The sequence below is a fragment of the Panthera pardus genome, unplaced genomic scaffold (genome assembly GCF_024362965.1).
Source record: "Panthera pardus isolate Hobbes unplaced genomic scaffold, ASM2436296v1 HiC_scaffold_24, whole genome shotgun sequence".
Lineage (NCBI taxonomy): Eukaryota > Metazoa > Chordata > Mammalia > Carnivora > Felidae > Panthera > Panthera pardus.
In genome coordinates, this window is record NW_026526810.1 from 39355923 (window position 1) to 39428011 (window position 72089).

Here is a 72089-nt window from a genome sequence, read left to right on the forward strand (position 1 = left end):
TCTTTTTCTATTTTGCAGCTGCAGCAGAATAAGTTAAAAGGGGGGGAAAAAAAGGAAAAAAAAAAAAGACACTGTGGCCGGCCAACTTCCTTTCCAAACATTTGTTCCTGAGTAGCTCTTGCAAAGAATAGTCAAGTGCAATAGACGTGTAGGAATGCAGCGATCCATTTGCTTTATTTCTCCAAAATTATTGCTGATTGCAGGTTGGGGGAGGGGATGTGTGGGAGAAATTGGCTGCTCTATTTCGTTGGGTCTCATTTGGTAGAGGAATGTGCTTCCAGGACCTTCTACCTTTCTCTGCTGAGCAGTTCTTTCAGGTCCTTCCCCTGGCCCTGAAGGCTTGATGGTTGGAGGAAATAACTCGAGGCACATTTCTGCTCTTTGTAACAAGGACAATAATACATCATGGGCAGCAGGCCAGGAGATCCTCACTTAGCAGAGAAACCCAGATTAGCCAGAGGTGGTCCTAGAATCACCATTATTGTTTAATCAGCTTGTATGAGTGATTCAGAAATTAACCAGTAATGTGCTGATGTAGTGTATAAAATACAAATTTTAAAAGTAATGAAATAAGATGTCTATGTATTGACACAGAAGGAGGTATGTTGTGGGGAAAAAAAAGAAAGTGCTGAAGAATATGGAGAGTGTGATCCTGATTTTATGATTTCCAAGGGAAACAACAAACTATGTGTGCTCAGGTAGGCAGGAAAAGAATCTGGAATGACTTACAGATCATCCACGAACCTCTTCACTGTGGTTATTCTTTTAGGGAATGAATAAGACAGGAGAGGAAGGAGTGAGGGGGTCTACGTCTGCACTTTGTACACTAAGAAGTATTCTTTTTGTAGTTAAAATTTAAAAAAATAGATGGAGTACAAAATTATTAAAAAATATCTTATGATATTTTCATTACGTTTTGAGGGACTCTTTATGAATTATCCCTAAGTATCAAACACACAACTTATGGCAGTGTCCCCACCATCGGTGGTGTCACCATGTGTTCAGTTAAAAGAGTTGCCCAGCAAACAAGTAGAAGGAAATCAGAGGTATTTCGGACTGTATTTCCCGGTTCCTTTCACACTTTTCCGGCTTTTTTTTTTCTGAGCTGGGGATATCCGTGCTCGCGGGGCTGGGGCTCCAGGACCGGCTGAAGCTTGCATGGAGTGCTGACCACTCTTCCCGGTGTACGAAAGTGCTCAGCAGCAGGGGTGGACCCCCGGGCTGGAGCTGTGCAGTTGGTCTGTATAAATCTCCAGAACCCAGGCACCTGAAATGGAGCAGCTTGCAGATCTGGTATCATCTAAATCCGTGACACCACCCAGTCTCTCAGAACAATGGCCTGGAGGCATTTCGGTTCTTTGTTTACAGCCTGTTCTTGCCGGCTGAAACACACACACACAGGCATCATCAAAAGAGTGTAGTGGAAAGAGAGGAAAAAATAAGATTGAGCTACCAGACTTTGGAAAGGAAAAAAAAAAAAAAAGCTGCTCTGGGAATCTAGGTACTGCTTCATACAGACAGTTTCTTCGGGAATGAATTGGCTCAGTGTTTGCCATCCTAGCCTCTGCTCCATGGTCAGTCACCCTGTGGCTCCGGGAAGGGTAGTTCCTCAGAGGAAAAGCATGGTGCTCTCCCCAGGTGGAGAAGGGAATGGGCATTGGACAGTGAGAATAACGATGTCTGCTATAGAGATGGATGTTGCCAGTTAAAGATGCATTCCCCTGCGAGGGAAGGGGAATTCCTGGAAGACTCATCACTCCTCTGGATGCCAGCTTCCACCTTACCAGCTGGACCATCACTTCAGACAGGGAATCCTTCAGGTTTTGATGCAGGGGTCAGGGTATCCCCAGGAATAATGGCACCCTTCCTTTAATCAGTAGTTAATTTATACCAGGGTTTCTCAACAAGGGTGCACTATTAACATTTTGAACTAGATACCTGGCTGTCTTATGTCTTGTGGAATGGTTAGTAGAATTCCCAGCTTCTACCCACAAGAAGCCAGTAACACCCCCTCTCCAATCCAGGATACCTCTAGGCGTTGTCAAATGTCCCCTGGAGACACAATTGGCTCTCGTTGAGAATTACTGTTTCACCAAGATGAATGTACTGTCACACATTGCCAGCCCTGAGGACTGCCAGATGACTGCTTAAGGTGCCACATAATTTCCCTCTAGATCGTCCTCATTCCTAGGCATCAACATGCCTTATCTAAGCTTCAGATGGTTCAGAACCACTTGGATCATCCTTGAACACAAAAGAAAAGAAATGACACGATGTAACCAAGGACCGCAGAACACCAAAGGTGACTGAGACATTTATGGTATCTTTAAAGTAAGGATTTGCTGTGAGAAGTGTTTTAGAGCCCTGCAAGGCCTGTTGCCCTTGTTTGAAGTTGTGGATGGAGTATTTAGAAACATCTTCTCAGAGCCACGGCAAAATTGTGCTTCTGCGAAAACAATAAATCCTTTTCATTTTGAAAAGTATCTGGCACATGGACCTGAGCAAACATTTTGAATCTACAGGACAAAAGCGAACAAAGCATTTGATGACTGCGCACAACCTGTGTTTATACCCATTCATTGTCAAGGAATATTCCTAACAAGGTGTGAACTAGAAAACCCTGCCTACCTCCTCCTTTGTAAAATGTGCCTTTTGACGCATTAAACAAACACAGATGTGGCCTGACCCAATCTAGAACTGGGAGTTCGATCAGAGCCAGGCTAAATTTCATCTAACTACACACAGCTCGCCAGGACATAACTTTGCCCCTGTGGACTTCCAGGAATCCCTTTTCACATGCTTACCTCCAAAGGTTTGATAAGACTAGTTGAAGGTAGAGCTTAATCCTCTAATTCCCAAAAAGGATGTTTTCACTTAGATATTTCTGTTACTCTTAGTACATCATTTTCGTATGGTCCAAAATAGACAAGAGAAATTTATTTAGGATGGGAAACATTTAAACCTTACTTGCATGGGGAATGGTTTTCTAACATATCCCCGGACATTGAGACACTGGGACATTGCTAGCACTGCCCTATGGGGGCGAAGTGGAGGTGGGGGGGTGGGGAGCGGCACTGAGGGTTGCAAGTACTCAGGGCATAGCTTATAAGTTGATTGACAGCCTTAAGCTTCCAAAGTAAATTTCTAAAACCCAAGTAATTTTTTCATAGACATGTGAAACTTCAGAATTCCAAAGGGAAAAGAAAGTTTTATTTTTAAAATAAACTTTTAAGTTTGAAAACAAAACCAGACAAGCAGTGCAGAAAGGACTGTTCTAAATTGAATTTCAAAGTGTGACTCTTTGTGTCTGGAACCCCTCTCCTTACTCCTGACCACGACCCTAATTCTGGACCTCGTTTACACTGCTGTAATGACTTCACAGCCGGTTCCTTCCCACTTAGCTATGTTACCCTCTCTGATGTACTTTATCAACTGGTGCTGTCCTCCTCCTAAAGCCCTCTTCAGATAATGCCAGTCTTTTATTCAAAACCTCCAGCCCCACCACTGCATTTAAATGAAGCCCAGACTTGGGGCTATGGCATTCAAGGCTCTCTTGGATCTGGTCCAAATTATTTTTCTAAGTTTTTGTGTCTTATGCTTTACATTCAAGATAAACATCCTTCATCAACTTTCCCTGAGCCAGAAACCTTTCTATTTCTATGCCTTTTCCAGGGCCAGCTTCCTGGGTGTGTGACCTATGCAATCACACAGGACCCCATGCTCAGAAGGAACTTCAACTTGCTTTAATGCCCCTACTGTTGCCATGTTTAAATTCTTAAATATTTTACCTCTGAGTTGTGTTTATTAAGTGAAATCCAGTGGGTCAATGGAACATGCACAGGAGCCGAGGAGATATATCAAACGTGGGTGTCTCCGCTGTTGATTTCCTACCCATCTGCACGGAGTCGTTGTGATGCACCCTTGAGCACAAAATTCTGATGGCCTCTCAATGAGTGGGGAGTGGAACCTCACAGAGACCCAAAGCCAGTGTAGAAGAAGCGTGTTACCTTTATGACTGAGAAAGAGGGTGTGCTGGCAGCCCCGATGGCCATGCCTTTTGTTTGAATGAGAAGTTGGCTTTCAACATGGAAAGAAGACAATAGTGTTCTAAGGAGCACAGACGATTGAGGAAGCCTCTCATATCTTCTCTTGTCCCTGTTGCTTCCATGTACTAGCATGTGGAGAAGGAGGACATGGACGGAAAAGGAGCCCACAATTCCTGGTCCTTCCAGTCTCTCCTTACTCATCGGAGAGCTGAATGCAGACTGTTGTCTGTAGAATATGTGCTTGCCAAGGAGTGAAATCAAAGCAGCTGAGTCAGTTTTGTGCCTTGTTTCCATTGTTTCGGGGAAGAAATGCACATGCATGTGCAGACCGTGAAATAAAAATTCCAAAATTGTGATACTTCTGGCAGAGGATTAAAATACTCTTACATTGGCATTTTAAATTGGCACTGCACAATATAAAAAGGAACCATAAAATCCATGCTAATAAATTAAAACTGTAATTTCTTTCTTTTTCTTTTTTTTTTTTTTTTTACTTAAAACAACACTAAGTAGCAAACAAAAAAAAACCCACCATGACAAGTTGGGGAACTGGAAGAAAGGAAGAAGTTTTGTATTTTGGTATCTTCAGTGGCTCTTTTTTCCCTGTTTTTTTTTTCAATAAGAGGTCCCGCGTTTTCATTTTGCACTGGACCCCACAAATTTAATAGCCAGCCTCGGCCTCTGCTCTCATACTTACCTCTTCTTTAGAAACCACCCTCCTTTTTCCTTTCCTCTATGCCACTCCTCAATCTCTGCCTGTCAAAACCCAAACCTTATTCTTCAAAACTATTCAAATGTGTCATTTTCTAGGGCACCTGGCTGGCTCAGTCCATTAAACATGCGACTTCGGCTCAAGCCATGATCTCATGTTTGTGGGTTGGAGCCACGCGTGGGGCTCTGTGCTGTCAGCTTGGAGCCTGGAGCCTGCTTTGGATTCTGTGTCTCCCTCTCTCTATGTCCCTCCCCCACTCTTGCTCTGTCTCCCTCTCAAAAATAAACATTAGAAAAATTTTAAAAAAACTACTCAAATGCCTCATCTTCTAAAGCTGTCCCTGATCCCTCCAGAAAGTATTGCTTCATAGCATTGAGAAACCATGAAGTTACATAGCAGAGCAACTTGGTATATATCCCCTTACCCCTAATAGGTGCCAGTTGAGCTTTCTTGGGGGCAGTGATGGTCAGATTCCTCTTTGCTTCTCTACAGCTCTTTGCACTGCTTGTCCTTAATGGCCCTCACTAAGTGTCTGAGCTGAGAGTGCAGTCACATGGTCCAGGCTGCTTTTGCTGCCCACAACTCATGTGCATAGAAACAAGGTGGGACCAGAGGGTTATCTCAATTTACTGCCCCCCCCCCCCCCGCCACAACTGGTGGCTATCCTTCAACTCTCAGGTTCCTTCAACAATATCTGTTTTTAGGAGAAACCTTTCTCAGGTAACTCCAAGACATGAAAGTTCTACTTCCACCCAGATTCAAAGTGGTCTACTGTTTGTTACAAACTGAATTGCCCACCTCCTCCCCATTCATACGTTGAAGCTCTAACTCTCCATGTGCTTAAGGGATGTAGTTAAGTTAAATGGGGTCATAAGGGTGGAGACCTGACCCAAAAGGATTAGTGTCCTTATAAGAGACACCAGAGAAAACATACCAAGAAAGCAGATGTCTGCAAGCTGCCAATAGAATTCTTCCCAGGAACCAAATCAGCTGGCACCTTCATCTTGGACTTTCTAGCCTCCAGAATGGTGTGAAATAAGTTTCTTATGTTGAAGCCCTGTGGAATTTTGTCTGGCTGCCATGCAGACCCATACCCTCTACCACTCTTCCCACTGATTATAATAGAAGCTGATTGACATGGAAAAGCATTTTCCAGGTGAAAGCAGCTACAGCAAGAACTTTTCTCAGGAGACATTTGGGAGGAGAGGAGACTTTACATTTTGTCATTGTAGAGAAAACTGAAAGTTGTCAATTAGAAATAGCCGTAGCTAAAGCAGTATTTCCCAAAGTGTAATTCATTGGTTGCCTATACAAACATTAAATCTAAACTACATACTAGATTTCGGGAAGTTGGGCTCCTGAACCTGCACTTTGAACACACATACCTCTGAGTCAGAGCCATGGAAGGAAATCCAGGTGAGGAGGACCCTGGGTGTGAAGGCCGAGGTCATAACTTCTCTATAATTAAGTAACTCTGATACTAGGGGCAAGTGACATGCAACCCAAGGCTGGGTACAGATCAGCAACCAAGAAAGAAGTTGGAGACAGAATGAGGAAAAACATCCTCCCCGTTGCTCCTTGATACATTTCCAGCAATACCCCAACAGGAGTAGGCCAAAGAAACACCAGAATCACGCTGTAATCAGGCCTGTATTCACTGCTCTACCTGATGCTTAAGTGACTAATGAGTAAATTGTACACTTTGAGTCACATGACTTTATACATTCTCATTTCATCTTTCATTTTTAACTTATTAAGTCCAAACATAAAAGACCCACTGGGGTATTTTTTTTAAAACGTGTCATGCTCCAGGCAGCCCTAGCTTCTCACTATAATCTTGACTCTGGACCCTGGATGAAGGCCAAATGCAAATTGTTTCACGGGCTTATTCCTTCCAGTGTGCACCGCAGGGAGCTCCAGAATGCACTTGCCCTGAAGCAAAGGGAGGGGAAACAGAATGGAAAGAGGGGGTATTGGCACACTCAGTGAGGTTATTTCTATTTGATGCCCAATGTGGGGTATAGTGCTACAGGGACCTTCACGCATGGGCTATTCATATCCACCTGTCACAGTTCAATTAAGACATACACATGCTGAGAATCAACCAAATGCAAGTCAAGGTCTTGGGGAAAGAGATGCAGATGGGCACCGGGCCTCATCTCTGTAGCATAGTCCAGGCCCAGAGAAAAACAACCCAACCAATTTTAAAAACCTCTGGAAAAGTTAATTCCAAACCACATGTGACAGCTGACCCACCATACACATTTTCTCAAATTTGAATATCACCATAGATTTGGGAAGAAACAACAAAGATTCCACTCTTTGAAACGACAAAATCTTCATCTATTTTAAATTGAATCATGTTTATATGCCCTGCAATTGGATTAAATTTGTTTGGTAAGTGTGATCTTTAATGGAACAGGAATGTTCTAAACTACTGTTTTATTCAGCAGATGTTTGCCTGAAGGTGGAGTGGGAAGGAGGTAAATGTAATCGTTACTTTTTGTTGAACTGGTGAGACCTGCATTATGTTAAGAGATCTATCTATTTTTTTGGAAGCTCCTTAAGATAAAAGATACTTCTAACTTTGATCTTAATCTAATTTCTATCCCTAAGACTCTCCTTTCCTTTGCCAAGTTTATTTGAGCAGAGGGTTCAGCATTTAAGGTCCACCTGTAGGGAAGTCTTTTGAGTTGGATAATAATCACATTATAATTCTATTAAGTTTGGGTTTTCAGCTCTTACTTTTAGTAATCTTTTAACCTTAATATCACATAGACAATATCTTTCATTTCTACATTGCTTTATGCATTTTAGAGATTTGGAAGGAGTCCAAAATTTAACCCTTTATCAGATATGTCTCTTGCAAATATCTTCTACCATTCTGTAGGTAGCCTGTTAGTTTTTTTGATTGTTTCCTTCACTGTGCAGAAGCTTTTTACTTTGATGCAGTCCCAATAGTTTATTTTTGCTTTTATTTCCCTTGCCTCAGGACACTTATCTAGAAAAATGTTGCTACAGTTGATGTCAGAGACATTACTGCCTGTGCTCTCTTCTAGGATTTTTATGGTTTCAGGCCTCACACTTAGGTCTTTCACCCATTTTGAGTTTATTTTTGTGTATGGTGTAAGAAAGTGGTCCAGGATCATTCTTCTGCATGTGGCTGTCCAGTTTTCCCACCACCGTTTGTTGAAGAGATTCTTTTTCCCACTAGATATTCTTTCCTGCTTTGTTGAAGATTAATTGACCATATAATTGTGGGTTTATTTCTGGGTTTTCTATTCTGTTCCATTGATCTATGTGTCTGTTTTTGTGCCAGTACCATAGTGTTTTGATTACTATGACTTTGTTATATAACTTGAAGTCCAGAATGGTGATGCCTCCAGTTTTGTTTTTCTTTTTCAGGATTGCTTTGGCTCTTCGGAGTCTTTTGTGGTTTCATACACATTTTAGGTGCTTGTTCTAGCTCTGTAAAAAATGCTGTTAGTATCTTGATAGGGATTGAATTAAATGTGTAGATTGCTTTGGTTGAGTATAGACATTTTTAAAAATTATTTGAGAGAGAGAGTGAACAAGTGAGGGAGAGGGACAGAGAGGGAGACAGAGAGAGAGAGAGAGAGAGAGAGAGAGAAAGAGAGAGAGAGAGAGAGAGAGAGAGAGAGAGAGAGAGAGAGAATCTTAAGCAGGCTCCACACTCAGGACAAAGCCTGATGCAAGGGCTTGATCCTATGACTCTGGGATCACAGCCTGAGCAGAAATCAAGAGTTGGATGCTCAATCAACTGAGCCACCCAGACGCCCCTGGTTAGTATAGATATTTTAACGATATTTGTTCTCCTAATCCATGAGCATGGAATGTCTTTCCATTTCTTTGAATCATCTTCAATTTCTTTCATCAAAGTTTTATAGGTTTCTGGCTACAGATCCTTTACCTCTTTGGTTAAGTTTATTCCTAGATATTTTATTCTTTTTGGTGCAATTGTAAATGGGATTGTTTTCTTAATTTCTCTTTCTGCTGCTTCATTATTAGTGTATAGAAACGTAACAGATTTCTGTACATTGATTTTATATCCTGCATCTTTATTGATTTTATCAATTCTAGTAGTTTTTTGGTGGTCTTTAGGGTTTTCTATATATAGAAAGAATTTGCCTTTCTATATATAGAAAGAATTTGCCTCCTACAAAGGCAAATTAGCATAATGGTTAAGGGCATGAGGTGTGAAAATGGCATGGATTCAGACTTTGGCTTTGCCATTTAGCTGAATGTCCTTACTTAACTTCTTTGTGCCTCAGTTTCCTTACTAGAAACAATGTGTACATTAATATCTGCCTTAAATGCTACCAACAATAGCCAAATTATGGAAAGAGCCCAATTGTCCATTGACTGATGAATGGATAAAGAAGATGTGGTATGGTACACACACACACACACACACACACACACACACACACACACACACACTGGAATACTACTCAGTGATGAAAAAGAATGAAATTTTGCCATTTGCAACAACGTGGATGGAACTAGAGGGTATTATGCTAAGTGAAATAACTCAGAGAAAACAGATATCTTATGATTTCACTCATATGTGGAATTTGAGAAACTCAACAGATGAAAATAGGGGAAGGGAAGGAAAAATAAGATAAAGAAAGAGAGGGAGGCAAACCATAAGAGACTCAAATACAGAGAACAAACTGAGGGTTGATGGAGGGGAGGTGGGTAGGAGGATGGGCTAGATGGGTGATGGGCATTAAGGAGGGCACTTTTTGGGTGAGCACTGGGCGTCATTTGTAAAAGATGAATCATTGGGTTCTATTCCTGAAGCCAAGACTATACTGTATGTTAACTAACTTGAATTTAAATAAATTAAAAAAGAACAAGATACAAAAGAAAACACTATAAAGTCAAAGGCTAATAAATGTGACTACATTAAAAAAATATCTGCCATAGAGGATTGTTCTATAAATTAAATCAGAAGATAATATGTCAGCCACTCTATATAGAGAGTTAAATAAGAATTTCTATACAATAGCCTTCAACATGCCATCCATTATTATTTCCATTGATGGTACCATCTATGTCTCCTTATTCCCTCCATATTCTTTATAACTCTGAAAGTCTGATTCTAGTGTATTTGCTTATAATCTTGAGCAACCATTTCCAAAATATAAGCAGTGCTCATGCAGTATCCATTTCCTCTGGAGAGGTGGTGTAGAGGGAGCAGACTGGGGAAAAATCACCCCAAAATCTAAGGTGTTGATCAAGCCCATGGTGGAAGTGGGAGGGTCATATTTCTTGGGCCTACAAGATCTACAGCCATTGCCCAGATATGAAACATGAGCCATATGTTGAAAAGTAGAAGAATTCACATTGCAGCAAGGAAAGGAGTTCCCAAAACAAGAATAACTAAATGAAGATAGAATATTGCCAAGTGGGTTCTCTGGAGGCATCTATTGAAAACTGCCTAACAGGAAACGGCTCAGTTATATTTTCCACAATTATTTACCAATTCACAACAGAAATAGGTTGCTACAAGAGCAACCTATAATGAAAACTAAGTAGCTGATTTTGCTTTCCAGGGGTTTCTATTGTTTTATGCCATGAACCTCTTTGGCAGCATGGTGAAGCCCGTAGACTCCATCTCAGAATAACATTCTTAAATACATAAAATACATAGCATGACAAAGGAAATCCATTATATTGAAATACAACTATTAAAATAATACAAAAAACCATATTTGTGATATAGTATTATATAGAGATACATATCGTATGTCATATATCTATATCTCTGTATGTATGTGCTTTCCTAATGCACAAATAAGCAAGACCTAGTGGCAGACCTAATAACTACTGTAATCTTCAAAAATTAATGAACATAAATGATATTAAGAAATATTTACAACTGGAATGTGGTATGAAAATATGTATGATGTCAATTGGTGTCACAGGTACTGCTCCCACCTCCGTGGCTGGTTGTTCATATTCATAATGAAAGAAAAGGATAACATTTTTTTTTCTCTGAGAAAGTCCTTACTGTCAACTTCTCAATAAAAAGATAACTTTTACGAGAAGTTAAGGAAAATAAGAATTTTTTTTTCTTCTGAGTCCAAGGTCCCCAGGTTAAGAACCCTTGCTTTGGACAAATTGAGTCAGAGAGAAGTAGGAGCCTTTCCTTGCCACATTCTTGTCCATTACGATCTCCTCCACCCTCACTGTGGACAATGCTTCTCAGTAATAGCCTTCATGATTTCCACCAATTTCCTTTGGGCTCTGAGGACTAGGCCTTCTCAGCAGCATCTTTCTGAGGCCAGCTTCCCCGCAACCAGCGCAATTCCTCCGGAGCCAGTATCTAATCTGTTTCTCCAGCTTTGTCTGATGTGGACAAATGGTATTGGTCTGGTCCAACAGGTCTCCTGAAGCCCTTTTTCTCTGCCGCTGATGCTGGTATTTAGCATATCCCTGCATCTGAGAAGAGAGTTGTGGGGAACATGATGCTTATCTGCCTTATTTCTTTGTGGGAATCTCAGCGGCCACACGTCCTGAGGGACTCCTTGCTGAGGGGACGTGTTGGGCCTGTCTGCCTCCCACCCAGCAAGCCTGAGCATGCTCGGTGCTGGCTCTCTGGGAACCAGCTCTCTCTGTGTGATGCTACAGACCCCTTCCCACTTCAGTGGACTGTGGCCCCAGCTTCAGTGTTTGTGTAAATATCTTTATCTTAAAGAGGCCACTTTAAAGGCAGACCAAGTGTGGCCATGGAGCATGACTGGAATATCTGCAAAAATGTTATCTTCTGGCGGCTGACCTTGTCCCAGCACCATATTGCTCACCCTGAACTATCTAGAACTCATCATCTCCTAACCCCCTCCCAGGTATTCAGGGTGTCAACTGTGGGCAGCTGGTGAGTCCTGACCAGAGGCTGTGTATATGCCCGGTTCTTCCTCTTACCCAGCCAAAACCTACTCAATGCCTACTGTCCAATTTTTTTCAGACCTCTACTTTCAACTTCCCCAGGCAAAGGCTACTTACATGGTACAAAATGAAATGTGACTTAATGGTAGATGGTTAGTCACAGAGGTCCCAATTCCCTGCCCACACGGTGTAGGTGGAGAAAACTCCCTATTTTGGTTGGTTTACTTGAAGAGGTTACACCAGTGGTGACATTAAGGACAAACCAGTGAGATTGGGGAAAGGAAAAAAAAAAGGAAGGAATATAATTATGGCCTATAATTAAAAATAACTATATATAATTTGTAACCCAAACCAGAACAATTTTGAGAATAAAAGGTGATATTCTTAACAATTTTGCCAGAATAACCATAAGCCATGGTGTTTGATGACCCTATCCTTAGAAGGTGTTGAATATGCAAATTCGTGTGTGTGCATGTGAGTTTTTCTGAGGAAGATGGTCCATAATTTTCACCATACCCAAAGAGGTCTGAACAAATAGAAGTTAATTGTCAGTAGAGTCTACACATTAAAAGTCAGGTGGCACAGTAGAGTCAGAAGGGCGATTAAATCTTCATTCCAGAGTTTGTAATTTCAAACAAGTTATTTGCCTCTTAAGGCTGCTGTGTTACTCATTTAAGGAAATGAGGGTAATGCCTACTTTATAAGTGTATATTCAAGTAGGTCCCTGTCACCATTGATGTTTAAATGTACAGGTAATTAGTGTACAAATATTGTTTGTCCCTTCATCCACCCCCTAATACTTTTCCCCTCTGATTTTTGTGCATTGTCAAAAAACAAGGTCATGTTGAGATTCAATTAAATTATAAAAAATGTTTACTTATGATTTTACCACCTTAAGACACTCTTGTTGTCCTTCCTAGTTTCTGACTATTTTTTCCTGCCTATTTTTAAATGTCACAGTCAGTCTGCATACAGGTTTTCCTTGTGCATTATTCTCCACTCAAGGATAGTAAAAATACATTTTTCTTTATTTTCATAGCATTTCAACAGTCTGTTGGGTTGATATGCCATGATGTATCTTGTTCTTTATATTCTACCTTAATAGTTTAAGTAAGATGGATGTGGATAGCTTTATCTTTGTTTTTCATTTCGAATAATTTCCTTAGTAGTATATCCCAATAAGGAAGTTGAGTTTTCAAAAGATATGAACATTACTGCTGTTCTTGATGCGTGGAACCAAATTGCTTTTACAGACCCATTGAGTTAATTGACACTGCCCCATGCTTTTAAGGGTGGAATTAATTTCACTCAAACCTGTTCATCATTGGAAATTATTTTATGCTTTTAATTTAACCTCACTCATGAACTCATGCCTTAACTTGGCTTAATTTGCATTTATTACCAGAGAAGTCAAAAATGAACAATATTGTATATGTACAGGGCTAACTTCCTTTTATGTAAATTATTTTGTCCTTTTCCTATTTATCTATTGATTCTGATGCTTTGATAAATATGAGTTTTCTACAATAGTCGTCACTGGTCCTTTTTATTTTTGTCCTTTTCTTCTTATTTCTGATTATAAAACAAACACTTGTAAAAAAAAGTATTTGTATTGAAGATAATGCAAAAGTAGGAGTGAAATCCACTAACTGTAAAACTTAAGTTTGATATATGTGTTGATATATGTGTTAGAAAGCATTTTTCTCTGATTGCGAAAATAATGTATATGTTGGGTGCTATTACACTATAGGGATGTATCATGGTTGTTTCTCTGGTGCAGGAAATTTAGGCTGATCACAGTTTTTTACTGTTACTAATAATGCCTTGCAGACTATTCCTCTGAAGAAAATCCTTTCCTATTTGCAAAAGATAGAGTCTTACAAGTAGAATTATGTGTCAGAGGGAAAAAAAAACCATTTTAAGATTCTGGGTATATATTGCCAATTTGCTTTCCAGAAAGATAAGAATCAATCTACAGTCTCTTTAGGGTTTGTCTGGCTGTCCCACAAAACCTGTGGTGAGTACATTTTTTTTCCTGGTGTTGCCAGTTTAATAAATTAAAAATGGTGTCTTATTGTTTAAATTGATATTTCTTGGTTGTTAGTGAGGCTGAAAATATCTTCATGGTTTGTATATTTTTTAAGAGTGTTGTTTGTTTATGTCTTTTGATCATTTTCATTTTGCGACTTCAATTTTTTCTTTTGAGAACACTTTACGAATTAAGGATATTAATCCCTTATCATTTGTTGCAACAGTTTTCTTCCAGTTTGTTTGCCTTTTAGTTTTATTTCTTTCTACATATTGATTTTTGAAGTTTTATGTAATAAATTATTTCTGATTTTTTGGATGAGTTTTTTTTCCCTATTACCTTTTGGCTTAACTTTTTTCTCCCACCATATATCAAAAGTTACCTATATTTTCTTCTGTTCTTTTTTACTTTATTTTTTATTCAACTCTTTAGTTTATTAAGCATTTATTTTGAGTTAGAGTGAAAATTCAACATTTAACAAATTTTTCAAATAGTTCATCAATTTTTAAGGTACCACTCTTGAATTGTACTTCCTTTCTCCACTGTTGTCTTTAGCATATATAAACTCCCAAATATTCCAGGGTCTTTTTCTGAACTATTTATTCTCTTCTATGAATCTTCTTATTCTTAGACCAGAATTGCACCATATATAGACGCACTTCAACACCTAGGAAGGCAAATTTTGTCCATTGTTATTTTTAAATTTTTTAAAAACTTTTAAAAAGTTGGTTTATCCAAATTTAAACTCTCTTAGGATTGTATGTATTAACCCCTCTCCCCTTAATAATCGTAGAAACTTCGTTCTATCTATAATCTGAGAGCACACTACGTCTCTCCATTCATTCAAGACTGCTTTTATGTCTCCCAATAAAATGCTATAATTTACTTTGCAGAAATAGCATACTTTTCTTGCTAAAACGATTATCAGGCATCCTACATGTTTGTTGCTATTATAAATGGGATCCCTTTTTCTGTGCTATTGTCTAACTGATTATTTCTAGGATCAGAAAGCTAGTTGTTTTTTGTATACTTCTCTTCATTGCAACCAATTTACTGGATGCGCTTATTAATTATAAAGCAGCCATTACCAAACTTGTTTGCACATTAGGGGGGAAAAAAAAGAATCACCTGCTGATCTTTAAATTTCCAAAGCCTAAGCCCATCCCCAACCAGTTAAATCCCAGACTCTGTGGTGAGGCTTGAACACCAGGAGTTTTTGGCATTTGCCAGTGATTCCAATTTGCAGATAAATCTGAGAGCCATCACTCTAAAGGATTTTCAACTGATTCTCTTGGGTTTTTGAGGAGTATCATACCATTTGCAAATAACAATGGTTTTATCTTTTCATTTCTAATCATTACATCTTTTAATTTCACGTTTTATTGTGTTACCCACAATTTAAAAGCAATGTCAAATAATAATAAAAGCAAGCAGACACAAGCATCTTTTATTTTAATGGGAATAAATAATATCTTACCGCTAGTCACAATGTTATGAACGTTGCAAATGTTAAAGACAAACTTTATTTTGTCAAGGAAGGATCATGTATGTATTACACGCTTAAGACTACTTTTTAAAGTTCCACTTTTTTTTTTATTATTTATTTTTGAGAGAGGGAGAGAGAGAGAGAGAGAGAGAGAGAGAGAGAGAGAGAACAAGCTGGGGAGGGACAGAGAGAGGGAGACACAGAATCGGAAGCAGGCTCCAGGGACTCGAACTCACCAATTGTGAGATCATGACCTGAGCCAAAGTTGGATGCTTAACTGACTGGACCACTCAGGGGCCCCTAAAGCTCCACTTTCACTTTTATGTTCTTAGGCAGAAGCTCTTAGACTGCCTGTGGGGGTTTTCAATTGTTTCCTCTCCAATTTATTTCATGTTTCCAAAACTTAAAGTTGGTGTCCTTCCAGTGATCAAATATTCTATCTTCAGCCTTTTATTTTGAAGTTTAGCTCTCTAACCAATCAATGATAGCAAGATAAATATTCAGATCATAAACCTGAGGACATGCTTCCACCTATGCTATGATTTGCATCACTGCACTAATGAGATACACTGTTAACCCACCAGACCATACCATCACCGATCTTGTAGGCAGCTGCCTATGTCTCATGCCAGTGAAAGAGAAGTCCTCCGATGTGTGTGGTATCTTCAGATCCTCACTAATCTCTCCCGAGGTGCCCCTCGTCTGCCTGGTGACTGCCAACCTTTGCAGGCATTGGCAGGTGAGGGCTGTGGCTGATCTCTTTGGTGGCTCGGTCAGAGCCTGGTGACCCAACAGCCCTCAGTCTCTGAACTTACAGACCCTCTGAATTCCACCATGTGCCTCTTTCAGCTGGGCTTTCAGCTCGGCTGCAGTCACCAGGCTCCTCCCCACAAGGAGTCCCTAGCAGGATTCCTGGCTTTCCAATTCCACTCCCTTCCTTTCAGATCCTTCCCTAAGGAAGGAGCCTGGAAGAGAGACCCTCCCTGCTCTGGAATGATGCTAGGCCAGGGTACCCTCCTTTATGTTGATGAAGGCACCACCGGCCTTGTGTAGCTGCCCCCAGAGGTCTACACAAGAGTCCTTGATGTTCACTCATGTTAACAGATCCCTGCTTACTTATCCCAGTCATCAAAGGCTCCCAAGGAGGAGAGGTTGGAGCAGGTATCTCTTACCTTGCACTCTTTCAAACTGTCTCCCCTCTTCCCACTTCCCTCTTCCTTCCACACCCTTGAGTTGGGAATGGTAGGCTTTTACTTCCTCTCTGTCAGATCTTTGCCCCAAAACCGACCCCCCCCCCCCACCACCACCAAAGCCTCCTGCTAAAGAGCATCAGCTTCAAGGCCCAGTTGTTCTGTGGGAAAGCTTGGGGAACATTCATCCAGGCTAGTTTCCAAAAGGAAAGGGAAAAAAAGACTTCAAAACATTTCTGCACCCAGCCATAGAAATCAAATATCTGCCTGCTGGTTTGAGAGATGGAAGCCTGTCGGGACTGCGATTCAAAAGGGAAGTAAAATTTATTTAATATTTTTCAAAGACATTTTCCATATATCTAATATAATATTGATTAGGTCTTTGGAATAGATACCCTTCACCATTTTAGGGAAATAGATTTCTAGCCCTATTTAAACTTCTGATTTTAATCAGTTGAGAGGTATGTTTAAAAATTAACCTGCTCTAGGCGCATCTGGGTAGCTCAGTCAGTTGAGCATCTGACTCTTGATTTCAGCTCAGGTCATGATCCTGCGGTCATGGGATCCAGCCCCGCATTGGGCTCCGTGCTTAGCATCCCTCTCTTGTCTCTCTCTGCCCCTCCCCTGCTCATGCTCTCTCTCTCCCTCAAAATAAATAAATAAACTGTCAAAACATTAAATTAACCTGCTATATTAATACATTTTCTTATGTGGAACCTTCTTATATTTGGGGGATAATTCAACTAGATTGTGGTATATTCATATTTTAATGTGTTAGTAAATTCCATATGCTATTATGTTAATTCAAAAGAGGTTAGTCTTTTTCTTTGTCCTCACTGGTCTCCAATTTTTAATTCTTTTCACTATCTTTATCAGGTTTGGAACGAAGGCCTAGAAATCAGGCAGTTCCTCATATTTCTATACTCTGGAAGGTTTTACACAACACAGGAACTATCAATTGTATAATGTCTGGAGGAGCAGTCTGGAAGTATTCAACAGTGAACTCCTTGTATGGGTCTTTAACATCCTCAGTTACTTCCACAATTGTTAGTTTTTTCAGGATTTCTACTTTAAGTTAATGCTATTTTTTTTTGAAAAATAATTTCATGGAGATATTTATACTTATTAATATATCATTTAAGAAATTAGTTTATATTGCTCAGGTTGGTTGTTCCCTTTCTAATATTGTATTGTGTGTGTGTGTTTCTTAGATTTCCTAAAGGAGTTCATTTTGCTAGAGTTTGCCAAAAAGCAAATCTAATATTTAGCTCTTAATTATCTTGTTTTTCTGTGTGTCTAGTTTATTTTTACATTTAACATCACACCAGGGCCTCCTCTTTTTTTTCCTTCAGAATGTTTATTTTTTCCCGAAGTTGAATGCATTTTCTTAATGTCTTAAATATCAACTTCATTCCTATATTTCTCCAAAAGGAATAGAATGAAATAGTACAGTTTTATCTATTGTTAACCAGAGTAAAGTCCAAAGCTAAAATTGAGAAGTGGTGCACAAAAAAAAAAAAAAAAAAAAGAAAACAAAAAGGAAAAGAAAAGAGAGAGAGAAAGAAAAGTAGTGGACAGGGGACAGCTGGCTGGCTCACTTGGTAGAGCATATGACTCTTGATCTTGGAGTTGTGAGTTCGAGCCCCGCATTAGATGTAGAGATTACTTAAAAATAAAATCTTAAAAAAAAAAATGGAAAAAAGCAGCAGAAAATTTGGGAGAGCATCCCCGGAGAATGGGGAGGAGTGGAGAGGGGATTGATGTGTGTTCAGAACTTCCCTTCAAACAGTCCCAAGATAAGCAGATAGCATGATGGGAAGCATGTACAGTACTATTTACTGTTAACTGCTTAGCTTCCTCAGGTGGCATATCTTTTCCCTAGTAACATATGATGTGAAGCATCTTTTCATATGCTTATATGCCATCTGTCTATCCCCTTTAATGAGGTGTCTGTTACTGTCTTTGGCCCACCTTTTTTTTTTTTTTTTTTTTTTATGTAGGCTTCATGTCCATTGTGGAGTCCAGCTCTGGGCTTGAGCTCATGACCATGAGCTCAAGACCTGAACTGAGATCAAGACAAAGACAAAGAGATCTTGACAGGCCACAAGGAGGGGCAAATTTAAAATGAACTTTTCCAGGACATCTGTGTGGCTCAGTCAGTTAAGTGTCTGACTTCAATACAGGTCATGATCTCATGGCTCGTGAGTTCAAGCCCGGCCTTCGGCTCTGTGCTGACAGCTCAGAGCCTGGAGCCTGCTCCGGATTCTCTGTCTCCCTCTCTCTCTCTGCCCCTCCCCTGCTTGTGCTCTCTCTCTCTCTCTCTCTCTCAAAAATGAATAAATAAACTTAAAAAGTTGAAGAGAAAACATAGTTCAAATGCATTTTGTAAACTCTCATCCCTACATAAGTATAGAGAATTATAATATCTATTCTGTCAACACTAAATTTACTTCTTCTATCTTTCCCATCAGGAAGTTATATTGTAAGCCGATCCCAGACTTAAGCAAGAAATCAAACTTAGATCATCACTGTATTTTCCCAAAGACATTCTGAGCTTTTTCAAATGTTCACATTTTCCTTTTTGCTCTAGGTATGAGTGACTTCTAGCAACTGCTCAGAACTGTGAGTATGTTGACTATGGGGCACCTGCCAGGAATGAGGTTGGGCTCAGAATAGGTGCCATATAGGAGATAATACTTTGGTGTTAGCCAGGGAGACTAAGGACCCAAGCAGGTTTCCATGCAGAACCACACGGGTAGGGGGACAAGGCAGAGGGTGGTTGGGGAGAGCAAGATGGGGAGCGATTCCTCAGGGAGGGGTGGGGTGCATATATGGCTCCATGGTGGACACACAGGGGGACAGCAGGAGACTGAGATGGAAGGTCTTGTCATCAGGGACAAATATATGGTTTATCCTAAGGGCAAAAGAACATATGTAAGGATTTTTAAAAACACATTTAAAGTGTTCTAAAGGAATACTTGGGATTTTTTTTTTTTTTTTGTAGACAATATGAAAAAAAATAGAGAGGTAAAAAAGGAGGGGGAAATCATTTAGTGTTCTACTACATAAAGAAAAATCCTGTTAAGGTTCTACACTGTTGAAAGAGTCAGTGTCTGGTTTTCTTCTGGTGGCAATGTAGATAAGAGACCAAAGGGGAATTGAACATAAAGCAGTTGTTGCTAACACTTCTTTTTTTGTGTGCTGGAAGTTTGAGCAACTGCATATTATCTACAGAGCTCACAAGTAGGACTTCCAAGGTATCTAAGAGATCAGCCCCTTTAACTCCTATGGACCGTTCCGCCTCAATCTCCCCAATTAATCACAACCATCAAGCCATGCCTCAGAAACAATGTGGGCCTCTGGCCCTGCATCTCCAGATATCATTCCCATCCCTCCCAAAGCAGCTGAACCAACATCTTTTGAGGCGACCAAATGGTGGAGACATCACCGGCACATCCAGTGTCCACATTTGGATTTCAGCAACCTTCTCCTGACAGATTTCTTCAGAATATCCACATAGGGGCCTTCATTCACATGACGGGCTGAAGGGCTGCAGGGTGACATTCCCACCACCCACTTAGGAGAACATCTGGAGGAATGGGATAAAGGGCATTCTTGACACTTCTCGACGATAAAGACCACCAAGGGGCTAGGGAGTGTCCAGTGTGGCTTGAGGCCAGTCCAGTTCCTGGGTAAGGAGAGACTCAGTCTTCCACAGTGATGTGGGCATACATCTTACCTTCACATGGGGAAAATGATTTTCACTCTCCCTACCTTGCAGAGTTGTAGTGAAGATTGAGTGAACCTAGTGTTTTGGAACAATACAAAATGCTGTGAATATGGAGAAAACTGGCTCCTTTTTGCCCCACTGCTGATGTAGGTGTTGAAATGTCATTTATACCCTGTACAAGTAGCTCCAGATATAGAGGCACCTGCATGGATACATGATAAGATAGATAGATAGATGGATAGATAGATAGATAGATTGAAAGGTAGGTTTATATATGGCTTTATGTATATATTTTTTATATTCATATTTATATGTAAAATTCTAACTTAGGGTAGGCAAAATCACTCTTTTAAACCCCAAGCATGCCTGTTCTTTTACCTAAACTAATAGGCTCCATCCCCACCTACCTTACACACTCTGTTGTTGATCTCCTAGCTCTCTGGGTGGCATTTCCATTGGGGAAAAAAAAGTGATGGAAGAATCCCCTTGAATTAGGACTCGAGATAAACAACAACAAAGAGGCTGGAGGGACTTTATCCAAACATATGACCCTTTGGGGCTCTGAAGCAGGCCATTTGGTGACTGGCATATGCAACATCCATTCCAAATCCCATGGGTGACCTTATTAGTAAGGGGGTGGGGTTGGGGGAGGTATGTAACCAGTATCAACCTCAAAACAAAATATTTGATCAAAGTCTTTTGTAATGATCTGTTATTTCCAGTCTTTTGACTCTGCCAGATAACCTACTCTCTCCAGATGGAGAAACACTTTTAGATTGTGACACATATCATTTTTAGTATGCCCACAATTGAGACCAAATATTTGTGTGAATGAGGGTAGGGATGAGTGTGGAGAGAACGTGCTGCATCTCCTAATGAATTGAATTCGACTAATGTATGCCAGCGCTTGTGCTGGGTACTGGAGATACCAAGATAAATGATATATCTGCTGCAAACATTCTAGTGATGCTTCTTGTATTGTTGGGAGGGTTTGGTTTTTGTTTTTGTTTTTGTTTTTGTTTTTTAGTATAACTGGGCCTGCTAAACACTCTACAAATTGCTACCCTGCCAAAATTGTGCCTGGGCTCAGACTATCTCGGTGATGGTGTTTCTCTTGTATGCCAAGGTATCTACTTCTTAGAAACCATCTTATTAAGTCCTACGTAACTTCTGGCTTCTATGCTGAAAAAGTCTTATTTGGGTTTGTTTGTTTTTTAACATTTTCAGCTTGTTTTAAGAAATTCTTCAACAGGAATTAGGCAGGTCAAGAACTGTGAAGAAACCCATCAGGAATGGCAGTGTGTAATAAGCGACAAAGGAGTTGGGATTTGATCCAGATCTTCTGTCTCCAAGCACAGTCTTCATTCTGTGGCACACAGTAGCCAACTTCAGGAGACCGGTTCTGATTGCATGACTACAGAGATTCAAGAGGCTCAAAATGAACCCTGCAACTGGTTTCGAACCCTGTGAGTTCTTTCTTAGCCTGGGTCTCACCTTATCCCAAAGGAATGTTCTTGTGATGAAGACAAGTTGAGAAGAAAGGCTGGCCCCAGCTCACGCATTACAGTCAAAACCATTTGTTTTGTTAACCTCATGTGAACATTACAAATGTGTGATGGAGCAGAGGCCACATCCTTCTATAGATTAGCAATTTCTTGAGTCAACATGGCCCCTTTACCTTGACCTTCAAAGGAAACACTTCAAAGGAAAAAGCCAAGGTCCTCTTCAGATGGTGGGAACTCTGAGGTGGCTCTTGCCTTTGAACTCAGAGGGCTTGGGTGTCAATGCCAACTGGTTTGATTTTGCTGTATGTGAGCATCTGTGTGGGTGGGTGAGTGGGTGCCTCTCTCTCTCAAATTCCTTATGTGTTGATGGTGTCCTTCTTTCAAATAATTTAAATGGGAAGTCCTGTGGAACAACATTCTATGGGAAAGTTTCCCACAGATGGGTTTCAGCAAATGAACTTGTGCTTTTATAGAGAGGGACCTCGTGTTTTCTGAGGACCATGTTTTAAACTACAGCAGTCAGGGAAGGAGTCTAATCCCTGGTATTAAAAAAATGTTGAGTCTGGGGGCACAAACAGCTCCATTTTCCTGTCTTTACGTCAGGGGCTCTAACACAGCCGACACCAGCCAAAGTGCCAGCACGTCCCCCACTCCTGTATAATCACGGGAATTCTGAATTTCATCTGGAGCTATAGTTGTGCCTCCTCGTCCTGCCTGTGCACTCAACTGGGGCCCTAGAAAGTTCTTGAAAAAGTTAATAGCATGGTGTAAATATAGCTGTTTTTATCATATTCAACAAGCAGTAAGATAGAAGAGAGGCAGTTAGGCCCACTGATAGTGTATCTAGTTTCTGTTGGGAGCCCCTCCCCATGGAAAGCAAGGCCTTGTGAAAAATAACAAACTTGCATTTGGATTTCTCTCTGCTCTTAATTAATTAAAACGTGGGATTGAAGTGGCAGCTACGACCTTGAGTTCCACAAGGCTTTATCAGCTGGTGAGAAGACCTCTTTTGCCAACAGCTAATCTGTGTGGAAGAATAGCTTGGCACAAAGGACAAGGAAATGGGCTTGGATTCACATAGCTAGTGCTTTAACTACTACTGCTTTTCAGAAGTTTGATGAGAAGGGGCTCCTGGATGGCTTAGTCGGTTGAGCATCTGACTTCAGCTCAGGTCATGATCTCATGGTTCGTAAGTTGGAGCCCCATGTTGGGGTTGCTGCTGTCAGTGCAGAACCTGCTTTGGGTCCTCTCTCTGCCCATCCCCTGGTCATGCTCTCTCTCTCAAAAATAAACATAAAAAAAATAATTTAAAACATTTTTTTTCAATGAGAATTGGCCCCTGTCCTCACTCTTCTCTTTTACAACAGTTGCTGATACTCTCCCTTGTTCCTTCTTCCAGATAACTTTTAGAATCCTTGAGGCAAATTCTAAGAAAATTCCTATTGGCATTGGATTAAATTTGTAAATTATTTTGGGAGGCATAGACAGCTTTGTGGCGTATGTTCCCTCTTATTGAGAAGGATGATGCATCTCAACGATCAGTTTTTGCAATATCTTCTGTATGTAATCACATACAGGTCTCATTTGAATTATTGGAAGATGTGAGTATGGTAGAAATGGCACTCTCCTATATTATTGGAAGAAGCATAAATTAGTGCAAATATTCCAGGAAGGTAATTTGGCAGGAAACATAAAAAATGTGGAGCTCTTTTCTAGGAATTTGACCTAAATTAACCATCAGGGCTGTGAAAGAGGGTTTAGGGGCAAGGATATGAATTGTGTTACTATTTATAATAGCCAGGAAAAAAGAAAGAAAGAAAGAAAGAAAGAAAGAAAGAAAGAAAGAAAGAAAGAAAGAAAGAAAGAAAGAAGAAAGAGAAGGAAAGAGAGAGAAAAGAAGGAACGAGGGAGGGAGGCAAGGAAGGAAGGAAAGAAGGAAGGAAGGAGGCAAGAAAGGTAGTAAGGAAGGAAGGAAGGAGGCTTGGAAGGAAGGAAGAAAAAGGGAAAAGGGAAACCTCTTAAGTGTCCAACATAGAGGTTAAATGGTTAAATTATGGTACATCCTTTTAATGGAATATTATGCAGCCATTAAAGTTCATATATGAGAGAACTTCATGACAAAGGAGATTATTCACAGTAAATAGTGAAAGAAAGAAAACGAGTTTCAAAATGGTATAACTGTGATCCTAATTCAGGAAGGAAAAAGCATATATGGATAAAAATGTTGAGGCATTCTCTCAGAACAGAAGTTTATGGATTTTTTTCTCAACATTTTCAAACACAGACAAATACTCTGTAGAAAAGAGAAAGCTTTCCTATGGCCTATAAAGTATTCCCAGGTGATTTATATTTCAATTGCTAATAGGTAGAATTGAGGGATCTGAACTTTGAACCTAAATTTTAATAAATGCATTGTTTGAAATATATACTTTTTAGTATAAACAGACACCCTTCTGCTTCTATTTTTTGTAATACTTTCATTAAAAGAGATATCACTGTTTCTCAAATGCCTTTTTTAGTATCAAGATGACCTTGTTTTCCTTGTTAAACCTACTGTTGTACTCCATTGTATCAGGACATGCCCTTGTAATGACCTATCCATGCATTGCTGGAATAAAAGACCTATGTAGTCCTAGAGGGTGGTCACTGTGGACCGTGGACAAGTTACTCACACTCTGGACCTATTTCTTCACCCATAAAAGGTTTCCTCACAGGATGTCATGAGGATTAACTAGTTAGTATATGTAAAGCAGTCAGACTACTGGCTGACATATTGGAAGGTCTGTATGAGGGTTGGGTTATTGTCTTATTAAACGTTATTATTAGTTTATTTGGTATCTTCTTACAGTATATTTCCTTGTTTTTCATTTAAGATCTGTATTCCTAAGAGAGCTTGGCCTATAGGTTTTCTGTGTTTTTTTTTTTTTTTTTTAATGATCTCTTGATCAGTTTGAAGTATCAAGGTTATGTAAGCTTTATGAAATGAACTGGGTAGCTGCCCATCTTTTGCAATGTTCTGGAACAATTTCTATCACTTACATTTACTTCAAAAAAGGAAATACCACCAGTCAGTTATACCAAATGGTTAGCATGCCAAGTTATAGAACATGATCCAGCTGCTAATCATACCAGTATTCCCAGCTATGTTACAATTTGGGCCTAATAAATGCAAGTCATTTAATTATATCATTTTCAATTTAATGCCATAGACATTTATGAGATATATTGTTCAATGAGAAAAAGAACTTAGAGAACAGCCTGTGAAATATGACCCGGTTTTTCTTTACAATTCACTTACAGACTCGAATGTGTGGGTGTGAGCCTGAACCTGAAAGCTGAGTGGTCATTTCTAAGAAGGGCTAGTAATTAAGGTAATTTTAAAAATTGTTTTCTCCCTTTTTGTTCACCTGGGGTGGTTGTGTGTGTGTGTGTGTGTGTGTGTGTGTGTGTGTGTGTTTACATTGAATATGTATTATTCACGTAATCAAAAGCCAAAAAGACATTTTAAATCTCTATGCAAATTTATGGTTATCTACTCACTAGACAATGTTCTTGACCCTGCGGGGATGAAAAAGATCCGCGCAATCCAGTCCCTGCTCTCAGGAAGTCTGTAATCTACATCTGGATGAAGTGGAAACAGACGAGGATGACATAGTTGTACAGGAGTACAAGAGCCAAGAGCTGGAGGTGGGGTGACCGACCAGCCTTCTCAGTTTGCCTAGGATCCGGGGCTTTTCTGGGATACCGGGCTTCTCAGGGCTAGAACCCAGACATTCCCAGGCAAACAAGGTGGTCACCCTGGCTGCAGGACCCTGTGGCCCAGCAGTGCTGACCCAATGTCCATGTGCTTTCCTACCTTCTCCACCCTCCTGTGTAGGTCATTCCAGGCCCTGTGATTGAGCTCCCACCACTGGAAATGTGAGCGGAAGTGATGAGGCTGCTAAGAGTGGGCAAGCATTCTCCAGACCTCCCCTTTCACCTCCTCACCCCTGGAAGCAGACACTGCTGAGATGGCAGAGTGGACAGACAGAAGCAGCTGGGACCCCTGAGTCACTGTTGGGGAAGAGTTACCAAGGTGAGCTGCCTGACTCACGTGAGACTGTGTGGCATGAGAGGCAAATAAGTGGGTCAAGCACCTGAGATTTCAGGACTGATTTGCCAAGGAGAGCTTGATGACATCCTGACATAAAATAAAGAGCAAAGGCAAGATATTAGGGAAGACTTCATAGGAGAAGCGACGTTTATACAAAGCATGAAAACTGGGTAAGATTTCCACATGCATGGTGGGCAAGGACAGTTCAGGCAGAAGCCAGAGGAGGTAGACAGGGCAGGGCAGGAAGTAGTTCAAGTGCAAGAAGGAAGGGTTCCTGTGCTGGGAGATCAGGTTCAAAAGGTTGGTTGTGCTATTTGAGGAAGGTCTCGCATTCTTCCCAGAAGTGTGAGCTTTATTCCAGAGGGAACAGACAGCAACTGGACATTGCGAGCCATGATGCGTCACAACCGGAAGAGTGCAAAGGAAAGTTTGGGCAGGGGTGACACCGGAGTGGAGCCGGGGGTGAGACCAGTTTGGAGGTGACGACAACTATCAATAGTCCAGCCTGGAAGGAATGAAGGCCTAACCTAGAGCAAGGGTTAGAGCAACATTTGGGAAACAGAAATTGATAGACTTGCTGGCTCCTAATTAGAAGGTCTCACAAAGGGAGAAAGAAGTTGAAAATGATGCTGAGTCTCCCTTCTGCTGATGCTGTTCCCAGAAACAGGGAAGCAAGGACAAGTAGCAAGCCTAGGAGGGAACATGACAAAAGTAGGTTGGGACATGTTAAAGCAGGAGAAGGGAGAGAAGAGGGTGATAGATGCTGAGAAAGAGGTCGCAGAAATGGGGAGAGAAGCAGGAGAGCACAACATTCCAGAAATCCAAGGAGGAGAGAATTAAAAGGAAGGAAAAGCGGACAAGAGTGTCACAGCCATTGGAGAGGTCTCAGCCAATGGACCAAGGACTGAGAAGGGACCGTTGACCGCTGCGTTGAGGAAGTTCTTCAGAAGGTCATTTCACAAGGTGGCTGATACAGAAGGCAAATAAAGATGATGATCGGTGATGAAAGTGTCATGAATGATAGGAACACGGGAATTCATGTTCAAGGCAGAAGCAGCTGGCTAGCCTGCTCCTTTAACTCAACAGGTAGTTTCGAGCTTCAACTATTTGTTAGGCCTGGTATCTGAAGAATGTAATGATGAGCAAGATGTGCTTGCTGCCTCAAGGAGCTTGTAATCCGTGGGGCAGAGAACAGACCAGGCAGTTTCAGTACCATCAGGTAAGTGCCAAGATGGGCTGTACAAGGTGCTCTGAGTGTACGTACAGGGGCCTGTTCTGGTTTCTGGGAGTGAGGGAAGGCTTCCTGGAGGAAGTGCTTTGAAAATCTGGTCTGTCAGGGTGTGAGCCAGGAAGTGTGGGGGTTGGTCAGCCAATGACACAGGCAGAGGGGAGCAGGCAGAGACAGCGTTTCAGGCCATGGACAACAGGCGCAGAGGCCGGAAAGAGAGCAGCTGATGCTTTCCGGGAACTACACATAGTCTGGTCCTGGCTGGAGCTCGGTGCTAGGAAATGCAGAGGTGAGGAGGGGTGAGTTGTAAGCGTAGGGTCAGGAAGGACCATTTAAAGAAAGGAGAGGAACAAGGGAATAGCTTGAAGGTAATGGAACTAGGCTGGAGTGTGGCTCACTGAACAAGAAGAGGCCAGGGGAATGGGCAGGTTAAAGGAGAGCACATCGTGGGGTTGTGGGGAGACGAAGGGCTGGGCAGGGGAGAGAGGCAGACATGGGTTGGGGGGGGGTGGGTCAAGGTGCAGTGTGGCAGCTGAGGACAGACTCTCATCCTCCCTACAGGAGAGGAAATAAACAGTTCCCTGGGGTTAAGAGGATCCCTCCAGGGATGGTGGAGGGTGGATAAAAGGAGGAGTGTTGAAATAGCAGCTGCAGGGTCTGTGACAGGGCGCCAACTAGGACGCATTAAAGGCTTGCTGCAAAGTAGCAAGGCCCCAATATTTCCGAGGGCCTTTATCAGCTACAGGAAGTGAAGTTTGGTCTTTTCTCTAAATATTTATTAAATGTAAATGCTAGTACTCTTGAGATACCCCTCCCCACTGCCTGGGAAAGGAGAATCTGGTTTCCACTGGTGGTTTTCCTGTGTGCCCGGGAAGTTTCCCATTCCCTGCTCCGAGCCTCGGGGCCCTCCAGCTGGAGCTCAAGGCCTGCCCCGCCTACCTCCTGTCTGAGGGGACAGGCTGAGCCAGGCCTTCCCACAAGTGGGATCAAGGCGACCTTTTCCGGGGTGCTCTGTGAGGCTGAGCTGCCCCCACTGGAGATGACTGTTCTCTTCCATTACAGTCACTACTTGGGTCAACAGAGTGACTGGAAAAACAACTTTTAAAATGTAACCTTCCAGGAGATCAAGTCCCAGGTCAACAGTGACAGGCCATGTTGATAGGAGTTTCCCTGGATGTGATGAGATGAGAAGGCGCTTGCCCTCCGTGATCTTCCTCCCAAGAACATATAACCCTGCTGTAATTACAAGGAAAACATCAGACAAATCTCGGCAGAGGAGCATCCTGCAAAATACCTGATAGGTACTTCCCCCAAACTGACCTTGAGGTCAACAAAGACAAGGAAATTGAGAGACTGTCACAGCCAGAAGGAGCCTGAGGAGACATGAGAACTAAATGTGACATGGTGTTGGGTGGGATCCTGGGACAGGATCTTGGGTGCTGGCTTACTCTGCTGGTTCAGCCCTGGTCTCTCCAGTCCAATTTGAAGGTGTTCCCCACCTGCCTTGACCTCTCCTCCTCAGCCACAGCACAGTCTTCCACCTGCCACCCTGACACTAATTGTCCGGCCCCTGTGCTTCCTAGATCTGGAAGATTCCTTCTAGAGCAACCCCCATTTTATGTGATTTCCTTTTGTTTTAGAAAAGGTTTCTTCTCAGAAAAGTACAATGCATAATCTAGCACAACCACTTTTCCGTGAAATGGGATGAGCAACTGTTGGTATTTTGTCATCTTTGCTTACTGAATTTTTCCTATGTGTACGCCTTTTAAAATTATACAATATGTGCTTAGATTCTTTCTTAAAAAATAAAATATTGGGGTGCCTGGCAGGCTCAGTCAGTAGAGCATGTGAGTCTTGGTCTCAGGCTCATGAGTTCGAACCCTGCATCAGGTATAGAGATTACTTACAAATAAAATCTTTTAAAAAGTGTAAAAACAGGAGCACTTGGGTGGCTCAGTCGGTACAGCTCTTGATTTCAGCTCAGGTCCTAATCTCACTGTTGGGGAGATCAAGTCCCACATCAGGCTCTTCAATAACATCAGGGAGCCTGCGTGGGATTCTCTCTCTCTCTCTCTCTCTCTCTCTCTCTCTCTCTCTCTCTCTCTCTCTCCATCCCTACCCCTCTCACACATGTACGCACATGCACACTCTCTCTCAAAATAAATAAATTTTAAAAAATAATAAAAAGATAAAAATAAAAAGTAAAATATTGCTGATAGAATTCTCCTGAGCCAACCTAAGTCTACTTTCCTTTTCCCTCTTTCTCCTAAACCAATCACCATCACTCACTATCACTGCTTTGATTTAGTCTTTTGGTTCTCTCTCATACACGCACATCCACAAACAATATAGGATTCTCTTTTGTGTGTGTGTTTTCATTTACATAAATGTTATCACATGCTGTGACTTTCCTTTTTCATTCAACATAATGATTTTGATCTACATCCATATTGAAACATATAAACCTAGCTTATCCCTTTTAAGCATGGTATATATTCCATCAAGTAAATAAAGTGAAAAAAGTAAAAGTAAATAAAAGCACATTTCACCTATCTATCCACTCTTGATTAAGATGTAGACAGGTTCCAGTTTTTCACCTCTGCCATGAATATGCTAACGCACGCCCCCTTCTGCACATTAGAAGAGTTTTCTTTTGGGTATTTAAAAGGACTGCCGAGTTCAATCTTTGTATGGCTGAGGGATGCTTTGATGAGCCCAGCTGCCTTTTCTTTTGGGATCATAGAGAAGGCCTCCAATAAAGAACACTCCTCTTCCCTACTCAAGTTTTGAATAAGCTGGAAATAAAGCACAGAGCCAATAAAGCCAATATGGCACTATTGTCGCTGATTGAGCCACAATGGAGGAGGGAATAGTGGAGAGCCACATGGGCCTGCTAAGGAAAGCCCATTCTCAAGCAGAGTACCACCCATCACAGACAGCTGGGACCAGGGCAGGATCCCCTCACACCTGTCTTCCCAGCCACCCAGGGGCCAACCCCAGAGGAGCACCAGAATGCATGACCCCTTAGAAGCAGCCTACCCTCAAGAGGATCAGAGCAGTCACTCCCCAGGCAGAGGAGAACCAAGAGGGTATTTCTAGAATAACAGGGGTGGAGTAAAAAAAGTTTCCCCTTAACATGGTCACAGGCCATTAGTCAGCCCTCGTTCATTTGGTGGCCCTTGTGTCAGGGGCACATGCTGGTCTAATCAGGTGTGGCCAAGGAAGGAAGTGGCTCTCCAGAGATAATATATGACCACCCTGCCCATACTAGGGGCTTTGGGTGAGGCGCCTTCCCTTAGAAGAGCTGTGACTGAGAAGGTACTACATGTGGGAACTGTATCACAAGCAGACTTCTTCATGATACGCTCCTGATTTGTTCATTTCAGGGACAAGCTATAATGAATGTGTAATGAAACTTGTTTAGTTGAAGCTATTCAGAAATTACCTATCCAAGTACAGTATAGGCAAAGGTGAGCTTCACCCAAACCCCAGAGCCCTACTTCACTTCCCGCCCTAGAAACAAGACCAAAAAAAGTGAATATATAGTTCTATACGTTGACATTTGAAGAATAATAACAGCGTCCTTTTACTGTCCTTTTACCTACTGTGTGCCAGGCATTATCCTAAGTGCATTATATAAAACAATCTGATCAGGAAGGTACTAATCACCCCATTTTGTAGATGAGGAAACTGAGACCCAGGTTAACTTTCCCAAGAAACAACCGCAGTGGGCAAGGGGAAGCCCAGAAAAGAAAGTGGGAGATAAGGAAGGAAGTCGCTGAAGGAACGGAACAGCAGCAAAGGAGCACCAACCAGGGTTGAGAGGAGCCAGGCACCAAGTGCTGCCCTATCCCTATATGTATCATTTTGCCCTCCTTGGAATTCTATCTGTTACAATCTAGTTTTGTTCAGAGTGTTTCAGTTCACATTCTGAGTCCTTCAGGGGTAATGATCTCACACCTCATTTGGACAAGCAAAAAAGAGATTCTGTCACTGAGCTGAAACTGAGGCAAAGCCTATTTGTGATTTTCCCCTGCTCAGGCCTCTGGACAGCGGTTTTGAAGACAGAGTCTGATTTCAGAAACTAATAAGTCCCAGATGAATTTAAGAAATAATTTCGGGTCACTCAACAATGATTCAAAGATGAGCACTTAAATTTTTTATAATTGTAAACATAACAATACATGTTTATTTTGAAAATTTTGGAAATCGCCAAAATGTATGAAGGAGAAAATTACAGTTGTTCCTATGGCCACAAGCAAGAAACAATCCTGCTAAAATCCTGCTGGGTTCCTTTCCTTGGTGGATGGGGGTATATGTGAATAATAAATGACATCAGACTGAGTGTACATTTTAACTCTTTCTTTTTTCACCTAAAAATACACCATGAACACTTAGAATAAGAATGGCGATAACTCATATTTGTTGTTTACTGCGTGCTGTACTTGGGTTATCTCATTTAATTAAACAGAGCCCCACGAACAGTTTCTGAGTTTATTCTAGTTTCATAGATGGAAAAGCTAGAGCTCAGAGAGGGCTGGTAAGGTCATAGTCTTTCTCAGGAATCCTTGTTGGTGCTGAGATTTATTTTTTTATATGTTTGTTAGCCACCTACATCTCATTTTATTTCCTATTTCTCAGCTGAGGAATTCATCTCTTTCTCATTGCTATTAGGAACTTTCTTGTATTTAGGATATTAATCTTTTTGCTCTCAAATAGTAGTTTTTCCTTTTGTCACTTGCCTTTTTAATTGTTTTTTTTTTAATTTCAGCATACAGAAGTTTTTCATTTTTAAATACTCAAACTATCCATTTTCCTTTATGATTTCTTCCCTTTCTCTGCTTACAAGGGCCTTTTCCACCAAAATATCAAACAGGCTATATTTACTCTAGTTTTTGAAAGGTTTCTTTTTTTATATATATACTTAAATGTAGTACATCTGGAATTTATTTTATTCTGTATGTGAGGGTAAGGATATAACCAATAATTGTCCAAGCCCTGTTAATTGACTGTAATTTCCTCACTGATTTGAAATGCCGTATTTATCACATTATAAATTCTGACATATGCTGTGGTCTGTTTCTGGACTTCCCCATCTGGTGCTATGGCAAACTGTGTAGACTCTTTGCCAACCATTTTTTTTTTCCTTCTAGGCACGCGACCAGACTGCATTTCCCAGGCTCCTTTGCAGTTAGTTATAGTCACATGATCAATGCCATCCAGACCTGGGAAAGGAATGTAAAGGGAAAGCAATGTGTGGCACCTCCAGAATTGCCAATAAAAATAAGACCTCACATAAGCAATTCTCTACCATCTTTCCCCTTCTCAGCTATCTCAGACTGAAAGGATCCCGAAGACAACTTTGGAAAGAAACCCTGTGTTGAGATGGGGGATCTATAAGGTAGAAGGAGCCTGGGCCCCTGAGTCTCTCTGAAAAAGAGCTGCTTGCCCATTTGAAATGCCCATTTTGGACTTCTGTGAATGAGAAATGAACTTCTGTTTTGTCTAGCATTATATATTTGAGGGGCCATTTATTAGCCGTTACTTGTGCACGATTTTTGAACAATTTAAGAATCATTTTGGGGGCGCCTGGGTGGCTCAGTCGGTTAAGTGTCCGACTTCAGCTCAGGTCACGATCTCGCGGTCCGTGAGTTCGAGCCCCACGTCGGGCTCTGGGCTGATGGCTTAGAGCCTGGAGCCTGCTTCCGATTCTGTGTCTCCCTCTCTCTCTGCCCCTCCCCCGTTCGTGCTCTCTCTCTGTCTCAAAAATAAATAAAACGTTATAAAAAAATATTTAAAAAAAAGAATCATTTTGGTTATTCTCTTTCTAAATTGTGATTTTTATTGAAATTACATTAAACTTATAAGATAATATGGGAAGAATTGTCATTTATATGATATTGAGTCTTCCAGTTCACAAATATTCTATGTTCTACATTTACTTACATATTGTTTTATATCCTTTATTAAATAGGGTGATTTTCTTCATATAGAGCCTGCCTACTATATACGTTTAAATGTTATTTTTGTAGGATTTTTTCTTTTATATTATACAAATTATTATTATTGGTGTGTTATAGAACTCCCTCTGGTATATCTTATATCTGGCCACCTTAATGACTTCTTAATTGATTTTTTGGTAGAATCTTTTGATCTACTCTAGATTAAAGGCTGGCAATTTTTTTTTCAGTAAAGGGCAAATAGTAAATATTTTAGACTTTGTGAGAATACAACCTCTGTCAAAACTATGTTATTTCTCAGCCTTTTGGCTAAAATGAAGTGTAGCCTCTATCACAAATATTCAACTCTGCTGAATATCCAAAAATATTCAATAGCAGCCATTAGACAATATGGAAATGAAAGGGCATGGCTATGTTGCAATGAAACCTTATTTACAAAAGCAGTCCCCTGAATGGATTTGGTTTTTAGGCCATCTAAATAAATAATCATATTACTTGCAAATAACAATACACACTTTTTTCTGTTTTAAGATTTACAATATTATCTAGAACTTTTATACTATGTTATAAATATAAAAGCAGTGGTGATAGTATCCTATGTATTTCTTCCTTTAATGAGATTGCCTCCAGTGTCATGGTTAAGAATGGTGTTGCATGGCTATTGATTGGAAAAAGAGGTGTGTGTGAGTGTGTGTGTGTGTGTGTGATTTTATGGTTGTATTCTCTATCATTCTATACCAAGTTTATTGAAAGTTTAAAATAGGAAGGATATTGAGTCTTATGCCTTTTGATCATATGGTAAGATAATAATGTGACTTGTTTTTTGACCTATTCATGTATAATTTTCATTCCTGTATTTCCCTTTAGCAACCATCCATGAATTCTTAGGTCCCATAATAAACATTGTGTATATTACTCTTTTAATACAGCTAGATAAAACTTTTGCATGTTTATTAACATGCAAAATTGGACTATAGATTTTTTAAAAATTATCTTTGTCAAATTTTTGTATTACAATCATGCTGATTTTTAAGTGAATTTTCAAATGTTTTCCTATTTCTTTTTCTCTGGAAAAATGTTATAACCTAGGGATTATTTTGATCCTTAAAAATTTGACAGATTGTCAATCTAGTATGCTTTGTTTGGGGTGGTAATCCTTTAGCAATATTTTTCCATTTCTTCCATAGTTTTTGATGCATTTAGGTTTCCTACTCCTAGGCTGGGTGAATATTTTAGAAGAGAGTTATTAGCATGTAAATGTCAAGCTAAAAGGAAAAAGAGTAAAATAGCAAATATTTTAGAAGACACTTGAAATATGGGGAAATTTTTATGAATGCAAGATATAAGAGGCTAGTATCTTCTTGAAAATAATTCTGTTTCCTTAATTTTGTTTGTCTCACATCAGGGCTATTGTAGTCCCTTTTGTTTTAAATGGCCCTGAATAATTCCTATCCATCAATGGCCCGTTTCTGTAAATAAACCTCAATAGCCATAGTAGTTGAGATGAATTATTATGAAACTATACTGTTTGATGAGCAAAAAGATGAACCAAAGAAAGAAAAAGAAATCTTGAATGGAAATAGAAAAGAAAGAAAATTAATAAACTTACAGACAATAATAAAGTGTTTATGTCTCGAAGTCCTTTGACCCCTGTCATGTTCTGCGCTGAGCGTGGAGTCTGCTTACGATTCTTTCTCTCTCTCCCTCTGCCCCTTTCCCCCATTTGCTCTCTAAATAAATAAATAAATAAATAAATATTAAAATGGCATCTGGATTTTTTTTCCGTACAAGTCTCTGTATTATACTGTTTGTTTCACTAAACTTTTCTTCATTGATAGCATATTGCTAGCCTGATTGAGCCCAACCTTTGACTAATTTATAAAAATTCCAAAATTACGTACTTCAAATTCTTAGGGTTGTCATCTGTTCTTGACTCTATTTGACAGAGAACTTGCAGAGAGAGACTGGGAATGAAAGCAAGGGAAAAATTAAAATAAAGTGACCATATATCCAGATTTAGTGGGGGTCCCTATTCATGTTGTTGGCTTGGCATGATTAATAGTCATACCTACTTTTACTCTCCAAGTGTCTTTTTTTTTTTTTTTTTGGATTAATTATATGGTCAGATGTGGTATGGCAACGTGGTAAGACAACATACCTTTTCTAAATTGGAGACTGAGACCAAGTTACCAGGTTAGGTGTGTAAACTGTAAGCTGAAGAGGAAAGAGCCCACAAGGACAGCAGGTTCTTTGACACCTGTGATTAATCAGGAACTAACGCTTCGGTTCACCACAGAGGTGCCGGAGGAAAAAGAAGCACTGGTGTAGAGAGAGCGAATGAGTCCACGGAGTCTGTGCTTCGAGATGTGTGAGGAATGGGAAATACGTGTGAGGGGCTGGGAGTGTGGGTAAGGAGGGCACAGCACTAGGAGGTGGAAGGGTTGGGGCGGGTAGCGAGTGAAAGAGCACAGTAGGAAACCAGAGAGAGAGAAACGTAAAGTGAAAGCACCAAATGGAAATCTCTCCCTAAGAGCTGGGTTCACATTTATTATTTCCCTGAGGGGAAAACTAACCTAAACTAAACCAAGAAACACCACAATGAGAGGCTAGACACTTTAGGAGACAGAGATACTGACAAAGAGTCTCTCTGTGTCCAAAACAGAGTCAGGCTTCTCCGTGTCCTCTTTCTCACTAGGCCCAACCTCACGCTCCATCCTCAGCCTGCTTCTTCCAGTGTCAGCAAGAATCTTGCTGAGTCTTGTGGAAATCCCCTGCTCTTGGTCTGATCAAATGCCTTATTTCCCCACCCTCCATGTCTTCTCACCCTGGTTTGCCTTCAGCAAAAATCCGTTAGGTCAGTTTAGCGGAGTACCCTACGACTCAGTAATTTTCTACCCGCCGACCTCTCCCACCCTGATTCTTGGCTGTTAATCTCCACTTCTCCTTACTGTGTTAGGAGTTGAGCCCCATCTCTCTCCAACTGCAAAACCCCATTGTAGTAGCCCGCTTGAATAACGTCTTTCCTGCTGTCTTTAACAAGTGTCCTGAATAATTTCTTCTTGAACAACCCCATGCTAAAATGTCAGTTCTGTAGTGTGCAAGGCTATAGAAGAAAGGAAGAAGTGAGAAAATCACCATCATCATCCTCTGGCCCCAATCCTGCTACCACTGGCCAGCTTTAAGAAGGAGCCCAGCCTGACCATCCTCCAAGCAAGTGTCTAAGCTGCCCTGAGCTTTCCTGGCTGTCCAGGCAGAGTTTCTACATCTAAATTCCTCTCTCATAAAATACTTAAGTATAAGTGCTTTATCTCTTCAACCTTCCAAGAGGAAGAGGAGAAGGTTTGTACTTCCCTGACTCTCCCAGCTCATCTGGGAAGAAGTCATCTCACTGCCTTGTATTCTGTGGATTTTGGCCAATGGCTAAATGCAGACTCCAAACATAACCAGAAACCATTACAAAGCCAAAATGGAATAGTAATATCTGGTACTAGACTATAAAATTCAAGACATTTGATCAAACTGAAATTGCATTTTCTTAGAGATGAGCATGAACATTTATATATCAAGATCACTACATTATTTATTAAGATTTTTAAAAGATTGAAACAACCTAAATGTGTAACAAAAAGAGGACTGGTTAAATAAATATATGGAAAAGCTGTATGATCAAATATTATGTAGTCACTAAAAAGCAAGATTTAGAAAAATGTGTATGGACAAAGGAACTAAGCCTGATGTATTAAATGGAAAAAATCAGCTATCAAATGGTATACATAATAATTCTAGTTTTGTGAAAAATACTTACGTGTATGTATGTATGCATGCATACAAAAAATACTCTAAATATACATGCCAAAATGATCATGGCAAAATACCAGATGAGCTCTGAGTTTTCCTATATTTTTAATGTTTACATGTGTTTTACTTTAGCATGTGTTACTTTAGAAAGCAAGAGGGCTGCCTGGGTGGCTCAGTCGGCTAAGTGTCTGACTCTTGATTTCAGCTCAGATCATGATCTCACAGTCATGAGATGGAGCTCAGAGTCAGGCTCCTCCCTGAGTGTGAAGCCTGCTTGGGATTCTCTCTCCCTCTCTTCCTGCCCCTCCCCCCACTTGTGCACACACTCTCTCTCTCTCTCTTTCTCTCAAAATAAATAAATAAATAAACTTAAAAAAAAAGCATTCAAGAAAAAAAATAGTGCCTCTTCTTTATTCATTTGGATAGGGAATTTCCGAGATAAATCATTAAATCTAGTTTTTCTGTTGGTCTTTAAAAGTCACATACATCCTTGACAGTCAAGGATTTCTGTGTGAACTGGTCCAGGTCCAATGGAAGGCAATAAATGACACGGTCCATCGTTCTTAGCCGTGACACTGAATTTCCTTAAACGTATACCACTCACCAACCTGGGCACGTTGAAACAGGTGGATGGGGAGAAATGAACCACTCAAGGTGCTGAATTGCTGGTAGACATGTTGCTTGAAGGTTGCCACTAAAGCCACAACCAGGCTCCTGTCTCTTTGGCCACAGCTCTTTAAGTATATCTGAAGGCATCAACAGGACCATTTGCCCAATTTATTTGGTATTCTCCATAATACCCATTAAGACAGTTTCATAAAGCACCCCAAGATATTATTCTAAGCCTGTGTTTACTTTCTGTGGATTTCAAACCCTGGAATTAAATAGCATAGCCATTACAAGGAAGAGATAGAAAGCCACATGGAAACGTTATCTTGTACACTGACTAATGAATACTATATCTTCCACCTATTTGTACTGTTTTCCAATGCATATAAATATTGTTATGGTGAAATATAAAACACATTTTTCAATGGTAATAAATTCGTGGCAGTTTTTTGTTAAGTATTTCTCAATTAATAGATTCTAACTGTAAATGTCCAGTGACTATCATTCGACACTCTTTGTGGTAAAATACGTTAAGAACCACTGCCTCAACCATTTGTGTTTCCAACTCAAGCTCCAAGTTCTTCAGAAAGTTTTGACTACTCCAGTTGACAGCGGCCATGCCTTCCCTGAAATTCCCTTTGTTGCACATGGTTCTATTCTGTTTTCTTTTTGTCTCAATGAAGGTCTTTTCTTCCCTTACATAGACTGGAGGCCCAATAAGGGCAGGGACCCTGTTTTCTGCGTCTTCATCTCTTCCGAAGCACATAGCCCAATGGGGACTCAATGAGTAGCAACTGACCGTCATTGCTCTAGGCTCCATTCAGTCACCTTATTACAGAATCTCCTCAACTTACAGAAAGTTTCCCTTCTAAAGGGCTATTTCTAAGGTGATTTTTGCAAGTCCAGAATTGGGGCATTTTCTTTATTCATTTGGGAAATTTGGACATTTCTAAGCAACATTAAATTCTACCTGTTGTGTTGGACAAAACGGTCATAACTTTCACTGTGGCTCAAGGCTCCACTCTTTTCTATGAAAGGCAACAGGTTTGTAAGTAGAGACCCTTCTGTGTAACACAGGCCTCAGCCAGATTGCAGGCAAATGCTCTTATCTACATTTTGCTTCGTGTCTAAATCAAGACTGTACTCTTATTATTTCACTTAGAACTTTCTCTTACCATATGCTCTCTGGAAATTATTTTTCTCATTGTTCATAAATTCCAAGTTTGTTTACTCTAGAATACAGGAGAAGTAAAAATAGAATGTTAGGCTGTGAGGGGCAGTGTCTGCCTGAGCTGAGTTTTTTCTGGGGAGTGATAAATGATGCTCAGTTCCCTGTGGGTTAGAGGGCACCCAACTTCAAATAACTACAACATCCGATAACAAAGTTTTTCTCCATCATTTGCAATCCAAACACTAAGAACACAGCCCTGCGGACCCCTCATCCTTCATGTTCAATTGTAAATCCTGATTAAATAGCTTGCAGGTGTCAGGATTAAAGTATATGCAGTGGGAGCCTAAACAGAGGGCCAGCTGGGTTCCTCATTTGCCAGTTGCAGTTTCTTCTTTGTTTTGAAACTGTTGACAGTACAACTAAAAATGTTCCTTAGGGCCCAGGCTGAGTTAAATAACAAGCAGGATGAGTAAGAGAACAGCTGTAGATATTTTTCTGTGTTTAACATACCTGCCTTGTTGATTTATAGGAAGACCCCCATATAATGTACATTTTTGTAATCCAAAACATTTAACCTTTGGAGCCAAGTCTGTGATAGAGACATCAGAAACAGGAAAGGTCTTGATGGGCCCTGTGTTCCAAACATTCCCCCCCGCCCCGAAGGAAAAGTGAAATGATGGAATAACTTGATTTTATTATTCAAATGACCGTGGTGATGTGGTCGTAGGCCTCATCTGAAACTCACAGCTAATCAGTGGGCAGGTGAAGCCACGGAAACCAGAAGGGCCTGCTTGTAGCAATGCATCTTGGGAATTCCCCTCCCTCTGCTGGAGCTGGATCGAGGAAGCCAGCTCCGCACTGATCACATGTCCTGCCTTCAGGGAGGGATGTGGACAAGAGCCTCAGTGGACCTGCCAAACCACAGAAGCAGGGCCTTCAGCCACTGGTGAGTTCCTGCCTGTGTGCTACAGCGCTGATAGGCATCATGAGTTTACAGAGAGTGTGCAGTCCTTGAAATTTGTGCTCGTCCTTAGCTAGACTCCTATTAGGAACCTCAAAGCAGCAACTGTGTGCTAATAAGAGCCTATTGCATTTATGGCATTGGGGCAGGGGGCAAGCTGAAACTACAGGTTTAAGATAGAGCCTATGACTTCCTGCCCCAACACCCTTCCACCCCAAAGGACTCATTTGGGCCAGTGATGGCCATCCCACTGCCCTTGCTAGGGGTTTGTTTGGGAATGGGCTTAGGACCAAATCCTGGCCAATAAAATGTAAGGGGAAGCCTGCCAGCTGCTGAAGTCTCAAAATATAGACACAAGAGAGACATCATCTTTTTCTTCCTCTGACATTGCTGTTGTCTAGCTGAGGGAAGGCAGCCAGCGAGCAAAGCTGACATGGAGACGAGGGGGAGCTAAGATGCCTTAAACACTGGGCTCCATAGTGGCATCACCGGGCTGCTGGATCAACCCTGAGCCCACCCTCCTTTGAAACTTCTTGTTCTGTGAGACAGTAAATTTCCAAATTGTTTAAGCCAGTAGGACATCACAGCTCTCTATTTATCGAAAGCACTGTAAGATAATTTTCCTTTCAGCATGCTACCTTCTAAACACAACAAAGTATATGTATCAGTGGAGGAGGAACAAAAAAATTAGGGAAAGTAAGACAGAAAACCTGATTTTACCAAAAAACGGCAAAACCTACTTTGTTTACTTTTTCAAACGCAGAACAAGGGATTGGATGTATTTGTATGTGAGGCATGCTTTTAATTAATTGGCTGCCTAGAGGCACCCCAGATGTCTCCAAACTGATGAGGTGGATAGAGGTCCCTTCCCAGTTCATGCTCAGCTTGAATGGAAGAGACCAGAGCTGACTGGAGGAATTAGGCAAGTTAACATCTGCAGGCATCCTTTTGGAGTCAGGATGTTGGCTTCTGCCGGGTGAGAGTCTACTGCAAACAGAGAACTCAATTCATACGCAAGGGACAGCCACTCATACCTGGCCAGACCACCTTTTTGGCCGTGTCATAAAATGCTGACGAAACGGAACTGCTAATAAACTGTGCTATTGGAGGGGACGTGGCTTTCACTTCCAGTAAGGTGCTTTATTAATGCCACCGGCTCTTAACCATTTGGTTACTAGCAGTACCTTACTGTTCTGCTGGATGCGATGCAACACCAACGAGGAAAACCTAGGGAGGGCCTGCAAGGGTCCTAGAACTTCCAAAAGATGCCTGCCTGGTTCCATTGATTTCCTTTTAATGATGATTGAAGAGCAATGAATTAAGTGAAAAAGCATTTCTTGAAAAGCAATGAAGCAATCAGTATGTGAGGCATTACTACTACTGTAAGCGCCTTTCTCTTTGCCTCCCTCACTAGGCTGTCAACTTCCTGAGGGCAGGCAAGGCCTGGGGCTTGTCCATGATGTTCTCTTGGCCCCTGACCAGTTACAACCGGCACACTGTAACTATGGTGTGAAGCAGGCCAGTGGGGCGACAAAAAGAAGGAGGGCAGAGTGCCGCGAGGGACAGAGATTTGCACACATCTCACTCTGTACAACAAACCGCTCAGTATCTCGCCTCAGAACCTAAATTATGTGAACTAAGCTTGAATATATCCTTCGTGATTGAGGATGTTGCTAATGCGTGAGCATCTCGACATCTTTATTGTACAGAATGAGAATGAGAATCATGGTGTGGAGTTACTCTATTCTAGATAAAACCCAGATAAAGAAATGCTTGCTAAGTGTTAGGATTCGCCTCTTATTCCCAAAAAAAATTGAGAGCAAGAAAATGACTGTTCCTCCCCCCCACCCCCCCAAAAAAATAATGTTGTTGTTATGGTGAAATATGGTTGGGAGCCCTTTTCCTGGCTGGTTACTCATCCTGAAAATGGCATTACTTCCAAGACAATGGTAGTCACATTCAGCCTGACCAATAGCCTTCTCCATGGCCATGTTCACTTTCTTTGATCATTTCCCACTAGTATTGGCACTAGTTCTGTTGTTATTGCAATTATCATAGATAGATAGCTCTCTACAGATCAAAATGCATGTGTCATAGTGAATCCTCATAACAAACCCCCATGGTAGATATTATTATCCATATTTTGTGAATGATGAAAACAGTCTCCAGGTCTCATGTGACAGAAGGAAGAACCAAACCTAGCCCTTCCCTTTCCTCCTTTCGTTGCTTCCTTCCTTACTTCCTTCTGTCCTTCTTTCCCTCCCTCTTCCCCTTCTCTCCCTCCTTCCTTCCTCTATTCATTAAGCATGTACTTATTTAGCCTTAGTTAAATGACAGTTATGTTACTAAGTACTAGAAACATAGTCACATGAAACCGAATTCCAGCTCAATGAACTCCACCTCCAGCACATTTTCCACTGAGCCATTCTGGGTAAGCCTTTTAACGCCATTACTCTGCCTCAGACCACACCTCCTGGACCCAAGCCTGAACTTGGATCACAGGGGAGCCTGTGACAGGAAAACCTGCCTATAGACCATATGCCTTTACTTCATGCAGTGCTGCCCGCAGAGTCCCCGCCAGAAAAGTGTGACACTCTGAACAAAGCCTATGCCCACGTCAGCAGTGGCCCCCGTAAGGCCCAGTGAGAACTGAATAAACCCACTCTTACGGGCCCTTGGTGAGCCTGCCCAGATGTACCAACCCCAGGAGCTCTGCAGACGTGGAGAACATTATGCCCAAGCATGCAGGGCCATTATCTCATTTTGTTCTTTTGGCAACTGAGGAAGTAAGTGGTATCATCCCATTTTACAGACAAAGAAATTGAGGCTCCAAAGAGGTGACGAACACACACCCAAAGCTACACAGTTATCTATAGCTGACCTGGGACTGAATTTAGATCTGATCTGACTCTAAAGCTCAAATTTCTCTCCCGAATTAAATGACACTGTCATCTGAAGAAGGATGGAAAGCAGGAAAGCACCTAAACGTAGGACATTCCCAAAGCTGCTGCTTGGACGTCACCACTCCTGAAAGGACACTTCAAAGCTTTGAGCTGGAGAGAATGCTCAAGCAGGAAGGGCACCTGATTTGGCCAGTCCCGCAGCCAGGTGGCGACGGATTCCAGGGCTAGCCCCCGGGCTCCAGACCCTCCGTGAAGTGCTCTGCTCAACAAACCACACAGTCATGATTCACCTGAACTTGAGTGAGTTAGATCATCAACCAAACACATTCACAGGCAAAATTTCACTTTCTTGGTGGAGTATTTACTTCTTTGAATCAACTCCCTAGACCTGGATGCACCTCTCACATAAGACCTCCCCAGTCTTCAATGTCATCTGGCCTGAGATTCTTCTGAGTTCCAACAGCTCCCTGGAGCCTCCAGGAGCCGTGAGAGTCCCCGTCTCTGTGCCCTCGGTAACAAGGACTGTGTCCCAGGTGCCCAGACGGAGGTCACAGGAAGCCCCAGGGCCACAGGGTTTGGCTCTCGTATCTGACCGGCATTCCCAGAATCACTTTACAGCAGGGGCCAAAGATCAAAAATTTTATGGGCGCTTGGGGAATTATTCCCCCCCAACCCATCGGCCCTTTCATCTGCACACCCACTGCCCCAGAATAGCAAACAGCTCATCGCTCCTAAGCTGTTTCTCGAAAGACTTCACAGCAGGAAAACAGAGGCTAGAAATATTTCAAAAGCTTGGCCACAGCTGTCCGCAGGAGCCCATTTGAGAGTCTTCATGCAGAAAATCTCCTTCCTTTAAAGCGCCAGCCCCTGGTTTTGTTCAGCTCAGAGAGCTATTGTGTTGCCATCACCCTTAGGGCTTCCTGCCTACCTGGATCTGTCCACGTGGCCCCGCTAAATGGCAGAAGTCACATTCAGGAACAGAAGCGTCTAGACCTCCACGACATGGGATCTGAGAGGAGACTGCTGTGTGGAACACCAGGCTTCATTCTCATCCATGGGATGTCCAAGTGATCCATTGCTCTGGCTTTTTCTGGGCTAATGATGCATTTAAAAACCCCAAGGGTAAGCCAGTGTAGATACAGCCTCTATAAAGTAGACATCTTTCTTACTTGATTCCTGGATAGGTAAATCTCCTAAGAATAAAGTCACAGCAGTACTTTCCTTAGACCTACACAGGAGGGGTCCCTCCCCTGGGTCCTTCCCTGGCCATTCTTCTCCCCATAAAGTGAAGAGTCTGTATCCATCTGGAATCCACACCTGCCTGTCTAGACTATGCTCTGGCAACTGGGGCCTCAGAGTTCCCCACCTAAAAGTCCCTGAGCCAGCTTCCAGCCCTTTGCGGACCTCATCCCTGGGTCTATCCTCTGAGGCCAGGCAATGATCACAACATATACACCCCAAAGTCTAGGTGGGGTGGACAAGGGGTGGACAAGGACAGCAATTTGTGGGCTTTTTGGACACTGCTTGCCTGTGTGAAGCCTCTCAAGGTACGAGGCAGGGCCGGGAGTGGAGGGGAGAGCCAACCTTGCCTGCACCACCTCATCCTAGTGCAGACTGTGGAGAAGTCCAAGTTCCAGAGGCATATTTGTCAAGGTAGGAAGATAACAAATATTTTCCACAATAGTTTTTCAGCTTGCTTTGTAACCTTCAAATACTCAGACACGTGGTATGTGGGATTTCTTTCTGCTCTTGCACATGGCCTCACAAATGTTTGGATGGGTCTGAGGCAGAATTCATCTCAGAGTAGTCGAGATCAAGTATTTGCATTTACTCATTCATTCAGCCATAACCCACTTAACTGCTGGCATATGCTAAGCTTCGTGCCAGGGCCTGGGCATACCATGGTGAACAAGATGGCTATGGTCTGGCTAGAAAGGGGGGCGGCAGCCACTGTGAGGAAAGCAGCAGAACCAGGAAATGACAGCTGAGTCAGTGCTGTAAAGGAGATGGGAGTGGGGAGGACTGGTTTTTGAGTGAGTGGTCAGAACCTGACTCTTCATGTTCAGATCAATTTTACCTAATAAAGAACTTACAGGCCTATGGCCAGCAATTAAATTAAATTAATTCAACAGAGTTGTGTTGTCTGTTCATCCCAGCACTGTACTGAGCTTTGGGAGACCAGAGACACCCGCCCTTCTGGATGATGTCAAATCTCAAGAGGCACATGGATATATACAACTAATCTCAGGGTCAAGACAGGGAAATGGTAACCGTGCAAGCTAGAGGTAATGGGAACACAGAGGGAGATGTGATTAATTCCTTTGTGATGTCACACCAGAAATAACATTTCAACAGTTTTTCAGGTTGAAGTAAAATTTACAAAGAGCACAGAAACATGGAGAGACATTCCTAGTTGAGGGAAGAGCATGGGCAAAGGCACTGAGGCAGGCCATTGCATTGAGCACTAGGGAATGAATAGTTATCCCACATAGCCTTAATGCTGGATATGTAAGAATGTTGGAAGCAGGCTACAAAGGCAGGTTGGGATCAGATTTGGGCAGGTCTTGCCTCTCAGGCTAAGGAGACTCATGGTTCTGGAGAAGTAGGAAAATATTTTAGAATAATCATTCTGGTGACAGTCACTGCAGGCACTGAAAGAAATTGAAGACAAGGAGACCAGAAGAGGTCTATTTCAATAATGTTGGAAAGAGGATTTAAGGTAGGAAAACAAGGTTTTGCTGGTGATACATAGAGATCAGAACTGGTAGTTCTGGGTTTTAATATAACTTGTAAGAGTAATCATCTGTTTCCAATTCTTCCTTCTCGGCCACATTCTAATAGGCCACCTTCTAATACTGGGTAACCTAAGCAGAACCAGCCCTTTCTCGATGGCCATGCAGCAGCTCACAGAACCTAGGGGAAGGCCACAGGGGCAGTTTTGGAAGGATGGGTGCCACAGTGGCTCTGAGGCTCCAGGCAGCAGTCCCTGCAGGAAAGGGGGAGAACATGGACCGATCTGCTCCAGCTGTTTCCCCCAGTATTTTCTTCACTCTTCACATGATGCAAATTTCACCCCAAGCTGTTGACCTCGCTTACATCATTTTCCAACTCCTCTGGTAGGGGAGGCAGGTTCTTCTTGGCAGCAATCTCATGAAACCCTCCATTTGGAAGACAGAATATCCCCAAAGCTGTGGGTGTGCCCTCCTTGGGAGCAGGCACTCATTCTGTCTTGCTCACGGTGTATCCACAGTGCCTAGAAGGGTGCCTGGCACCCGCATATGCATGATTAATATCCACTGACTGCAGGAGGCCATGTAGGAAGAGTGACACATGTCACAGCCCCTTACCAGGCTCCTCCTACCCACCCCTGACATCTCTGCCTTCCCAGGGTGTCGGGAGGGTGTCTGTGCACCAAGCACACCCTCAGGGGTCTGGGGAACTGGTCGATCTACCTTCAGTTCCTCCTCCACTCAACTGATGTCCTTGTGCCAGTTCTTCCACTGTCCCAGGGTGCTGTCACTGGAATTTCCTAACAAGGGTGATGATTTCCTGTTGGATGGGATGTTTGGGATTTGGGCTTTTTCTTTAAATGCCGTTTCTATTCAAGATGTGAGTTCATTTGCTCTGGAAGTTATTTTTCATCATCTTCTCTCTCCCCAAGTTCTTGCACCGTGGGCCTTCCTGCCTTCCTGCCTTCCTGTTTCTGGCCCTATAAATATTACGTTCCTGGAGAGCTGCTGGGGAGGTGGGGGAGGGGATTACTTAACTTGGGCAGGTTTTGCAATTTTTTTTTCCTATCCAGGGCACTTTGCAAGGTATCTACAAGGGGCTGTGTCCCCTCCAACATGAGGTGCCTTTCTAGAGGTCAAGGCCACTGTCTGCGATTTCAGGACACAGACTCCAAAGGATATTTGGAAGCTGTTGTTATCCAAGGGAGAGCCAACTCCCTTGCTCCAGGCATTAGATTTAAGCATGCTTGGGCGGGGGGGGGGGGGGGGGGGGGGGTGAAGATAAAAGAAAAAATACTGCCTGTTTGGCACGAAGTTGCTACTTTTCTAATCAAACTGGCCCAGCTCTGTTTATGGCTCAGCATCAATATTAAGTCATCATAAAACTGAAGGTTTATGGTCCCTAAAAGAAACATTGAAAAATGTATGTATCCTATAACTCCTAAAATATGTTAACTAGATTTTTTCCATATGGACAGTAGGACTATTTGTGAAGGTGACAGGCTGGCTGCGACAGCATGCAGAGCAGCTATGGGAGAACTGTCCCTGGCTTCCTCTGTGAGATCCCCCACATGGTCTTAAAATTCTTTACAAATTCCCATTGTTCTCAGAGTGAAATCCAGACTCTGGACAATGGTCTTTGAGGCTCCCCTTGAACTGGCCACTGCCCCGCTCGCTTGTGCGCTGGGCCGTACTGGCCGCCTTCCCGTCTCCAAACTCTGTGCCGCAGGAAGCCACCTGCTGTCGCCATCCCATGCCTGACCTCTTCGCTCTTTATCTGTCATCTCTTTCACTCCTTGTAGGTCACAGCTGAAACATCACCTCCTTAAAGACCTACTCCATTCCCTGTTAGTCTCTATGGACCATCACCCTGTTTGTTCCCCTCGACTTATCACAACATAAAAATAGCATGTCTGTGCGCTCAAGTTCATCCTGAGGTCCTAATTCCCAGGATAACTGGGAGCGCCAGGACCAGCCACCCACCCTGCCCGTTTCCTGCTGCAGCTCAGTGCTTTGCACCTCTCCTGGCATTTACCAGCAGCTCAGGGGACGTTTCCTGACCAGGAGAGCCTATGGAGGCAAGAGGGCCATCGTGTCCATCTAGGGAGAAATCCTGTTCATTTGGCTTTTCTGCTCAGCTTTTTAGCACCAGAGCATGGAGCGTTTTAACACTGGGCCACCCATGCCTGGAGAAAGTGACTGGGGGGACTAACTTCCGGTCCTCCACTCTGTCATGACCTCACTCCCTGGCTGTGTGATCTTGCGTCCCTAGGACCCACATTTTCTTCATCTCGCAAAAAGGAAATTTTACTGCTTCTCTAATAGAAAAGTGGCCTGTTGTGGGTGCTCAATAAATTTTCATTTCCCTCCTTTTCCTCAAATCACTTTGCAAGAAGGCCTGAAAACTTCAAGCTCTTTAGGGAGGGAGAGGAAGTCACTCTCTTGCTTAAGAGAGAGTCATGGTGCCTGTGGAGAAAAACCAAGAAAACCGTAGCTGTCAACAGGGGTGACCTCCTGGCATACTGTGAGCACCATGTCAAGAGCGGCTTCGAGATCCATCCCTTGAAGCTTCAAAGGGATGTAACAGGGACAGCTTAACTCAACCCTGCACATCCATGTAAGACCTCAATGTACTGGACCAGTCACTGAAACCCCAAGCCTCAGTTTCTTCCTCTGTAAGACAGCCTCAATAAAATAACCCTGTCGATTTTGTAGCATTGTTACATGGCTTAAATGACACCAAGCATCTGAAAATGACTTGTCCTGGGGCGCCTGGGTGGCTTAGTTCGTTAAACATTCGACCTAGGCTCGGGTCATGATCTCACAGTTCGTGAGTTTTGAGCCCCGCATAGGGCTTGCTGCTTTTGGCACATAGCCTGCTTCAGATCTTCTGTCCACCCCCACCCCCCGTCCCTTCTCTGCTCATGCTCTCTCTCTCTGAAAAAAATAAAAAAATAAAAATAAAACATTAATGAAAATGAGTTGTCCTTGTAAAGAGCTGTCAGATGTAAGGGGCTGTGGTCAGGAGGGAGGGGCCCACCCCTGCTTTATATGCCAGCACCTGTATCCTTGAAAATGCCTTCCCATGTGCACCATGAAATACAGAACTCTAGAGCAGAAGGGACTTTAACAGTCATGTAAAAGGTGACCTTTTATAGCTTTCTGGAAAAAAATTTAATTGTGGTAAAATACACATGCTTAAAATTTGCTAGGTTAACCATTTTTAAGTGTTCAGTGGTACTGAGTACATTCACATGTCATGTGACCATCACTGCCACCCATCTCCAAAATTCTTTCCATCTTGCAAACTCAAACTCTAGACCCAATAAACAATAAGTCCCCATTCCCTCCACCCCCCGACCCCCCGCCTCCCAGGCCCTGGCAACCACCATTCTACTTTTGGTCTCTATGAATTTCACCAGTCTTGGTACCTCATACAGTAGAATCATACAGTATTTGTCTTTTTGTGACTGGCTTATTTCAGTTAGCATAACATGCTCAAGATCCATCCGTGTTGTAGCATGTGTCATAATTTCCTTTTTTTAAAATTTTTAATGTTTGGTTTTGAGAGAGAGAGAAAGAACATGAATGGGGGAGGAGCAGAGAGAAAGGGAAACACAGAATCTGGAGCAGGCTCCAGGCTCTGAGCTGTCAGCACAGAGCCCGATGCGGGGCTTGAACCCACAAACCTCGAGATCATGACTGAGCTGAAGTCGGTATGACAACCAACTAGGCCACCCAGGCACCCCAGAATTTCCTTGTTTCTTAAGGTTGATCATATTGTCTTATATGTATGTACTACATTGTATTTATCTATTGATCTGTTGATGGCTACTTAGTTGCTTCCACTTTTTGGCTATTGTGAATAATGCTGTTATGAACATGGGTGTACAAATCTCTCTTCAAGACTCTGATATCAGTTCTTCTGTGTATATATCCAGGAGTTCAGTTGCTGGTTCGTATGGTAATTCTATGTTTAATTTTTTGAGGAACGACCATACTGTTTTCTAACACAGCTGTACCATCTTACATTCCCACCAACAGAGTGAAAGGGTGTGTGTGTGTGTGTGTGTGTGTGTGTGTGTGTGTGTTTTAATAGTAGCCATTCAAATGGGTGTGAGGTGGTATCTTACTGTGGTCTTGATTTGTACTTACCTGATGACTAGTGATGTTGAGCATCTTTTCATGTGTTTATTGGCCATTTGTTAATTGTCTTTGGAGAAATACCTATCCAAGTCTTTGCCCATTATTTATTTATTTATTTTTAATTTACATCCGAGTTAGTTAGCATATAGTGCAACAATGATTTCAGGAGTAGATTCCTTAATTCCCCTTACCCATTTAGCCCATCCCCCCTCCCACAACCCCACCAGTAACCCTCTGTTTGTTCTCCATATGTAAGAGTCTCTTATGTTTTGTCCTCCTCCTTTGTTTTTATATAATTTTTCTTCCCTTCCCTTATGTTCATCTGTTTTGTATCTTATTTTTTTTTAATTTTTTTTAATGTTTATTTATTTTTGAGACAGAGAGAGACAGAGCATGAATGGGGGAGGGGCAGAGAGAGAGGGAGACACAGAACTGGAAGCTGGCTCCAGGCTCTGAGCCGTCAGCCCAGAGCCTGACGCGGGGCTCGAACTCACGGTCCGTGAGATTGTGACCTGAGCTGAAGTCGGACGCTTAACCAACTGAGCCACCCAGGCGCCCCTGTTTTGTATCTTAAAGCCCTCATGTGAGTGAAGACTTAGGATGTTTGTCTTTGTCTGACTGATTAATTTCGCTTAGCAAAATACCCACGAGTTCCATCCACATACTTGGAAATGGCAAGATTTCATTGTTTCTGGTTGCCGAGTAATACTCTATTGTATATATATACCACATCTTCTTTATCCATTCATCAATCGATGGACATTTGGGCTGTTTCCATACTTCGGCTATTGTTGATAGTGCTGCTGTAAACATTGGGGTGCATGTGCCCCTTCAAAACAGCACACCTGTATCCCTTGCCTAAATACCTACTAGTGCAATTACTGGGTCGTAGGGTAGTTCTATTTTTAATTTCTTGAAGAACCTTCATACTGTTTTCCAGAGTGGCTGCACCAGTTTGCGTTCCCACCAGCAGTGCAAAAGAGCTCCTCTTGCTCCTCATCCTCACCAACATCTGCTGTTGCCTGAGTTGTTAATATTAGCCATTCTGACAGGTATGAGATGGTATCTGACTGTGATTTTCCCTGATGATGAGTGATGTTGAGCATTTTTTCATGTGTCGGTTGGCCATCCGGATGTCTTCTTTGGAGAAATGTCTATTCATGTCTTTTGCCCATTTCTTCACTGGATAATTGGTTTTGGGGTGTTGAGTTTGATAAGTTCTTTATAGATTTTGGATACTAACCCTTTACCTGATACGTCATTTGCAAATATCTTCTCCCATTCTGTAGGTTGCCTTTTAGTTTTGCTGATTGTTTCCTTCGCTATGCAGAAGCTTTTTATTTTGAAGAGGTCCCAGTAGTTCATATTTGCTTTTGTTTCCCTTGCCTCCAGAGACATGTTGAATAAGAAGTTGCTGTGGCCAAGGTCAAAGAGGTTTTTGCCTCTTTTCTCCTCGAAGATTTTGATGGTTTCCTGTCTTACATTTAGGTCTTTCATCCATTTTGAGTTTATTTTTGCGTATGGTGTAAGAAAGTGGTCCAGGTTCATTCTTCTGCATGTCGCAGTCCAGTTTTCCCAGCACCACTTGCTGAAGAGACTGTCTTTATTCCATTGGATATTCTTTCCTACTTTGTCAAAGATTCGTTGGCCATATGTTTGTGGGTCCATTTCTGGGTTCTCTATTCTGTTCCATTGATCTGAGTGTCTGTTTTTGTGCCAGTACCATAGTGTCTTCATGATTACAGCTTTGTAATACAGCTTGAAGTCTGGGATGGTGATGCCCCCTGCTTTTGTTTTCTTTTTCAAGATTGCTTTGGCTATTCAGGGTCTTTTCTGGTTCCATACAAATTTTAGGATTGTTTGTTCTAGCTGTGTAAAGAATGCTGGTGTTACTTTCATAGGGATTGCATTGACTATGTAGATTGCTTTGGGTAGTATCGACATTTTAACAACATTTGTTCTTACTATCCAGGAGCATGGACTCTTTTTCTCTTCTTCAATTTCTTTCATAAGCTTTCTATAGTTTTCAGTGTATAGATTTTTCACCGCTTTGGTTAGATTTATTCCTAAATATTTTATGGTTTTTGGTGCAATTGTAAATGGGATCGTTTCCTTGATTTCTTGTTCTGTTGCTTCATTGTTGGTAAATAGGAATGCAACTGATTTCTGTGCATTGATTTTATATCCTGCCACTGCTGAATTCATGAATCAGTTCTAGCAGTTTTTTCCTAGAATCTTTAGGGTTTTCATATTAAGTATCATGTCATCTGTGAAGAGTGAAAGTTTGACCTCCTCCTGGCTGATTTGGATGCCTTTTATTTCTTTGTGTTGTCTGACTGCAGAGGTTAAGACTTCCAATACTATGTTGAATAACAGTGGCGAGAATGGACATCCCTGTCTTGTTCCTGACCTTAGGGGAAAAGCTCCCAGTTTTTCCCCATTGAGGATGATATTAGCATTTGGTCATTCATATATAGCTTTTATGATCTCAAGGTATAATCTTTTATTTCTACTTTCTTGAGGGTTTTTCTCAAATGCTTTCTCTGCATCTGTTGAGAGGATTGTGTGGTTCTTGTCCTTTCTTTTATTCATGTGATGAATCACATTGACTATTTTGAGGATATTGAACCAGCCCTGCATCCCAGGTAAATCCCACTTTGTTGTGGTGAATAATTTTTTTTTTTTAATTTTTTTTTCAATGTTTTTTATTTATTTTTGGGACAGAGAGAGACAGAGCATGAACGGGGGAGGGTCAGAGAGAGAGGGAGACACAGAATCGGAAGCAGGCTCCAGGCTCCGAGCCATCAGCCCAGAGCCTGATGCGGGGCTCGAACTCACGGACCGCGAGATCGTGACCTGGCTGAAGTCGGACGCTCAACCGACTGCGCCACCCAGGCGCCCCGATTTTTTTAATGTATTGTTGGACCCGGTTGGCTAATATCTTGTTGAGGATTTTTGCATCCATGTTTATCAGGGAAATTGATCTGTAGTTCTCCTTTTTAGTGGGGTCTCTGTCTGGTTTTGGAATCAAGGTAATGCTGGCTTCATAGAAAGAGTTTGGAAGTTTTCCTTACATTTCTACTTTTTGGAACAGCTTCAAGAGAATAGGTGTTAACTCTTCCTTAAATGTTTGGTAGAATTCCCCTGGAAAGCCATCTGGCCCTGGACTCTTGTTTTTTGGCAGATTTTGATTACTAATTTGATTTCTTTACTGGTTATGGTCTGTTCAAATTTTCTATTTCTTCCTGTTTCAGTTTTGGTAGTGTATATGTTTCTAGGAATTTGTCCATTTCTTCCAGATTGCACATATTAGTGGCATATAATTGCTCATAATATTCTCTTATTGTTGTTTTTATTTCTGCTGTGTTGGTTGTGATCTCTCCTCTTGCATTCTTGATTTTATTTATTTGGGTCCTTTCCTTTTTCTTTTTGATCAAACTGGCTAGTAGTTAATCAATTTTTTTAATTCTTCCAGTGAACCAGCTTCATTGATCTGTTCTCCTGTGGTTTTTTTTTTTTTTGGTTTCTATAGCATTGATTTTTGCTCTAATCTTTATTATTTCCTGTGTTCTGCTGGTTTGGGGTTTTATTTGCTGTTCTTTTTCCAGTTCTTTAAGGTGTAAGGTTAGGTTGTGTACCTGAGACCTTTCTTCCTTCTTTAGTAAGGCCTGTATTGCTATATACTTCCCTCTTATGACCACCTTTGCTGTGTCCCAGAGATTTTTGGCTGTGGTGTTATCATTTTCATTGGCATCCATGTACTTTTTAATTTCCTCTTTCACTTCTTGGTTAGCCCATTCATTCTTAAGTAGGATGTTCTTTAGTCTCCAGGTATTTGTTATCTTTTCAAATTTTTTCTTGTGGTTGATTTCGAATTTCACAGTGTTGTGGTCTGAAAATATGCACGGTATGATCTCGATCTTTTTGTACTTGTTGAGGGCTGATTTGTGTCTCAGTATGTGATCTATTCTGGAGAATGTCCCTTGTGCCCTGGAGAGGAATGTGTATTCTGCTGCTTTAGAAATGTTGTGAATATATCTGTTAAGTCCTTCTGGTACAGTGTGTCATTCAAATTCATTGTTTCCTTGTTGATTTTCTGATTAGATGATCTGTCCTTTGTTGTAAGTGGGGTGTTGAAGTCCCCTACTATGATGGTATTATTATCAATGAGTTACTTTATGTTTGTGATTAGTTTATATATTTGGGTGTCACACATTTGGAGCTTAAATGTTAACAATTGTTAGGTCTTCTTGGTGGATAGACCCCTTAATTATGATATAATGCCCTTCTTTACCTCTTGTTACAGTCTTTATTTTAATGTCTGGATTGTCTGATATAATTATGGCTACTCCAGCTTTCTTTTGTCGACCGTTTGATTGATGGTTCTCCATCCCCTTACATTCAATCTGAAGGTGTCTTTAGGTCTAAAGTGGGTCTCTTGCAAACATCATATAGATGGATCTTGTTTTCGTATCCATTCTGTTACCCTATGTCTTTTGATTGGAGCATTTAGTCCATTGACGTTTAGAGTGAGTACTGAAAGATATGAGTGTATTGCCATTATGTGTAATGTAACTTGTAAAGTTGGAGTTTCTGGTGGTATTCTCTGGTCCTTTCTAGTCTTTGTTGCTTTTGGTCTCTTTTTTTCCATCTTTTCTCCCCTCAGAGAGTCCCCTCAAAATTTATTGCAGGGCTGCTTTAGAGGTCACAAACTCCCTTAATTTTTGTTTGTCTGGGAAACTTTTTATCTCTTCTTCTATTTTGAATGACAGCCTTGCTGGATAAAGAATTCTTGGCTGCATATTTTTCTGATTCAGCACATTGAATATATCCTGCCACTCCTTTCTGGCCTGCCAAGTTTCTGTGGATAGGTCTGCTGCAAACCTGATCTGTCTTTCCTGGTAGGTTAAGGACTGTTTTTCCCTTGCTGCTTTCTTGATTGTTTCCTTGCCTGAGTGTTTTGTGAATTTGACTATGATATGCCTTGTCGATGGTCAGTTTTTGTTGAATCTATTGGGAGTCCTCTGTGCTTCCTGGATTTTGATGTCTGTGTCTTTCCCCAGGTTAGGAAAGTTTTCCACTATGATTTGCTCACATAACCCTTCTACTTCTTTTTCTCTCCCTTCCTCTTCTGGGACGCCTATGATTCTGATGTTGTTCTTTTTTTAATGAGTCACTGATTTCTCTCATTCTTCAGTCATGCTCTTTTGCCTTAGTCTCCCTCTTTTTTTCTGCTTCATTATTCTCCATAAGTTTGTCCTTTATATCACTGATTCTCTGCTCTGCCTCATCTATCATTGCCTCCGTGGCATCCATTCGAGATTGCAGCTCAGTTACAACAGTTTTTATTTCACCCTGACTAGCTTTTACTTCCTTTATCTCCACAGAAAGGTGTTCTAATATATTTTCTACCCCAGCTAGTATTCTTACTATGATTCTAAATTCTGGTTCAAACATCTTGCTTGTGTCTGTGTTGATTAAGTCCCTGGCTGTCATTTCTTCCTGCTCTATCTTTTGGGGTGAATTCCTTTGTTTCATCATTTTGAAGGAAGAAAGAAATTAATAAGGTGAAAAAATTAAAATTAAAAAATTAAAAGCCACACACATGCACACAAATCAAATAAATGATGCCAGATCCTTAGTGTGTTTTGGATTGGTTGTTGAAGGGTACTTGATAGATTAGAGAAAAAAAGGGGAAAAAGGGAAGGGAAAAGGGGGAAAAGGGGGAAAAAGCAGAAAAAGAAAAAAAGGAAAACGTTTGAAAATTTAAAAAAATGAATACAATGAAATAGAATAAAATGAAATGATGGAAGTAAAATAGAATTTGAAAAAAATTACAAAAAAGTAAAAAATATAGTATAAGAAATAAAAATATTTTTAATAAAAATTGAAAATAAAAATAGATTTTTTCTCTTTCTGTATTCAAGAAAAAGAAATGAAAAAGAGAAAAAAAAGAAAATCAAATAGATGGACTAGCAAATAGACTGAACTACGCTTTAAATTACATCATTTTCCCCTAGAAGTCAAACTATGAATCAATTTATAGTCTGTAAACTAAGCAGGTGGAGAGACGTGTGGTGTTGCTGAAGAACAAGCTTGGCTCAATTTGACGGGGCTTAGTGTAATGGCCCCATTCTCCACTAGATGGCACTGCTTAGCTTACTGGGGTGGATTGTTGTGGCACTTGTAGGTGTGTATGTGCATGCATGGGAGGGGTGAAAATGACATCACCCAGCTACCTAGCCTCTAGTATCGGAACTCTGTTCTCCTAGATCAGCAATCCTGCACCTGTCCTTTGTCTCCAGCTTCTGTCCACTCTCCGCTTTTACACTGTCTGTGACCAAGCCATCAGGTTGCCATGCGGCATCTCCTTCCTGAGTTTTATCTCAGATATGGCTATTTTTCCCAACCCCTTACTTCTGAGGGACTGCAGCTTGACCCATTTTGCCCGTCTGCAGGAGGGTCTCACCGAGCAATGGCGGGGTGCTGGCTGCACCCAGGAACGTTCACAAGACTGTTCCGTTGCCGATGCCCAGAGACTGCAGCTGGGTGCCAGCCCGCCCCAGAAAAAGTTCACGTGATCGTGTAGCAGCAGCATTTCAGGGATTGTGGAAAATTACAACACACATTTGGCTCCAGACTTCACCCTCAATGTCCTTGTTCCAGTACCAGCAAACATGGTTGTTCTCCAGGGTCTGCTGGCACCTTTGCCTGTGGGGAGTCCTCCCAGCAGGGGAACTGCCTGTCTCTGTGTGGCCCTTGGACCTCACTCTCTGCTCCTGGGGATTCACCCTTCCCACCAGAGCACCACCAGGTATCAAGCTTTGGAGTTGCAGACTCTGTGCTCCCCCAGTTTATAGAACCTTAATGGAATTTAAACCCTCTTCTTCCTCCTTTCTCCCTTTTTTGTTCAGTCCCTGTGGCTATTTCCACTTTTCCACTTTATCTCCAGCTCCTTTTGGTGGTGGTGGGGGGGGTGCTTTTCCTGTATTCTCCCTACCATCTCTGTCCTCTCTCTGTAAGCAAAAACAGGTCCCTGCCCTCCGCGGCTTCTCTCTCCCCAGTTCAGCTCTCTGTGCTGCGTCCCCACTGAGTTCTGTGGTTCACGTTGGGCAGATTGTTGTGTTAATCCTCAAATCAGTTTTCTAGGTGTGCAGGATGGTTTAGTGTTGATCTGGCTGTATTTCATGGACGTGAGATGCAAAAAAAACTTCCATACTGTTCTGCCATCTTGGCTCCTCCCTGTGTGCCCATTTTTTTAATGGGAGTTTTTGGAGGTTTTTGGTGTTGAGTTATAGAAGTTCTTTATATATTCTAGGCCTTCTCCTCTTGTCAGATATATAATTTGCAAGTATTTCTCCCTTTCCATGGGTTGCTTTTCCTGCTCGAGTGTCTTTTGATGCACAGAAGTTTTTAATTTTGATAAAGTTCAATGTATCTGTTTCTCTTTTGTTGCTTGTGTTTTTTAGTGTCATATCCAAGAAATAATTGCCAAAACCAATGTTATGAAGTTTTCTCTTATGTTCTTTTCCAAAAGTTTTGTAGTTTCAGCTCTTACATTTAAGCCTTTTTCCACATCAAGTTAATTTTTGTACATGGTCTAAGGGTAGGGGTCCAACTTCATTCTTGTGGTAAAGATGATTTTTGACAGAATAGAAAACTGAGCACAGAACAGGAAAGTATTCTGCCCAAGGTAAGGTGGCTGGATAGAGACAGAGCCAAAGCTAAAGCCCAAGCCTCCTGTGTCTTAGCCCCAAATTTTCTCTACTCTTCTAGGACATAGACACACTGAGAGTAGGTGACCCAGGGCTTTACTGTGTGTCATGTCAGAAACAACTGGAGAAACAAAATGGGACATTGGGGCTGTTGGGTTTTGCTCTAGGTGGGGTTAGCCAGCCCCAAGTCCAGATCACTATGCCAAGAGCGTGTGATGGGTTTGTTTTCCCTTAAGTAAGAGGGTCATTCTTCAAGACACCTGTGACCACCACACATGAACAGCAGCCAAAGAAAAGATATTGAAAAGAAACGGACTCTGTGTTTGGCCACATGGTGATTTGGTGGAATGTAGCCTTTAGTTACGGATATGAAGAGAAAAAAAAATGCCAGTGACCCTCCATGTATAAATCTTTGTGCCTAGTGGCCAGCAAACTGGAAAAAACCTGTGCTTTGAAACATTATCTTGAGGATGGAAAAGAAGATGTGGGGCTTTGATAAACCCTGGACTAAGGCAGGCGTTGGCAAACCACAGCCCCCAGGCTAAGTAAAGTTTTACTGGAACACAGCCATGTTCACTTGCTGATGTGTTGTCTATGGCTGTTTTATTCTTCAGCAACAGAGCTGAGTAATTGTGATGGAGGCATATGACCCGTGAAACCTAAATTATTTACAGCCTGGGCCTCTACAAAGCAAAAGGTTTGCTGACCTCTGAACTATGCAATAAGGGACAGTTGAATGGCATGATGGCAGAAGCCCTATGCCTGCAGGGCAGCCCCACCCTCAGGGACCTTGCAGTGCTCATGGCTGGCTGTAGTGTGGCCATTAGCCACATCAGGAGGTGGACCCATGGTAACCCGAGGAATGTTCTAGCTGTTTTTTACTCTTACACTGCTTTCCTAGCCCTAGTCTAGAGCATATCTGATAGCTGTGACATCATTGAGCATAGAGAAGAGGGTAAGAGTTTTGTGGGAGCTGTATCTCAGCCCTGCTACATTCATTTGTCACACTCTGGAGACAACAGGTAAGTTTCTGATCTAAAGGCAGAGAGGCAGCTTGGAAGTCTTTACTTCTAGCTCCAAATACATGAGCTAGAGCTTGACACAGCACCTCACATTTTTGTCATTATTTTTACATTACTTTTGTAATTACTTTTTTAAACATGTCATTAATAACTTGTCACTCTCAAAATTAGTATTAATTAATCTTCATTTCAATGTGGTTATGAACAATTCTCAAACTTCTCAATCTCATCTGATAGAAAGTGCCAGAAAGACAAGAGTTTGAATAAATCTCAGCTCTGTCACCATGAGCCAACCTTGGGAAAATGACCTGATTTCTCTCATTTCTGTTTCCTCATCTATAAACAGGAGAATGATTCTAAGGGTTGAGGTGAGAATTCAATAAAAGGAGAGCATGAAACTGCTAGAACATTCCATGAACACCAGTTTTCATACCTTTGTCTGTTTGGCTAAACACCATCCACCAACAGCAGCTTCTCTTCTAGAGGCTGAGCCTCTGTAGCCTCTTGGTCTCTCCTCTCCTCCATACCCCTCATGCTCCCTGACTGCTCTGGACATTAACAAGCAATTGTGTTACAGTGCAAGGGATTCTCTAGGTACCACTACCATGATTTTGTTTCTTGGATGAAATGTCTGTTATTTTGAAGCTGCTGGGGGTTTAGCTCACTGGAGAGACACAGTTTCAGGAAGTAAGCCCTCATTTTATTTACTTATTTTTTTTAATGTTCATTCATTTTTGAGAGGGAGAGAAAGAGCGTGAGTGATGGAGGGGCAGAGAGAGGAAGACACAGAATCCAAAGCAGGATCCAGGCTCCAAGCTGTCAGCACAGAGCCCAACATGGGGCTCAAACTCAAGAGCCATGAGATCATGACCTGAGCCAAAGCTGGATGCTTAACCAGCTGAGCCACCCAGGCACCCCAGTATGCCCTCATTTTAAACCATCCCACTCCTCAGGGTCCCCAGAGATAAGAACAGTTTGAAAGTGAGTCAGGGCCTCTCCAGTGCTGGCTGAAAGTCATGGTTTCATCTCAGAACTAACTCTGTTTTCTCGAGGCCCCAAGATGGCATCTGAGATCACTGGGATGCCACAGCTCCTGGCTTCTGGTGCCTGCTCCTGCCTTCATCAGCCACAGCCATTTCTACAAACCCAGATGCTGATGCCTCTAGATGAGTAAGTGAGAATATTTATCACCTTGCTGTTTATTATAGCAAAATACTGTTGGACATTGAGACACAGGGGCTGGAGAAATCAATCATGCCACTATGCAGCCATTGGAATGTAGAATAGATCTACAATCATGGAAATGAAAACGCATTTGCCATACAATTAAGTGAAAATAGTAAATTGCAAGACTATACAAACAAAACAAGGAAGTTTATTTTTAGTTTTATATATTACAAATATTTACTAACATGTGTATTTGCATGGGGAAAGCATAAAAATTTAAGAAGTTAATAGTAGTTTCTTCTGGTTGTATTATAGATGGATTGAATTGTTTATTTTATGGCTTTGTGGATTTTAAGTACATATTATTTATATTTCAGAGTTTTCTTTGTAGTAGGAGAAAATATATAATTCTACCTATGAGGTAAAAATGCATCATATGAGGTTAAAAACAAAAATGGGGAGGCCCCCTCTCCAATGTAGACATATAAATAGATACAGAGGGAAAACAGACTCTGTCCTCCAGGGTTCTGCTGTGCTTGTCACACTAATAGCATAATAGCAAAAGAACCGGATGACAAAAACTCTAAGTCTTGGTCAATTATTTTCCTTATGTGTAAGGAATGTGAGTCTCTAGCCTCTTACAGTGTGGGATGTATCAGTGAGAAGGTCCTGCAGAGGCTGTGTAACATTTAGTTTTCTGAGGGCTGGAGGGGTGTGCTGAGTTCTCACACCAGCCTGTGACCCTTCTTCTCACTCTTAGCCATGTCCTCTGTCCTGGTCCTCCAACCTTTACTTCTAGAGGCTCTGACTTTGTCCCTGATCACCCTCAGCTCCTACTTTTCTATAACCACACAGCTTGGGGTGACAAATATGTGAGTGGATTCTGAACCAAAAGGAACATTTTGTTACCATTTGGAAAGGAGTCTTGACTGGAATTTAGGAGATGCATGTTGCTATCTGTGGTCTGTGTCCTCCGTGGTGACCTTCACCTCCGGGAACCCCGGTTGTTCATGACCAGCTAATAAAGTCCGTTCAACCAGCAAGATCATGATGAAGACCACACCAATTCTTATCACTGTGCTTCAAAAAATCACATTGTATGACTCTTAGGTATGTTGATTATGGTAATTTAATGGATCTTCTGCTCACAAAGACCCAACATACTGATTTTTTTCACCAAAAGCAAGCCCCTCAAGCCAGATGCTAAAGACTGTAATGCTACAATAATATCAACTAGTGAGCTTTATGTATAGAAATTATAAGTGCTGTAAAGGAAGGGAATCATCAATATGAGTTTCATGATATTATGAATCTGTAATTATCCCAAGAGCAATCTATTCCTTACTGAAGGTCATATGAATTCTTTTTTGACAGGAACTAACCTCCTCAGGGCAACTTGCATGGTATTCTGGGTCTCTATTATGACCCTCATTATTTTCTATATTGCATTATAGTGATAGAGCACAAAAATGTGCATACAACTGGTGCCTCCCCTCAAGTGAGGAGGCAGAGATTAGCAGACAGTTTTGATACAGACATCAAATGATAAGAACAGATTGCTGTGGAAACTCATTGTGGGGGGATGAAACCAGAAGTGGGGGTCAAGGAAGGTTTCTTGGAGACAGTGGCATCTAAGCTAACTCCTTAATACAGGTTAGACTGAGCCATACAATGCAGAAAATTTAGAGGGTCCAGAAATCAGGTATTTCACTATCCAAATGGAAGCTTCCTAAATCCTAGAAGCAAAAACCTGCATAAATGATAGCCCACAGAGCCCAGCTACCCTATGGTGCTATATTTCATGGGTTTTTCACCACAACTGCTTTCATTTCAGATCCCTGTTGACTTAAGCCCAGGCTCACCTTCGAGATCAGTGTGGACTAGAATAATGTGGGAACATTTTCTCTTACATAAACAAGAAAATTTGCAGCTCAGGTGGTGGTACCCAAAATCAGTTCCTGTCACACCCCCCAGAATGAGCCGTCCTGCCTAGGTATGAGGAAAGTCTCCTGGGAGATCCCACATGCTCCTTGATGGATGGGTATGTCAGGGTGTGTGACAGAGGTGACCGCCCATGCAATGTGAAAGTGCTGGGCAGAAACTAACAGTACAGGTCTCCCACCTGGCTGCAGCTGGCACCTCTCACTTGCCTTTCCTTCTCACTTCTGAGCCCCATTAGGGAAAGTGTGTCAGCCTGAACCCATCCATCATGGGGCATTTGTCCAAAATCAAAGCCCCAACGTCCTTCTTTAACACTGCTTGGGCATTCCCAGATTATCACAGATTTGTTAATCAGTCAGACCAAGGCAATGGGAAGACTCCTGGGGGAGGATGTGTCAACTGGGGACAGATGCCATTTTGATGAACCTCAGAAGTTGAGACACTACAGCCAGGTTTTGAGGAGAACATCTCCCCTCCCCCACCACCACATACAAGGACCCATTTCAAAAGAAAACCAAGGGGCAAAAGGAGCTGAGAAGTGGAATTCTTATTTACAACCTCAAATGCTCTTGACAGACCTGCAAGTCTCCTCACCAGTTCCTCCAATGGCCGAGAGGTGGAGATGGATTTCTGGGGTGGGCAAGAACAATATGTCCGGCAAGCCTGGGCTGGAGCCCAACATGCTGGCAACCAGTCTGAGCCTCAGTTTCCTCCCTTTCAAAATGGGAGAGATCATACCTACCTCTGAGTGTTGTCATGAAGACTAAGTCAGATAAGGTATTCAAGGCCACCTGGACCAGCCTCTGGCACATATCAAGCCTACCACATATGGTAATTATTATTACTCACATAAAATTATTAAGTTGCTGTGGAATTCTGCCAATAAATTATTGACTAGTAAGATTATAGATTTTTAAAGTTACAGTGTGACCTTCTGTTCTTTAAAACCACCTTTGATATAAACAGGAATTCTTGCTATTTAGAAGCTCAGGTACACAGTTAAATCAGGAACATATGCATTTGCCCAGATCCATGTTTTTGTTTTCTTGTTCTTAAAGCTCTCCCCAAACAAACAAAATAACAGCAATGATGACAACCAACCTCTCTTCCTGAGCTACTATTGAGTCCTACCTTAACAATAAAATATTAAAAATTGGAAAAAGAGAGTTTCATTTTCCTTGCAGGCCACAAAGCCCCATCACAAGAGATCACTTTTGCAGTAACTGAAATGACAGATGCTGTCAGTGAAACTGAAGAGGTCTCAGGAGTATTGTTGCGGTCTGGCTAAATGATGATCAGATGAAATATCGTTGGTTAAGTCTTACTGAGGATGTCTTCACATTAGAGCTATTTACAAAAAAAAAAAGCGATGTGAAGTCAGCATGGGCTTGCTGTTTTTCTCGTGCATGTTTTTCATTTTGATATTATATCATGAACAGCTGTAAGGATAATGTTAATCGTCCCTTCTGGAAACATTCATCACAAGGGTTTATTTATTATTTGGTTTAAGTATTTAAAAGTTAAAGCATTTCCAAGCTGTCACTATTGAAATATTTCTAATATTGCAAAAGAGCAGTTATTTTCAGAGAGGCTGCTCATAAGATTCCCACTTAGGAAGGAAAATAATAACCCATGTCCCATAGATTTGGTAAACAAGACTGAAAGGTGCACTGGGAATGATCCTTTTTTCGTTGAGAACCAGAAATTCTGCCAGATAAAAATGGTGCTGCAAATTTTGAGGATGTGTGGATGATTGACTTGGGGGACATTGATGTGACAAATGCCTGGCACGTCTGCATCACCAAAAGAAGAATATTCTGTCATATAGGACTTTGGAAAGTGTTCTCTGTTTTTATCCCAACCTCGTAAGTGTTCCATAAACTAAGCTTTTGGAGCACTACTTCACTGATGAAGAGACAGAGAGATTTTGTGGCTTACACAGGATCAGCCCATTGACTTTTCTTTTTAATAAGTGAAGTGCCAGACACTGTGCTGTGCTAGGCAGAGCTCCTACTGAGCCAGACTTTGTGGACTAGGTTAGAAAAGGAAGGCCCAATTCTCTTGGTTTGGCAAGCCAAGTGCAGGCTAACTTTCGACACGCCCGCACCCTTGGCCAGACAGCTTTGTGCATGGCATAGCTTGTACAGCTACACAGGAAGACCCTGGTGCTAGGCCTTAGGGACACATCAATGCACCAAAAAGGGTACAGTCTTGGCCTTTAGAAGTTTCTAGTCCCTCAGCTAAAAAAAGGTCATAAAGAACAGACCCACACATTTTTGGATACCATGGCCGGTGTACTCTCTTTCACTCTGTGCCTTTTTTCCTACTGGCTCATGATTTGAGTTTCTCATTGACAGTTCAATCAATGGAACCCAACTAGACTGTGAATAAACAGCAAAGCCTCATGACTACTGCCCAGCCTCCTCTTGGTATTCAGGGCCAAGAGTTGCCTTTGCTCATTGGAAATGCACCATAAAAATCCATTCCATATTTCTCAGATCCAAAGGAACATTCATCAAATTTATTTTCCACCAAGGTAAACTGTGACAGGTAGAAAGAGCGGGAAAAATTTGCCCATCCCATGTGAACTTGAAAAGAAATTAGTTAATGCAAATCTTAAGAAAGACCTATGATAAAACAGCTAATTTTGAAATTTGTCACCACAGTATAATAATTTTAAAAAATTATTAGTATTTTCTTAACCACTTGAATGGACTTTGCAGTTGTATCTTTAGAAATGAGATCCCTGGGTGTTGAGAGGTTGGAATTTTCCCTAGGGACACAATAATAAGGAAATGTAAGAATGCTGAAGGAATTTGAAGCATGACTTTGTGGAAACTGGGTTGGGACCATCTCAAAGGAACAACAAAGGATGTTCTGTTCCCCCAATGACTGTGCTTCTCCCAATTTGGATTCCTTTGAGGTTCAAACTGGGAAGTTGTCCTTGGCAGGGCTCCACTGCATGTGCCACTTTCCCCCCCTCCCTGAACACAATGATAGGGTTATTTGCCCTGCTCCAGCCTGGCAAGAAAGACATCCCTCCTCAAATGGTATCCTGTTTCTTTGATCTGGGGCAGGGTCAGAGGCATAGGGGTTGAGTTCTAAAGTGAAAGTTACATCTCTGTGAGACAAAGTGACCAGTTATGCTGGGTTTCCAAACTCCAGAGACCCCGTTTAGGTAGTTCTTTGCACACAAAGCTCTTCTCACTAGTCTGCTCTGGGATCTCTTCTGTCTCTTGTGTGGCCATAGAGTGAACAGAAGTGATGGATATAAATGGTCTTTGGTGGCTATCAAGTCTGACACTAATAAAAGAAGCTGTGTTCACACATGCACCAACTTGGTTGGTCATTGTCTCCAATTGGCCCATGGACTGGCTGGAGGATGGACAGGTGTGAAGAAAGGAGCTGGGCCTTTAGAGCCAACCTGGCTCATCACCTCCCAGAGCGGAAGGCTTGGACAGGGAACCCAACTCCCTGGAGCATCAGTTTCCTTCTCTGCAGAAGAGAGATCTTAACATCTGCCTTTAAAACAGAGAGTGGTGGTAACAAAACCTGCCCTGAGGGGTCCTTACAAGGTTGGAAGGAGATTGTGACTGTCAAGTCTTGGCCACATCAGAGTCAAAAATGAGTAGTTAGGGTTGTCATCATCTTGGCTCTTGCTCTGGGATTTGTCTGGCAGTTTTTCTAGGATCTAGGGCTGGTTCCTATCGTGAAACAAAAAAATTTCTGTCTACCACTTCAGTCTCATCACTGTGGACTCCTTCCCAAGAGGAGGCTTGTAGAAAACAGGGGTCTGGAGTGTGAGAAACATGCACAGGGCAAGAATTATGGGCACAGAAGAGTAGCTAGGGAACTCATTTGTCTACTCTTCCTTGTTTCCTTCCTTTCTCTGAGTCTCCTCCTTGATCTGACCAGAGCCATCCTACCACACTATGCTTTTTTTTGATCCTCAAAACTGGGAACAGATTTGTTTTCCTGAAAAGAGAGTGTTGATGTTGCCATGGCTGGAAAGTTCTAAAGGAGTCAGGAAGCCCTGGGGAGCAGGCAGAGCTGAGCATAGACAGACAGGTGCTGAGGGCTACTACAGATGATAGACTCCGTTCTCTGTTACCTCTGCCTTTATCCCCAGGTCTGTAGTCATCCATCCGGGTCTGAATCTTCCACAGGATTCCCTGGCTCCCTCTTCCATCCTTCACACTCATTCACTCACACTTGACTGGCTTGGTTCTTGCCCCACTTTTCTTGCTCACAGCTCTTTCCCCTTTGACTTTCCCTTGGTCTTTCCTAGGCTTATGTCTCCTCTGAGCCTCAGTTTTGCTTCCATCCATGCCTTTGCCCTGCCCCCCATTCCCATATTGTAGGGCACAATGAAAATTCCAATCCCTGCAGCCTTAGGGAGGTGGGGGCCATGCAGTCCTGAGATCCAGAGAAATTAGGAGGCCCTTTGAGGTCTAAAAAAGTACCAATGGCTGGGCTTAAAACAGCCTGTCTCCTTGGCTCCCCTTCCCCCGCCCCAGCCCTATCAATTAGAAGCAACACTAAGCCAAATACCACTGCTCACGGGGCAAACCTTCCTAACTGGAAATCATTAGCTTTTTAGTTGTTTTTTTTTTTTTTAATAAATCATGGTCTAAATAACCAAATAATGAATCTCTCACTAAGCAGCATAATCAATCTTCATAAACCACGGAAATACGCTCTGGAAAGATTGCATTTTACTGCTGTTGAAAACCTCGGTTTCATCAAATAAAGGAACAAATTGCCATTCAGGAAATTATTCTTGGGCTAAAATATGCAATCAACACTTAGCTTCCCACCTGCACAGTCTTAGAATGCACGTGGGGTAATGACATTTGACATGGGGCTTGTTATACTCCTGACCCAGGAGAAGGGTTTTCATATTTTCAATTTGTAATGTCTGGCAAGATTCCCAAAGTAATTTTCAATTAAAGTCCCTGGTACTTGTCAAACACGAAGACATTGCCCAAAAGATGGAATAACTTCATTAGGGGGAGACATATTCACTTCATCAAGTATTTCAGCTGAGTGTGCAAATCCTTAGCTCTTGTTCCAGTGCTACAATGGAACAAAACAAAGTCATTTTCTGTCTCTATCCACTAACTGGATGAAATTTAAGGGGAGGGGATTGGCCAGTCATAACCTGTCAGTGGTATTCCTTCAGTCTTCAGGAGGACCTGTTCCTTCTTCCTTAGCCATTTTATTCATTCCCTTAGCTGACTCTGCTTCCCCAGATGGCTGAGGGGCAGGTACTAGAAACAACTTGGCTGGTCAGAGTTCTCCAGAATGCTTCGTACCAGACTTAGGAGAGAAGCTATTTTCTCTCAGTTGTGTTGCTATTAATATGGGTCCTGAGACAAAGCTCATGGGAGATAATAAAGCCATTATGCAGAAAAACCCACAGGCCAGAATCCAGCATAGAGGGCTCTGAACACATTTGAATCCCTGGTTCCAGCTGCCCAGAAAGCCAGCTCTTACCTTGCCCTTTCCATTATGTGACCCAACACTAGCTTCTTCTTTGACTTAGGTTTGTGAAAATAGAATTTCTGCACTTGCCACCCCAAGAGTCCTGAATAATACGTAAGTGATACAAATATAAGCATGTGTCAGTAGAATAAGAATCTAATAATGTTAAGGAACATTTCCTAAGTATTTTCCTTAAATATTTATTGATTCAATCAGTAACGATATATTGTGTATCTACTGTGAGCCAGACACTTGAAGTACAAAGACGATTAAAATGTGGTTACAGCCTGAGTGGGATGGCTCACCCTGAACCTGGGTGGCTCAGTCGGTTAAGCATCCCACTCTTGATTTCAGCTCAAGTCACAACCTCATGGTTTGTGAGATCAAGGCCTGTGTTGGGATAGTCTCTCTCCCTCTGTCTGCCCCTTCTTGGCTCATTCATTCTCAGTCTCTCTCTCTCTCTCTCTCTCACACACACAAAATAAATAAGTAAATTTTAATATACATATATAGATGGCTATAGATCTCAAGTGGCTCAAGGACTGGTAAGGAATATAGATATGTGAGCAAGCCCATTGTTATAAATAGGATCATACAAAATGCCATTAACATCTAAATACAGGGAAAAAAACGGGTGCTTACCAGAGAGCATAGGGGTAGAGTGGGCAAAATTGGTGAAGGGAATTAAGAGGTAAAAACTTCCAGGTCTAAAATAAATAAGTCACAGGGATGAAAATTACAGCATAGGGAATATAGTTAATATTGTAGTAACTTCGCATGGTGACAGACGATAACTACACTGACTGTGGTAAGCATTTCATAACATCTACAATTGTCAAATCACTATGTTGTACCTCTAAAACTAATATAATACTATCTGTCAACTATACTTCCATGAAAAATAAATAAAAATGCTATAAGAGTTATGAGCTGCAGCTAGGGCATTCAGGACGGCTGTATGGAGGAAATAGCCCTCTTGTGAGTCTTGAAGGGTGAATTGCAATTGTAATAGGCAGAGAAAAGATGTAAAGGTACTGTGGGTGGAGAGAGCATGTGCTGAGTATCAGAGGCCCAGACATGTGTGGCATTTCTCAGGAGCATCCAATAGTTCATTGTGGATATGGACCTTGGTACTTGAAGGGGAGAATATAGGGGATAAAAAATAACTTGAGAAGATAAATTGGGAGCAGATGATAAAAGTTATAATTTTATCCCTTTTCAAGGGACAAAGCAGCAGGACAGGTAAACAACCAGGTATGTGGGGTTTTTTGAATTTTAAGAGCAGTCTAGCAAGTGAGTGAAAAGACAAGAAAAAGGCCAGGAAGGGGGCTCTTGTAATCCAATCAAGCCCTGAGAAAGGCATGAAGTAGGGCTATGGATGTGGAATGAGTGAGAGAGAACACATTTTAAAAAGATTTTAGAGGCAGAATTACCAGAATGTAGCCATGACAGAAAATGCAGAGAGGCAAGGAGGGACCAACCAAGAGCACTCCGGTGTCCTAGCTTGAAAGTCGAAGTAAACAGTCATGCTGTGAATTGAGATGAGAAACACAGGAGGGAAAAAAAATCTGAATGAACACGAGGAGTTGTGAGATTGGGTTTAATCTCATCTCTTCCATTAACCCAGCATCTGACCTTAGATACATTGCTTAATGCACTTAAATTTTCTTAACTATGAACCGAAAAGGCTAGAAAACTTCATCCCCACCTTCCTTCCTTGAACAGTGTGCAATTTAGAAGATAGAACATGAGCAAGTTTGGTCTGACAAAGTCTAAAAGTCAAAAGCATGAAGTTAATCAGGGCATGAGCTGCAAGCCAGGGGTGGATGTTCTCTTTGATCTTGCTGCACAGAGAGAAACCACCCTGGGGAGAAGGACGTGTGGGTTTGGGGAGAGTATGGTACAGTCTTCCCACGAGCACAGAAGTTGTTCTTTGCTTTCTATATAGCTCAAAGGTCTATAAACACCCACTCTCCAGTGCTCAGTTGGTATATGACCAAGATGGCGTTGCCGAGCACCGGGGAAAGAAGATGCTATTCAAAAATGATGGGGCACAATTGCCGATCCATGTGGTGAATCATGGAATTAAATCCATACCTCAACACTAAATACAAAATCAATTCTAGATGGACCAAAGACCTAACTATAAAAGGTTAAACTTTTAGAATCAAATATGGGAGAATAGCTTGATAACCCTAGGACAGCAATGGACTTTGAAAAAACAATTTGATTTTGAAATAATTTTAGACTTACAGAGGAGTTTCAAAATGGTACAAAAAGTTCCATTATATTCTTCACTCAGGCTTCTTTATTAAAGTTAACATCTTATAGCATGCCTGGGTGGCTCAGTGGGTTAAGTGTCCAACTTCAGCTCAGGTCATAGTCTCCCGGTGTGTGAGTTCAAGCCCTGTGTCAGGCTTTGTGCTGACAGTTCAGAGCCTGGAGCCTGCTTTGGATCTGTGTCTCCCTCTCTCCCTCTACCCCGCCCCCCCCCCCCCCACCCCGCTTGTGCTCTGTGTCTCTCTCTCTTTCTCAAAAAATAAACAAACATTAAAAAAAATTAAAGTTACCATCTTATATAACCATGGTACAATTACCAAAACTAAGAAATGAACATTGGTACAATATGACTAACTAAACTATTTGAATTAAAGAAGGACTTTTTTAAAAAAGACATAAACACTCTAAATATAATAGATTGACAAATTCAACCATATTAAAATTAAGACTTTCCATTCAGCAAAAAACACCACAAAGAAAGAAAGGTAAAAGAGAAGATATAAACAGGGTGTCAATATTCACAATACATCTAAGCAATGAAGGATTTGAATCCGAGCATAAGAAGGGTAAGAAGAGCAGCTACAAATTAATAAGAAGGCAAAAGATGGAAAAGATGAATGGGTGAAAGACGCAAGTAGGCATTTCACAGAAGAAGAGATATACATGAATGGCCAACAAACATATAAAAGATCACTCAATTTAATTAATAGTCAAGGAAATGCAAATTCAGACTTCAAGACCAACAATAGCAAATTCTGAAGAAGATCCGTGTCAAAATTCATTGCTCGTGGGGAGGTAAACAGACACCACCACTTTAGAAGGCTGGCATCCTTCGATAAAGTTAGCTAATCACGTACCAGGGCTGTGTCACTAGAAGTGTAGTCCCTAGATTCACAGCACTGCTATTACTTTGAGACCTCCCCTCAGACTAAATGAACCAGAATCTGCATTTTAACAAGATTCTCAGATGACCCAGATGCCTTTTAAAGTTTGAGAAGCCCTGGTCTTTAGAATCTGTTGCTCCAGTGGGTACATAGCAGGAGACGTGCAAGACGACGTTTGCAGCATTGTTTATAGTAACAAAAAGTAGGAACACCACAAATGTCGCCTAAGTGTAATGTGGGTAAGTAAATGGTGTATCATTACACAATGGAATATTATCCAACACTGAAAATGAGTGAACTTCTCTTGGGTGACATAAAGATGAACCTTAGCTGGAAAAAAACTTAAAAAAAAAGTCACAGAAGATTACATACAACATGCTACCACTCTAACACGGCTCAAACATAAGCAAACCCAAATAATGCATCATTTAGGAATCCATAAAGCCCTGAGCAAACCTTTTTTTCCCTTTGAAAAGGGAAGACAATTACAAACAATACTGAGGATATTGCTGACTCTGGCAGCAGAGCACAGAGATGATGAGGGATGGCAAGTGTGGGCCAGGTACTGGCGATAATCTAGTTCCCGGGTTGGGACTAAGCAAGCTCATAGGTGTTCCTTTGGTTATTGTGCTTTTCTTTTTTTTTTTAATTTTTTTTAACGTTTATTTATTTTTGAGACAGAGAGAGACAGAGCATGAACGGGGGAGGGGCAGAGAGAGAGGGAGACACAGAATCGGAAGCAGGCTCCAGGCTCAGCCATCAGCCCAGAGCCCGCCGCGGGGCTTGAACTGGCGGACCGCGAGATCGTGACCTGAGTCGAAGTCGGATGCTTAACCGACTGAGCCACCCAGGCGCCCTGGTTATTGTGCTTTTCAATATATACATTATTTATATTCTCTTTTTTATATAATATTCCTTAATTTAAAAATCACTTTTAAAAAAACCTCCCTGTGCTCCTGTAGGAGCCAGGGTTACTGATTTGCACATGAAAGAGTTTGAGTTCATTGCAATGTGCGATGCAGAGAAAGCAGCTGAGATGAGGGAGTACTCTAGTGGCAGTAACATCTAAGGCAGAGCCACACAAGGCCAGGGGAAGAGGGCAGCCAACACAGCCAAAACCAGTGCGATGTTCAAAATCATGACCCTCCATGGGATGGGTCAGGTGATACGGAAGCCTAGTGCCAACGGCATAGTGCTTGGCTTCTCAGGGCCAGGGACAGCTCCCTAATCACTAGCGGGAAGGGCTTGATGGTTACACAGGATTTGTAATACATACATAAATACTTATGTCATACATATGTATGTATATTCTGGAGCTAAGCAATAAAGCCCAGCTATTATTGAACACCTAGTACCTAAAATGAGGGATATAAAGCACCCCTCCCAATGTCAGCACTCTGGGTCTACCAGGCCCATCTCTACAATCGCAGCAAGATAAGGGCTCACCTGACCACATGTGCCAGGACAAGGCTTATGTTGAGCAGTGGTTCTCACACTTGGCTGCTCGTTGGAATCGCTCGGGCGGTTTTTAAAAATTCAACCCCCTGGGTTCTACCCTCAGAGATTCTGATTTAGTTGACATGGGATACAGCTGTGATATTGGGAACTTTAAAAGCTCCCCAGATGATTCTAATGTGTAGCCTTTTAAAAAAAATTTTATTTTAATAGAGCAGCTTCCCTTTCAAAAGTGCCTGTGTGGGATCACACAGTTAATAAGCCATAACATCTGGGGCAAAAAATAAAAGCATGTGAGTCCCGAGGGATATGGGATACAGCCTGCACATTTGCATAAGAGTTCACAAATATATAGCGTGGAGTAGCAGTGGGTGTGCTGACCCACGATTGAGGACAGAAGGATGAGATGGAATTGTTAGAGTGTCCCAGGAATCATGACATCCCTTGCCTTTTGATCAAAAGCTATTTACACCAGAGTTTCTCAGCCTTGGTGCTATTGACACTTTGCATCAGATAAGTCTTCGTTGTGAGGAATGCCCTGTGCACTATGGGTGTTTAGCAGCATCCTGGCCTGTACCCAGTAGATACCTGCAGCCCCTTCCTAAGTTGTGACAACCAAAAATGTCACTAGACATTACAAATGATCTCTAATGGATGAATCTGCTGCCCAAGCAGACATCCAACTGGACAACGGAATACCAGTTTCCTCTTGCAGGCAGAGCTAGTCTTTAGATGTGATTTTTGTAGCCCCTCACACTTTGTTTTGGGAGCCAATAGAGCAAAGGAAGGGGTACAAACCACAGCGTCCCGCTAAGATGGTGAGACATAATTCCAAAGAGCTCTCTCCTTTCTCCTCCAGTGTCAGGTTGGGGTGGACTGAGGAGGGGCTGGTTGGATGTGATAGGCTGACCCTGGAGCAAGGTTTGAGCCCGC